A 54,222-nucleotide genomic window follows, 5' to 3' on the forward strand; every position below is an offset into this window, starting at 1 on the left:
ACACCAATCCAAAAGAACTTATGCACCCCAATGTTCATAGCAGCACAATTTACAATAGCCAAGAGTTGGAAGCTACCTAGGTGCCCATCAGTAAATGAATGGATCCAAAAACTATGGTACATTTACACAATGGAATTCTATGCAGAAGAAAGAAAGAAGGAGCTACTACCCTATGCAACAGTATGCATGGAACTGGAAAGCATTATGCTGAGTGAAATAAGCCAGGCAGTGAAAGACAAATACCATATGATCTCACCTTTAACAGGAACCTAAACAACAAAACAAACAAGCAAGCAAAATATAACCAAAGACACTGAAATACAGAACAGGCTCACAGGGACCAGAGGGGAGAGGAGAGAGAATTTCAGGGGGAAGGGGGAAGGATTTACAGTAACAGGTATAAAGGACACATGGACAAAAACTAAGGGGGGGTGGAATGGGAGGGAGGTGGGGGCACTGGGGAGGGGTGGGTTGGGACTGTACTTGAACGATAATTAAAATTTTAAAAGTGCTTAAGAAAAAAAAGAATTCTTTATGTTGCCAGATTACCTGGTCCCTGTGATAGCTGGTGAAAGGCTGCATCGTTTTTCCATCACAGGTATGCAGGCTTAAGTGGATTAGAGCCAGGAAGCGCTTCTCCCAGAGGACATGGGAACTGGGCTATGTTAGAGTAGCCAAGGGGGGCAGTAAGGGTCTATCACTCCCTCCTTGTCCCAGCCCCCCTGCCCCGAGTCCTGCCATAATGACCTCCCAAGTGATCAAGTCTGGCTTAGGTTGCCCCCTCCCCAGGGGGGGGCTCTTACCTGTCACTGACTTCCAATCATGCTTTGGGGGCAGGGGAATAAAGCAGGGGCAGCATCTGCTCCCAGAGACAAGCCTTGTCTCCTCAGTGGCTCATATTCCAGAGGTCCCACACTCAGCCTTTAACAGTTACAATTTCTGAAACCAGGCAGAGCAGTTCCCATCACCAAAGAAGCAAAATACACATTCTTTTCAAAGGCACATGGAATATTTTCAAAGTATGATAGACCACATGATAGAACACAAAACAAGCCTTAACAAATTCAAGAGAACTGAAGTCATACCAAGCATTTCCTCATATCAATCACAATGGCTTGAAACTAGAAACCAACTGTGCCATTAAAAGGTGTGTATGAGATTGTGGCCACTTAATTTGGAGGTTCAGATTCACAGACAAATATAACCCAAAGTCAAGGGTGAATAGTTAAGCAATTTATTAAGCAAGAGCAAAGAGAAAGCAAGAATTAAGAGCACAGATCACCAGATGGGAAATACCAACACCTGAACACAGACACTGGGGAATCCTGGAGGCAGCTGTATTCAGGGTTTTTCTGGGAACAGTTCCAAGTGAAGCATCCTTCCTTTGGGTGGGATTCCAAAGTCTCACTTTGGGGGCTCTGCTTAAATATGTTTTAGATAAAAGTGGCTATGTGCCAAGGGCCTTTTGTGACTCAATTGACTAACTGTTCCCTTTAGGAGAATAGTCAGTTCTTCCCCAAGGAAACAATCAGTGTTTACATGTACTGAGTTAAAAATGGTGCTTAGTCTTCCATGGAAAAGGGCTAGTTCTCCAGAGAGACAGCACACCTGTATTTCATTACAATAAAAGGTCACAGTTCAAGCATAAACGGAGGATTCTTAATATTTCTTTAACCTGTCACCAACCTAAAGGAAAAAACTCAAAAATAATCAAATATAAGGAGACTGAATAACAGGTTATTAAACAATGAATGAGTAAACAATGAGATCTAGGGAGAAACCCAAAAGTTTCTGGAAACAAGTGGAAATGAACACAGAACCCCTGTGCTATGACACACAGTGTAGGCAGTCCTTACAGGGAAGTTCATAGTGATACAGGACTACCTAGAAAAGATAGAAAAATTTGAAATAAATGACCTAACCCTGTATCTACAAAAACTAAAGACACAACAAACAAAGCCCAGACCAAGTAGAAGGAAGGAAATAATCAAGATTAGACCAGAATTAAATGACATAGGGACTAAAAGAAAAATTCAAAGGATCGATAAATCTAGGAGCTGATTCATGGAAAAAACAAAATCAACAAGCCTTTAACCAGATTCATCATGAGAAAAAGAGGGATGACCCCAATAAATAAAGTCAGAAACAAAAGAGGAGACATTATAACTGATACCACAGAAATAAAAAGGATTGTAAGAAATTACTATAAACTATATGCCAACAAATCTGAACACCTGGGCAAAATGGATAAATTTCTAGAAACATATAATCCTCCAAAACTGAGTTAAGAAGAAGCAGAAAAACCTGTCTCCTGATCAGCAATGCCTTTAGAGAAAGATGCTGATCAAAAAGAAGGAAAGGAAATGTGAAAATTGATTAAAAGAAAAAAAAACTCAATTAATATTGTTTTCAGGAGGACCTATAGGGGAAATTCTCATGCCCTACCACTTATCCTAGGTTGCCACAAACAGGAAGAAATGTGCCTTCCACCTCAAGGAGAAAAATATATTCTACCTTACTGCCCCAGTAGGAAGAAGAAAGATTTTCTCCTCTCTTAGCAACTTTCCAGTCAATAAGAAGTCACAATCCAGCCAATGAAAAGAGCCAGTGTATTTCAAACTTCTAGTTTCCTCCAACTGACCATGTTTATAATAGCTGCTCCAAATTCCCCTTTGCTCTATAAAAGAAGGTGCTTCTCCTTTGTTCTACAGACTTGCCTATGGTTTTGCCATAGCTCACATAGCCTTCATCATAATACTTTGCTATTCCTATTTAAATAAACCCATTTTTGCTGTTAAAATAACTTTTATTTTTAAGGTCAACACAATATATACAATTTGAAATCTTCTATTTTCACTTAATATAATATTGTAAATTCCTTTCCTAGTAAGCACATGGTTATAAATGGCTGCTTCACATGAAGTACCATATCCACATTCAAGCCATGAAGTGAAATGGAAGAGAGCCAAAAGAATACATGCCCTTTGAGTGTGCATCGCTTCCATCCCCATATCTTTAAAGAACTGTCTATAAAGTCCACTCCAACAACTTATGTTTACATTTACAAGGAAAACTAGAACATATGGAATTGGTATTTCCTTAGTTTCTTTTTCTTGTTTAAGCTGGGGACAGTGCTTCTTCAAGCTAATAAAAATTGTTGTAGCAATAAAAAAAGAAAGGGTAACATCAGAAAAATGGTAGTATAACTTGGTCTCTCCCCTTGAAGTTTCAACAATTTCAACAGCTATAATTTAATAAAGGATTCCTTGCTTAATACACAAACACAGCTGAATGATCTTCACATTGAAACTTCTGCAGGTGGGAAAGTGGAAAAACCTAGGGAGGTGAGAAGGGAAAAGAACTGAGATTGTGCTAGAGACATTGCATTCTGTAGTTCACTGTGGGGCTCAGCCCAAAGTGGGAAAAATCAGGTGGTCACTGGAATAACCTTTGGCTGGAAGGAGTAAAGAGACACAGTGAGCATCCATCCCTACAGCAGTGCGCAGTACAAACTTTAGCTGAGCCCAGTGACCTGGGCAAGGACAAAGCACAGGGGTGCAACCATGGTTAACTGGCAATCAACATTCCAGAGAGAGAAACAAAGCCACGAATCTTGGGTCCTCCCCTTACCTTCTCAGAGCTAGCAGCAGGTCCCAGAAGAAACTGTAGCAGTGAGTGTCAGGTTCCAGGGCACATTAGCTGTAAACCTAAGAACTGGTACTACAGAAACATTGTTTCCCTGGGCAACAAGTGCACTCTGCAACTAATCACAGAAACTAATCCCAGAGTCAGACAGAGATACAGAGGGGATGATGTGGAGGTCTGCCAGTCACCATTACTGGGAGAGCAAAGCAACAAAGGAAGTGACCAACTTTCCCCACCTAACACTACCCACACAATTGTTAGGTAGTGTTATATTGTAGGAAACAGCACTGGGATTTCACATATTTGGAACCCTGTCACCCACCACATTTCCCACAGGGTTGGTATCCTGATACCAAGGTGACCTAAATACAGAGGAAACACACACTTTCCAGAGAAGACATGTCATTTTCCACCATCCCAAAGAGATCTGAAAAGCATAACAGTGCAAATAAACTAAAATTTGTGACTCAGCACCACATACTCAATACAAATAGAATGACTTATTAATCTAGATGAGAAATGCCACTCAAACATAGATTCTTAGACAGAGAGGGAATCCATGAAATACCATGAATAATCAAGATAACAAAGCAGCTCAGGAAAAAAAAATCTCCAGGAAATAAGCTTAAAGACATGGGAATATGTGATTTAAATGACAGAGGATTCAAGACTGTAGTTCTCAAAAAACAGTAAAGTACAAGAAAACACAGGCAGTTGAATGAACTCAAAAACAAAATCAACAAACAAAATGAGTACCATACCACACAGATTGAAACTTTAAAAAAGAACCAAATAGAAATTCTGAACATGAAAAACTCAATAAAAGAGATCAAGAATGAACTAGCAAGCTTAGAAAAAAGAGCTGACCAGATGGAGTGAAGAATTAGGCATATCAAAGATAGGAATCTAGGAGACTTCTGGCCAAGATGGAAACACTGTGCCTCCTCACAAGTTTAAAGACAACAAAGTTTTAGTAACAAAAATACAACCAAAATACAGAAAATTGAACTGTAAGGAAGTCCGATAACAATGAACTGTTCAGACAGACCGGTAAGAGGGGCAAAATCAGTGGCTGGCAGAGCAGGGTCAGACAGGAAAAATTGGCCGGACCAACCCAGGAGTGCAGGCAGCTGTTGGCAGATCCCAGATGTGGGGTGGCAACAAGCAGACCCTGTGAGGGTGCCAGGTGGCTGGCTGACTGCAGTCACACATTCGCATGCAGATAAACCAGGTGAAGGAGTGAGCAGTGAGACACACAGTGCAGGCTAGGGCCCCAGAGGTGGGAATTAAAGCCTAAAAGCACCAACTGGAAAATTTTTTTAGGGTCGAGGTGCCGGGAGAAGCTCCCAGGCTCACAGAGAGTTTGTTGGAGAGACCCATGGGGTCCTGGAGGGTGCACAGGCCCACACACCCAGGAGCCAGCATCAGGGGGGCCAGGTTTACTTGCAGGAAGCAGCAGAGGGGACCAAAATCCAAGAGAGAGCGGAACTAACACCACTGCCCCTCTCTGACCCCACCCCCACATACAGCGTCAGAACCCAGCAACTGGGATGTCCCGCCCTGGTGAACACCTAAGGCTCTGCCCCTCATGTGTAACAGGCGAGAACAGATCAAAACATTATGGCTCAAGAACAACTCAAAGCCCCAGGGCTAATACTTCTAAGTGACCAAGAGATAGCCAAACTTTCAGATGCACAGTTCAAAACACTGGTAATCAGGATGCTCACAGAACTGGTTGATTTTAGTCACAAATTAGAGGAACAAATGAAGGCTAAACTAATTGAAATGAAGGGAAATGAACAGGAAAACAACAGTGATGGAAAGGAAACTGGAACTCAAATCAAGGGAGTAGACCAGAAGGAAGAAAAAAATGACCAAACAGAAAAGAGTGAAGAAACAAGAATTCAAACTAATGAGGAGAGGCTTAGGAACCTCCAGGACATCTTTAAACATTCTAACATCAGAACTATAGGGATACCAGAAGGGGAAGAGGAACAGCCATGAGTGTAAAACTTATTTGAACAAAGAATAAAGGAGAAATACCCATTCTGGCAAAGGAAATAGACTTCCAGGAAATCCAGGAAGCTCTGAGAGTCCCAAAGAAGTTGGACCCAAGGAGGAACACACCAAGGCACATCATCATTACATTAGCCAAGATTTAAATGAAGAAGAGAATCCTAGAAGTAGCAAGAGATAAGGGGACAGTCACCTACAAAGGAGCTCCCATCGGACTGTCAGCTGATTTCTCAAAAGAGACCTTACAGGCAAGAAGGGGCTGGAAAGAAGTATTCCAAGTCATGAAAACCAAAGACCCACATCCAATATTGCTCTATCCTGCAAAGCTTTCATTTAGAATGGAAGGACAGATAAAGTGCTTTTCAGATAAGGTCAAATTCAAGGAGTTCATCATCACCAAGCCCTTATTACATGAAATGTTAAAGGGACTTATCTAAGAAAAAAGATAAAAAATATGAACAGTGAAAGGACAATAAACTCACAGTTATTAACATCCACACTTAAAACAAAAGCAATCTAAGAGGACAGCTAGATCAGGAGCGAAACCACAGAAATGGAGATCACATGGAGGGTTAGCAACAGGGGAGTGGGAGGAGGAGAAGGCAGTAGAAGGTACAGAGAATAAGTAGCATAGATGGTAGGTAGAAAATAGACAGGGGCAGGGCAAGAATAATAGGGGAAATATAGAATCTAAAGAACTTGTGACACATGGACATAAACTAAAGGGGGGGAATGGTGGGGGAGGGGTGTGCAGGGTGGAGGGGAATGAAGGGGGGAAATAGGGCAACTGTAATGGCATAATCAAAATATATTAAAAAAAACAAAGATTGGAATCTAGAAGTGATGTGATAAAAGAGGAGTGCAACTTGAACATTAAAAAAGAAAAATGAAAGAACTCTACCAGAACTATCTGACTTTGTCATAAAAAGTAATATAAGAGGAATGCCAGAAGAAAAAGAAAGAAAGAAACAGAGAGACTATTCGAACAAATAGTTGATGAGAATTTCCCACGCCCATGGAAAGAGCTAGATCCTTGAATCCAGGAAGCAAACAGAACACCTGTTTACATAAATGCAAGAAAGGCTTTCTCCAAAGCCCAATGTATTAAAACTCTCAAAAACTAATTATGAAGAAATAATTCTCAAGGCCCCAAGAAACAGAAAAAACTAACCTATAAAGTAAAGCCTATTAGATTGTCTTTGGACATAGCAAAAACTCTACAAGCTAGAAGAGGGTGGACTCATATTCAAAATACTGAGAGAAATTATCAGGCAAAAATAATATATCCAGTAAATTTATGCTTTAAATCTGAAGAAATACTTTTCTAGTCATACAGAAGGTTAGAGAACTTACTACCAGAAGACCTCCATTGCAGGAAATACTCAAGGGGGTTATTTTGACAGAAACAAAACACAAAAGGTCACAAAACTATGAATAAGATAACCAACAAACAGCATAAATAGAAATAATTTGTGACAACAAAAAATATAAAAGAAGAAAGGGGTAAATGTCTAAATTTGCAAAGGGGGATAGAAATTAGATGCATTCAGAAGGAAAAAAAGTAGTGTGTGTGTGTGTGTGTGTGTGTGTGTGTGTGTGTGTAAACCTAAAGGTAATGACACACACACCCAAACTAAAACACATAACTTTAAAAAAGAGGAAACAAAAATAACAGGCACAAACACAAAGGAAAAGAGCCAATGAAGGCACACAGCTACCAGGAAAAAAAAGATAAAACGGTGATAGGAAATCCTCATACATCACTAATTATCCTAAATGTAAATGGAATGAATTCACCAATAGAAAGGCACAGAGTAGCAGACTGGATCAAAAAACTAAACCCAACCCCATGCTGCCTTCAGGAGACACATCTTAGCTGCAATAACAAAGGCAGACTCAAAGTAAAAGGGTGGAAAATGATTCCCTAAGCAAATGGCATCTACACAAAAGCAAGTGCAGCCATACTTATATCGGACAAAATGGATTTTGAGGTAACAAACGTAGTATGAAACAAAGATTGACATATTATAATGTTAAAGGGTATGTACCACATCAAGAAAATATAACATTTCTCAATATATATGCACCCAATTAGAAAGCACCAAAATATATAAAGTAACTGATAACAGAACTAAACGCAGAAACTAACAAAACACAATCATATAGGGGACCTAAATTTCCCATTAATAGCTATAAAATAGATCATCCAAATAGAAAATCAATTAAAAATATTGTCCTTAAGTGACACATTAGACCAAATGGATATATTAACATTTATAGAACCTTTCATCCCAGAACATCAGAATATACACTGATCTCCAGTGCACATGAAATATCCTCAAGGACAGACCATATGATGACACAAAGCTAGCCTCAACAAATTTGAGAAGATTGAAATCATACCAACCATACTCTCAGACCACAATGTTTTGAAATTAGAAATCAACTGCAAAAAGGATGTTAAAAGCCCCATAAATATGTGGAGATATATGTGGAAATATGACAATTTTTTCTACACTAAAAAAAGACTGGGTCAAAGAAGAAATAAAAGATGAGAACAAAAGATATATAGAGACAAATGACAATACAATGAGACATAACAAAAATTTTGGGATATAGCAAAAGCAGTATTAAGAGAAAAGTTTGTATCATTACAGGCCTATCTCAAGAAACAAGAAAAATCTCACATAAACAATCTATCATTACATCTTAAATGGGTAGAAACAAACAAAAGGAGCCCAAAGTCAGCAGGGCACAGGAAATAGTTAAAATTAGAGAAAAACTGAATGAAATAGAGAGCAAAAAGACTATATAAAGAATTAATGCTGCAGAAAGCTGGTTCTTGGAAAAAATTAACAAAATTGACAACCCCCTGGTTAGCTTACTAAGGAAAAAGGAGAAAGAATTCAAATAAAATCAGAAATGAAAGAGAAGTTACCAAAGACATCATAGAAACAATGAATAAAACTAAAATACTATGAAAAATTATATGCCAGAAAATTCAATACCTAAAAAAATGTTAAGTTCCTAGAAATATGTAATTTTTCTAGACAGAATGATGAATAATTGAAAAATCTAAATAGACCAATCAGCAGTGAAGAAATTGAAACCACCATCAAAAACCTCCCCCCAAATAAAAGTCCAGATCCAGATGGCTTTGCTAGTAAATTCTACAAAACATTAAAAGAGGATTTGATAGCTACACTTTTCAGACTGCCTCAAAAAATTGAAGAGGCAATATGTCCTAACACATTTTATGATACAAACATAACTGCAATACCAAAACCTGGCAAGGATAACACACACACACGTGTGCACGCACACACACGTGTGCACGCGCACACACACACAGAGAAAACTACACATCAGTATCTCTTATGAATACATATACAAATATCCTAAACAAAATGCTAACAAATCAAATACATTAAAAAAGTAATACATCATGATCAAATGGGGTTCATTTCAGGAGCACAAGGATGGTTCAACATATGAAAATCAATCAATGTAATACACCACATTAGCAAAAAAAGATAAAAAACATGATCTTAATAGATGCAGAAAAAGCATTTGATGAAATACATCAATTCATGATTAATACACTCAATAAAATGTGTACAGAAGGAAAGTTCCTAAATGTAATAAAGGCTATATGACAAATCCCAGCTAATATCATACTTAATGGTGAAAAATGGAAAGATTTTCCTCTAAGAGCAGGGACAAGAAAAAAATGTTAACTCTCACTACTCTTATTCAACATAGTATTGGAAGTCCAAGCCAGAGCAATCAGGCAAGGAAAAAAAAAAAGGCATCCAAGTCAGGAATGAAGTGAAAGTGTCACTTTTTGCAGATGACATATTCTTTATATAGAATACTGTAAAGACTCTGCCAAAAAAAACTATTAGAAACAATAAACAAATAAAGTTGCAGAATACAAAATCAATGTACAAAAATTCCCTGCATTCCTATATTCTAACAATGAAATTTCAGACATGGAATGAATAATTTCTTTTGCAATTGCAATAAAGTGAATATAACACACAGGAATAAACAAAGAATGTGAAGGACATATATACTGAAAACTACAAAGCATTATTAAAAGAGATTGAAAAAGACACAATGAAATGAAAAGGTATTCTGTATTCATGCACTGGAAAAATCAGCATAGTTAAAATGCCATGTTTCTCAAAGCAATATACAGATTTAATGCATTCCCATCCAAACCTCAATGAAATTTTCAAAGAATAGAATGAAAAAATCATCAGATTTGTGTGGAACCACAAAAGACCCCAAACAGCCAAAGTATAAAGAACAAAGAACAGAGGTATTACACTCCCTGACTTCAAATTATACTACCAAGTGATAATAATATAAACTGCATAGTATTTGCAGAAAAAAGATATACTGACAAATGGAACAGAATTAAGAGGGTGGGAATAAGCCAACATATATATGAGTAAATAATTATTGACAACAGTGCCAAAACACACAATGGAGGGAAAAAAAAAGCCTTAGTGGGTTGGACATGATCCTGAAAACCAAAAGATCACCTGCTTAATTCCTGGTCAGGGCACATGCCTGAGTTGCAAGCCAGGTCCCTGGCTAGGGGTGTTTGAGAGGCAACAAACTGATGTTGCTCCCATGCATCAAAGTTTTCTCCCTGTCTTTCTCCCTCCCTTACCCTTTTTGTAAAAATAAATAAATACAATCTATTTTTTAAACCCTGTTCAATAAAAAGTGCTGAGAAAATTGGAAAGCCACATGGGAAAGAATGAAACTAGATTGCTGTTAGTTACCACATACAAAAAGTAACTCAAAATGGTTCAAAGAACTAAATATAAGACCTGAAACAATAAATTACATAGAATACATAGGTACTAAACTCATGGACCTTGGTCTTAAGAGATCTAAGGTCCATTAAATCTGCAACTTTATTTGTTTATTGTTTCCAATAGTTTTTTGGTGGAGTATTTATGGTTTTATATGAATTTAACCCCAAAGGCAAGGGAAGTAAAGGCAGAAATAAATGAATGGAACTACAACAAAATAAAAAGCTTTTGTATAGAAAAAAAACTGCCAACAAAACAAAAAAGCAACCAACCTAATGGGAGAAGATATTTGCAAACATCAGCTCCAACAAGGGGTTAATGCCCAAAATATATAAAGAACTCATACAACTCAACACCAAACAACATCCGATTTAAAAACGGACATAGGGGACTTCCGACCAAGATGGAAGCATTGGTAGATACACTGTGTCTCCTCACACAACCAAAAGAAGAACAAAAAATTAAAAAATAAGAAACAACCAGAACTGACAGAAAATTTGAACTGTATGTAAGTCCGACAACCAAGGAATTAAAGAAGAAACATTCATTCAGACTGGAAGGAGGGGCAGAGATGGGCAGTTGGGCAGAGAGGCTCTCAGCAAGGCAGTGGCTGGTGGCCCCTGCAAGTTGGTAGATTTTGGACTGGGTGGTCCCACATATGCATGCAGATAAACTGGGAGGGACAACTGGAGAGAGAGACAGACCATGAAACCCAGAGTTCAAGCTCAGGGAAATAGAGCCTCAAACCTCTAATTGAAAACACCAGTGGGGATTGAGGTGGCAGCAGGGGAAACTCCCAGCCTCACAGGAGACTTCACTGGACACACCCACAGTGTCCTAGAATGTACACAAGCCCACCCACCTGGGAATCAGCACCAGAAGGGCCCAATTTGGGTACCCAAATTGTGGGTAGTGGAGGAAGTGACTGAAAAGAGGCAGAGAATGGAGCAAGCACCATTGTTCCCACTTGGACTCCTCCCCTACATACAGCATAACAATGCAACCACGTGCATGGGTTGCCCCATCCTGGTGAACATCTAAGGCTCTGCCCCTTACAACATAGCAGGTGTGCCAAACAAACAAAAAAAAAATGGCCCAAATAAAAGAACTGATCAAAGCTCCAGAAAAAATACAACTAAGTGACAAAGAGATCACCAACCTATCAGATGCACAGTTCAAAACATTGGTAATCAGGATGGTCACAGAATTGGTTGACTTTGGTCACAAATTAGGTGAAAAAATGAAGGCTACACTGAGTGAAATAAAGGAAAATGTACAGGGAACCAACAGTGATGGGAAGGAAACCAGGACTCAAATCAACAGTGTGGACCAGAAGGAAGAAAGAAACATTCAACCAGAACAGAATGAAGAAATAAGAATTCAGAAAAATGAGGAAAGGCTTAGGAACTTCCAGGACATCTTTAAACATTCCAACATCTGAATCATAGAGGTACGGAGAAGAGGAAGAGCAACAAATTGAAACAGCCATGAGTGGAAAACTTATTTAAACAAATAATAAAGGAGAATTTCCCCAATTTGGCAAAGGAAATAGACTTCCAGTATGTCCAGGAAGCTCAAAGAGTCCCAAAGAAGTTGGGACTCCCCAAGGAGGAACACACCAAGGCACATCATAATTACATTACTCAAGATTAAAGATAAGGAGAGAATCTTAAAAGCAGCAAGAGAAAAGGAGACAGTTACCAACTAAAGAGTGCCCATAAAACTATCAGCTGATTTCTCAAAGAAACCTTGCAAGCAAGAACGGGCTGGAAAGAAGCATTCCAAGTTATGAAAGGCAAGGACTTACATCTAAGATTCCTCTATCCAGCAAAGCTTTCATTTAGAATGGAAGGGCAGATAAAGAGCTTCCCAGATAAGTTAAAGGAGGTCGTCATCACCAAGTCCTTATTATATAAAATGTTAAAGGGACTTATCTAAGAAAAAGATAAAAAATATGAACAATAAAATGACAACAAACTCACAGTTATTAACAACTGAACCTAAAATAAAAACATAAACTAAGCAAAAAACTAGAACAGGAACAGAATCAAAGCAATGGAGATCACACGGAGGGTTATCAGCAGGGAAGAGGGTGGGAAGAGAGGGGGGATAGGTACAGAGAATAAATAGCATAAATGGGAGGAGGTGCACAGGGCAAAGGGGAATAATGGGAAAATGGGAAAACTGTAATAGCATAATCAATATAACATATTTTTTAAAAAATGGGCACAGGACCTGAACACAGGGCTGGGTAAAAAGGGTAAGCAAAGTAAAAAAGAAACTCATAGACAGACAAGAGGATGTGGCTTAGCAGAGGGAAAGGTGGATGGGGGAGGTGGAAGATGGTAAAATAGGAATACATGGTAATGGGAGAGTTGATCTGAAGTGGTGAACATACTATACAATATACAGATGATGTATTATAGAATTGTACCCCTGAAACCTATATAATTTTATTAACCGATGTCACCCCAATAAATTTAATAAAAATATATAAATGAAATATAATGATTCCATGACTAAGAGAGCAAAGGATGGGAACAGATGATTCACTTGGAAGGAGATAAGACTATAAATTAATACAATACTTTGGAAAGCCAGTAAATTCTTTCATTTACTTTGATCACACAGTTATCTTTAGAAATAGTAAGGCAATTATGCTGGATACCCAGAAAAACCTGAATTTACAATTATCTTGCCCATTTGCAGCATTATAATAGCAAAAAGTAGAAAACATTATCTTCTAACAAGAGAATGTAAAAACAAATTACAACCTGTTCATGTAACCATTTAAAGGATATTTATCAAAGGTTTAAAGTAATTAGATACTTAAAATCACATGACATAAAAAAGCAGAGTCTCATCCAGGTCACTGGGATGCCAAGAACTCAGAGCTGACCCTTACTGAACACGCTGTCCAGGAGTACTGCAGGCAACAAGGATCTTCCACACTGGGCAGCCAGGTCTTGCCCGTGTACCACCTGTTCCAGACTATGGAGGAAAAGTTCGTCATGGGCTCATCCCTGAAGAATTCTTCCAGTTCGTTCATCCTAAAACCAGTGTAACAAGACACCATGTGCTCGGAACTGGGTTTATCCTGTGTTTCCTATCCAAATATATGTGGTTACTGCAGAGAGCATTTCTGCTATATCAACAATAGGGCTGCGTGTCTTTATGGTTAAAAAATATGGGTGCCTCTATTGGGGAATTTGCTGATAAATTCAATGGGCAAAAATTTGCCCAACTAGAAGAAATGATAACAGGCTTCCATCAGAAATATCCAGGATGCAATTGATATGGAGAAGTCCCAGCAGGCACTGGTGCAAAAGCATAATTACCTAATTGATGTCCAGAGGAATAACACTGCTATGGCCTTGGAGGTTACTTACTGGGAATGGCTGCAGAGAGTATAGAAGGAGGTAAAGAATTACCTGGACTATCGTATCTCAGTGCAGAATATGATGCATTGGAAGGAGAAAGATCACATAAATTTGGTGGAGAAGCACGTGGTGCAGAGCATCTCTGCACAACAGGAAAAGGAGACAATTGCCAAGTGCATTGCAGATCTAAAGCTGCTTGTAAAGAAGGCCCAAGCACAGCCAGTTATGTAAACAAATTGATTTAGACTGAGACAGCTAAAAACACTCGACTGAGTGGAAACTAGGCTGTGACAAAAGCTTTCTGTATCATCTTCTACTGGAGTCCAGTTTACCCCATCTAAAAATGAAAAGCATGAGTTCAATTTAAAGATAGAATTAAAACAATCTGTTGGCCAGTGAGGTGTTTCTTATCCTTCTTACTCTGCATTTTGAATTGTTCAATGATCACTTCTGAACAAGTAGTATGCTTTTAATAATATTTGGTATCTGATTAAAAACTACCAAGTTATCATTTAAATTGATAATTAATTCTGTCACCTTATAATAAAATGGAAGTTGAATAGGAAAAACAGAAAGTAAAATGATATATACAATTTGATCAAATTACGTAGGAAAAAAAGAAATGCATGTGTAAAAGTTTGAAGAAATAACACTAAAATGTTACCAGACATTGTCTAGAAGCAATGATACAATACTCTTCTATAGTTTTAAATGTCTTACAGTAAATAGATACCTAATGGGAAATTTTAACTTTTATTTATTAAAAAAAACCAGATTATTAGAAGTACATATATATGGTGCAAACTAAAACAATATAAAAATACTTTTGCTTGTGCACAAATATTAGGAAAGACACAAAAATACAAACAGTTGTTGCATTTGAATCTGAGGACCAGAGATTTTTAGTTCTGTTACAGTCCTCAAAATATTGTTTCATGATCTCTCCACCCTATACACATACATAAAGAGATCATTTTAGGGTTGATCTGAAGATGACTGGCTACTCCCCCTGCTCTGTGGAGATGGGTCCTAAGGCAAGAAGCAAGTCATGGCCCTGGAAATCATGAACAGTAAATGCCTGGTTTCAGAAGCTGTAACCCGCCCCCCCCCCCCAATGGCTATGACTGAGTGAGAGACCTTGGGTCCATAAGCCACTAAGGATACAAAGCTCATCTTCTTTGTCAGGCAGGGGCGCTACCTCTGCCCCCTTTACTTTACCCTGCCTGGCTCCGAGCCTGGCATGTTAGCCAATGATGGGTAAGATTCCTTAAGGGAAGGATGACCTAAGACACGCATGGTCATGGGGGCCCTCAGGGAAGGTCTTTGGGGGCTACAGCAAAAGGGGATGATGGACCCTCACCCCTTGGCTTTGACATAGCCTGAGGCCTCATTCTGTCTATGAGAAGTCTCTTAATCTCTTGGCTGCCTTACTTCCCCTGCCTTACTTAAGCCTGAAACAAAAACAGAAAGAGATGCAGTCCTGTGCTGGAAAGGGTGAGTTCCCTGGGGCAATCAGACCTAAGAAAGAATACATAAAATCCTGTGAAATCTGCTTTGCTAAGAATATTCTCAATTTTCCGATAAGGGTCCGAGCAGGAAATGAGTTTGTTTCCCAAAGTTTTATAGCCCTTTAGCTAACTGACCCTGACTCAGGATAAGCCCTCGTAGTTCTCTGTATGTTGTCTATTGTTCGATCCTTATTGCCTGACAATGACTGATGAGCTTTACCTATATTCCTGTGCAAACTGAACCCGATAAAAGCCCATTGAGGAAAAGGTTCTTGGCCCTTCTCCTTTGAGAGATGGGCCACCTTTCCTCCCCAAGCAGATCATGTCTTGGTAGACTTATTCTCATCCATGGTGGATGGGGAGGCTCTATGGGCAGAGCCCCACCACAGCTCAGGATTGTAAAATCAAGCAGGTCTTCCCACATGTCTGAATAAAGGTTGGTCCAGGCAATTGGGATCTTCATTTCCCATCGCTGTTCAGAAATTTAAAAGCATAGTCTTTTTGATTATCAGAACCTTTTACTCACTGACGGGAACCTCAAAAAGCCAACCAAAGAGGAAAGTCGCAACACATAAACATTCTTGTGCATAATCACATGCATTCTCAGATAATAGGGTTAAATGGGTTTGGCCACAGCAAGGATGTGACCATCTTGGAAAGTGCTGGCTTTCAACCTTTGGACCCAGTTGAACAGTAGTAGCTACTTTCAATTTCTGGATAATAAAGGGTGGGGGGGCAAGTTTTGCCAACCAAAAGCTGCCTTTCATTTTTAGCTGGTTATTAAGAAATAAGTTTCAAAAAGAACCTTTGGCTCTTTCTCCTTTCCTGCCTGAGACTCAGAGGGGAAAAAATCTGCTTCAGGAAGTGAACCTTAACATAATCACCTTAGCATTTGACAGGAAGCTCTAAACAAGCAGAAGCATGTTTACTAGATTCCCACTGCGTCCCACTGTTCCTGGGCCACCAAGCAAGAATTTGCCTGCCTGTGCATTATGCTCTTCCTCATCTACCTGCAAATTGTTTATTCTCACTTCTAAAATCTAAGACTCCATTTCCTAGCCCTATCTTTTTTTCTTTGTCCAAAATCTTATATACACCTTGTGTCACCTCACTGTCTGCAGTTTTCACCCTTATGCAAATTCCCCATGCACTTGTATTAAAATTTTGTTTTCTACTGTTTTAAAAATATGGGCAGAGGACATAAACAGAAACTTCTCCCAAGAAAACATACAAATGACCAACAGATATGTGAACGTGCTCAACTTCACTAGCTCTTAGAGAAATGCAAATCAAAACTACTTCACACATGTGGAGAAAAAGGAACCCTCCTTCACTGCTGGTGCGAATGTAAACTGGTACAGCCACTATGGAAAACAGTATAAAGGTCCCTCAAAAAAATTAAGCATAGAGTTACCATATGACCCAGCAATCCCTCTTCTGGGTATCTGCCTGAAAATTTTGAAAACATTTACTTGCAAAAATATATGCATCCCTGTGTTTGTTGCAGCATTATTTGCAGTGGCTAAGATATGGAAACAGCCAAAGTGCCCTTCCTTAGATGATTAGATAAAGATGTGGTACATACAGAGGCTGGAGCAAAAGTAGGTTTACAGTTGTGACATGCAGGTTATGACTATAATAGCTTTATTAACTATTTCACACACTTATATCTGTAAACCTACTTTTGCCTACCCCTGTACAATGGAATACTACTGAAATACTGCCATTTGCAAAAACATGGTTAGAACTTGAGAATGTCATGCTAAGCAAAATAAGAACCATATGATTTCACTCATGAGTGGGATATAAAACTGAAAACAAATGAACAAACAAGAAAAACAAAAACTCATAGACAACAGTATTGTGGTTATCAGAGGAGAGGAGGGCAGAGGGAGTAGTCAAGGGTAAGGGAGTAAAATATGGTGACAGAAGATGATATGACTTTGCATGGTGGGCACATAATGCAACATAAAGGTCATAGAAATGTTTACCTGAAACCTAAATATGTACTCTTATTAATCAACGTGACCCCAATACATTTAATGAAAAAAGTGAGAGAATGAATATTGGGCTAGAGATAAGTGACTACACAACTAACAGTATATAATATTAAAAATATTCTCAAAGATCCTTCAATTATGTAAGAAGTTACAATATCAATTGAATGAAAATATAAAATATATATGTATATATGTACACAGAAATATACGTACATGTTATTTGTGTACACATATAAAACCAAAACACTCAGCACACAAGATAACCTGAATCATTTGCCTTATTAATAAAAAGAAAATTAGGAACTGCAAGGAAGATATTTCTACACTTGATCTTAGCCAAAAGGCCGAGAAGCGATGGAAGATATTTCTAAAAACAAATAGTAGGTTCCCGATCACTTGATGGGTCTTTTTAGGCATATACCAAGAAAGAAAGAAAATCATGTCCTGAAAAATATTTTTTGGAAACAAGGAGAAAATGCCGAGGCACCTTAAACATGCCTTTTAGATATCACAATTATTATTTCACGCAAAGAGGAATACAAGATCACATATTCACAATCACGTACCTACCACGGGGACAAAGTCACAGGTCACACCCGCACAGTGTTTACACCGTCAATCATTAACAGTCATACTACGGGGATTCACAACCACACCAAAGCTCCTCACCTCCGCACACACAGTACCAGACAGAGTCAAAATCACAAACACAACACTGGGACACACAATCACAAACAACTTTACAATCACCCCTTCTCTGGCCGTCCCGCCCGAAAAGACAGACTTCCCTCCTGTCCTCACCCCCGTACCTTTCATCTTCCGTCTCCTCCGAATCACGTCAGCGACGGGGCGGGACCACTCAGGCACTATTACCGGGCTCCATTTCTGGGTCTGCCAGAACACTCCACCTCCTGACAGGCGTGGTGCCCTCTGGGAACTGTAGTTCAGCAGTCCTCGCGATACAGTAGATGGAGTTGGGCTTGAACAAGGCCAAAGAAAGCAGAGAACCGCACCCAGTAGTCTTCTGGTTCTTCCAGTGTTACCTCGACTATGGCTTCTACTAGGAGTCAACCCGGCATGCTTGAGCTGAGCTTGTAAAAAGCCAAGGCACAGCACTCTCTATGCAGAGAGTTAACTGAGTTCTGTAGGAGACTGGAGCCATTACTGCTGCTGGGAAGTGTAGTCCGCAGTCAGAAAAGTGGCAGAACTGTCAACATCAACTGATTCCTTCCTGTACTGTACACGGGCTTGGCAGAACCCTGGAGACCGCTGGGAGTGCTAATCAGCCCAAGGAAAGCGCAGGCGCAGAATTCTCGCTCGCCATCGAAGTCTTTGTTTGCTGGTGAGTGGTTTCGGCTCCGCCAAACGCGAATCTGGCCGCGGGACTTGCGTTTCTCGGCTCATTAACCTGCTTGGAGGCTGTAGAGGAGGATTCGCAGTGTCTGCAACGGGGTTGGAGAGGCTGAGAAGAAGGAATTGTCTTATGTGACGTGCAGTCACATAGCTTATGTGGAGGGGCAGGGGTACTGGAAGGAACTGGGGCGGGCTCGCGGGTGGGTGACGGAGGGTATAAGTAGGTGTGAGAGGGTTGTAGAATTACAACCTGTGTGAGACACATTGTGGTTCCAAGTTGGTGAGGGTGAATGGCATGTGAATTTTGTGGCATAGCAACCTCTAACCCTCGCTTTTTCCATTTCTAAAGTAATGACTGCAAGAATGCATCTTTCTGGAGCATCTGTTTCTGAAAGATAAAAGAAGGCGGCCCAGCAATTGAGCAATTTTAGGCGAAATAATTTTTAAAGCGATTTTACATAAAAGCTAGCTAGTGTAGAAACGAAATCGGCAGTTTTTTAAAGAGGAAAGATTCCCGAAAAACTTTTTATTGAGTGTCTAGATTCCTTCGTGGGTATTGACTTAATCCTTTGGAAGGAACTTTGGTGAGGCTGGTTTGAGAAGCTCTGGACTAAGGAATATAGCTGTAAGAGGTAATTTCTACTTGTGCAGACAACACAGAATTACAAGTTGTCCTTTTTGTGCAGAGAGATCAGGTAAACGATTAAAAACTGTCTAATTTGTAAATGAGTATGGCAATCTGACTCCTAATTTGACCAGGTTTTTCTCAGGCCATATGGCCCAAAGGATCACACTACAAAAATTCATATACAAAAATTATACAAAAAGTAATCAGTTGCAGAAAAGATGGTTGTTTACAAAAGCAACAAATCAGATAAAACACCCAGGGAGAAACAATAAATGTTTTTAAATGTTAATGAAGAGCTCAAAAGAAGATGTGAGCAAATGGAAATATATATCACATTTTAGATTTTTAAACTCTGCAAGGTATTTTGTTATGTGAAGAAAGCAAGGTACACAATGTTTGGTGTAATATACTACCTTTTTGAGTAAATGGAGATAATGTGTATTTGTAATTGCATGGAGAAACTTGAGGTTTACACAGAAAGTAAAGAATGTTGGGGACAGATGCAGCAGCCAGGGCAGGGGTATGAATCACATTTTTTGCTTGCCTGTTTTGTGTATTTCCATTTTTAACCGGGGTGGAGGAATTAGATTTCTGTGTTAGCTCCATTGCTTTTTAGATGTTTATTGTTGCCTCATTCTTGAATGTTTCCTTGACCTTCTCACTATTCTCATTTTTATAATTCCAGTCAAAAACAAGGAGCAAACCCTCCCCACAAGTGCATTAGTGACTTACATTTCTGTTTGTCCTTTAACAATTATTATTACTGAGTTTCTGAGTTTGATCATCTTTTTTCATCTCAAAGGACTCTATGGCAATAGCATTCCATTATGGCTTCAGCTGACAAATAACAAATGTTCATTTCTCTCTGAGGTTTGCCCTAAGCTACTCATCCATATATCCAAGTGCCCAGTGGACACTTCCTCTGGAGGTTGCCCAGGAACTTCAAACTCTTTATGTCCAAGATATTGTAATTCCTTCATCCTATAGTTTGCCTCCATCCATTACCCCTTCTGTATGTGCTGTTTCATCAATTCATAACGTAGTGTAGCCAGATGCTAATCCTCTTACATCTGAGTAATGGAAGAGCTTCTGAGTAATTTTGTCCCTTTTATCTGTCACACCCCACTAAAAACTGGAGAGCCTGCTCTATTTATCATACTTAGTAAATGATAAATATGTATGTTTGCTAAATCAATGAATGACCATATAATTGTAGGACACTTATAATATTTAATTTTTCATAGAGATTTCTAAAAATTTTAAGAACTCTGAATCATGAACAATACAAGAATAACTTCCTTTACATTTTATTCATATCACTCAAGGTTGGTGACTTCAAATTTATGAGAAAAGTTGTTATGGAAGAATATTATATTCAAAACTGTGACTGTTCAATAAGGAGCAAGACCACAAGTAATGCCTGATCGAAAGTACCTATATGGGTTGTAATTCTGGAGAACTGGAGCAACTCAGTCTCGTAGTTTCTCTGTATAACCTAAATTATGAAAATAAGTTACCTTCTGTGTTCCATTTATGAATTGAGTGGGCAGCCTTAAAATTGTATGATGGGTTTGGCCTCAGATGCAAAGTACAAATATTTTTTCCATGTGCTCATATGTACGAGGGGGCGACCCCCCAAAACTTGGATTTTTTTTCTGGAGGGCAGGTCACTTGTAGTTCAGGCTTCTCCTACTAGGTGAGTGTATCATTGAATCAGCTAATATTGTTGTGAGAGGCTGCATTTGGCTTCAGTGAATTTTTTTTGAAGACATTTGCCCATTTAATGAATGGTGATTTATGAGGGCACCTACTCACACTACACTGAGTGTTCAGCAGTTTTTGCCCCACTAACGGCATGACCCCTGTGCCCTATCCTCCTGAATTTGATAGCTATCCTATTCACCCTATGTTGCCCAAGCAACTTTTTTTGTTGTTGTTTCCCCAGATAAAAAAAATCCCCAAAGGCAAATGTTTTACTGATGTGGAAGAGGTGAAACAAAAAACCAACAGAAGCACTAAAAAGCATCAAAATAGATGAGCTCAAAAACTATTTTGAGCAGTGGAAAAAAGTCTTGGTAGGTATATTGCATCAAATGGAGAGTACTTTGAAAGTGACTAAAGTTTAAACATGTAAGAATAAATACACAATTTTGTATAAATAAATTTATGTTTTGGGGGGTTCCCTCTCATACATTTATTCCAGCTTCTAAACCAAAGGGTCATCATTACTTTGATCTTTTTCATAGGCCAGCTTCCTTGTGCATCCCCAGGAGCTGCACTTTCCTTGTTCTTAAAAGTGTCTGATTGTCCTAAGGGCTCAGCCTGAAATCTGGGGTGCTGCTTTGATCCTCAGCAATGACTTGACATCCTTTTTTGGTCACAAAGCAGTTTCAGGGTAAGTAGTAAAATGCATGGTAGCTTTGGTCTTTGTGTTTGTTTAAGGATCCAGATTTCTCCCAGCTTGTCTATTTAGTTGTGGTTGGGGCTGGAGCAACAATGTATCCTACTTCCAATCAGGTAGATGAAGGAATCACTACTCTAGGGGGTCAGTAAACTTTCTGTAAAGAGCCAGATAATAAATATTTTAGATTTTGTAGGCCATAATATCTCTACTGCAGCTACTCAACTCAGGGATTATAGCACAAACATAGTTTGCTTGACATTAGAGCTTTTTGATTTATATTTTGAAAATACTTTTGAACCATAGACATTCTCTTGAAAGGATCTGTCTGCCTTGTATTCAGATGATGTTGCCTAGTTCAGTTTAGGACTGTCATGTTATAGTATGAAAAATGCAATTCTGATAAGTATGTTTGAGAGATATTGATGTAAATCCTATAAAAATACAAGGAGCTTTAATTATGAAAGAGATATAATTTTGTGGGGTTTTTTTGGCTTATTAGGAATTTAGTAGCTTAAGCCCTAATGTGTTGTATATTATGCTTTTGCAAATTTAATAAATTAAAGAATCAATTGGAAAAATTTAAATAATAACATTACTGTAATTTGTTAAAAGTTTAGTAAAATCCACATGCCTTTTAGCTATCTGCTCTGTGGGCTTTGGGGTCATGAAACATCTTAACAATTTCCTCTATTTTTTTCCTATGTATTTTTTCTGTTTAGATTTTCTGTCTTTTGTGGTTTTAGTTTTCATAGGTTGTATTTGCTAGGTTTTCAAATGTATTGGCTGAGGTTGAACAAAATAATCTGTATCTTATTTTCTATCTGTGACTATTTCCAAATACTTAAATAGTCATTTTTTACTTTTATTATTTTGCTTTTATTCTTTTCGTTTTTCCCTAAGAATCAACTCATGAATTTATTATTTGTTTTATTGCTTATATGTTAATTTATTTTCTTATCTTTGCTAATGCATGTTTTTATTATGTTTAGTTTTTTGTGACTCTTTAATTTGAATGCTTTATTTCTTTTTTTTTTAAGCAAACTTCTTTTTTATTTTTAGATTTTATTTATTTATCTTTAGAGGAGAAGGGGGGAAGGAGAGAGGGAGAGAAATATCAATGTATGGTTGCCTTTCATGCGTCCCCTGGGAGAACTGGCCTGCAGGGAACCAGCCTGCAACCCAGGCATGTGCCTTGACTGGGAATCAAACTGCGATCACGTGGTTCACAGGCCCGTGCTCAATCCACTGAGCTACACCAGCCAGGGCCTGAATGCTTTATTTCTTTTAAAAATAATGTAACCACTTATGCTAAAACTTCTACAAGCATTTTTTTTTCAAAAATGTTCTGTGGTTTCTGATATACATTGTTTTCTGACTAATACTTCTGAATATTCTGTAATTTATTTTAATTTTTTTCTTTGACCAAAGAGTTTTAGTTCAAGCCAGGAAATTTTGAATTTGTTAAAAAGATTTTATTTACTTCTTTGAGAGAAGGGAAGGGTGGGAGAAAGAGAGGGAGAGAAACATCAATATACGAGAGGTACATCAGTTGGTTGCCTCTCACACATCCCCAACTGAGAAACCTGGCCCACAACCTAGGCACGTTCCCTGACTGGGAATCAAACCTGCGACATTTTGTTTCACGGGCCAGCACTCAATCCACTAAGCCACACCAGAGAGGACTGAATTGCAAATGAAAGATTTTGTTTTCTAATTTAAGGGGTTAGTTGTTTTTGTGTGTGTGTGTGTGATAGTATTTTGTCTTTCCCTTTTCTAGTTTGTGGAATATTTGAGGTTTTATATGAATATTATATGGGCTGGATTTGGGAATTGTTCTTTGAGCATTTAAAACAATGGTCTACTATGTGTTTTCAAGATACAGAATAAACTGATTAGCTGTATATTATAAATTAGTATATATTTTATTTTCCTATTTTTATATATGTACATAGTTTGTGGGGTAGTCTAATCAGTTATTAATGTGTTTTTTTATTTCTATAGTTTATTTGTTCATAATTATCTTTTTTATTTTTATTTTTATTTTCAACACTTCTGATACATACTGTTTTAGATGCGTATCTGCATATATAACGTTTAGATGGGTTTTGCTATAGAATTGTTAAATTTTAGCATGCCTGAAATAATGTGGAGGGCTTGTTAAATACAGATTGCCGGGCCCCACACACACATCATCTTTTTTTAAAATTTATTGTTTGATTTTACCAAGTGGTTTTCTTTTTAAAGATTTTATTTATTTATCTTAAAGGGGAAGGGAAGGAGAGAGGGAGACAAACATCAATGTGTGGTTGCCTCTCATGTGTCCCCCACTGGGAACTGGCTTGCAACCCAGGCATGTGCCCTGGCTGGGAATTGAACTGCAATCCTTTGCTTCACAGGCCTGTGCTCAATTCACTGAGCTACACCAGCGAGGGCCACACACATCTTCTGATTCAGGGGTTCTGGGTTAGGGCCTGAGAATTTTTTGTATGAGCCTATTATCATAGTCCTTTTCTTTTAATAGTTGTTTATTTTACTTGCATTTACTGACAGAAATAATATGGCTGATACTGGTTCTCCTATTTAATATTATACATTGTTTTAAATTTTATCTCCTTTTTATCTTTTACTGTAAGATGTTAATTTCTTTGTTTTGAGTACATATGTCCATTCTTCTAAAAGTTTAAAAGTATGTATTTTTTCATTTTTCTTAATTGCCCTTGCATCCATAATTTTTTAGCTCATTCTTGATTTCTTTAGACAATATCTGTTTACTCTCTTCTGTGGGCAATGTGTATTTTATACATGAGTATATTTTCAGTCTCTCTTCTAGCCACACACAAGGTGATTATGGTTATTATTGCAGCTTGAAATAGGATCAGTTGCATCCTTCTTACCTCCCCCTTCATATATATGAAATTCTCTGCATCTTTGCCTTTAATTGTGCAGTGATCCATCTGTCAAAGTTCTGTCTATTGTTTAATTTTGAGCTTCATTTTAATTAAAAGGTCTTTACTACTCTCAGCTTTCCAGTCTCTCCATCTCATATTGTAGTTTACATTCAAATTGGACTCAAAGTATATACTCTCTTATATTTGTATTTTTCACTTTGATGTCTAAGACATACATTAAAGTTCATTAACAGCCCTGGTTGGTGTGGTTTAGTGGATTGAGCACTGGCCTGAGCACCAAAGAGTTGCTGGTTAGATTTTCAGACAGGGTACATGCCTGGGTTGCAGGCCAGGTCCCCAGCAGGGGGCACATAAGAGGCAACCACACACTTCTCTTCTTCTCTCTCTCCCTCTTCTCTAAAAATAATTAAGATCTTTAAAACAAAAAAGCTCATCGACAGAAAGGGCAGTATTTTTATCCTTCTTGCCTGCAGTCTTTGGCACAAACAAGATAATTATTAAATAATTTGTGATGTTGTAACATTTTAGTGTGGTAAGATTTATTTTTTCAATTTATTGAGGTAAACATATAAAATAAAAGTCACTCTTTTTTGGTATGTTATATGATAAGCTTTAGTGATTGTATACAGTTGGCTCCTCATATCTGGTTTCCACATGCAAGGGTTCAACCAACCTTGAATAAAAAATGTTTGGTAAAAAAATATTGTTCCTGATGTGTACCATGTACAGGCATGCCTAGTTTTATTGTACTTTGATTTATTGTACTTTGTAGATACTGCATTTTTCACGAATTGAATGTTTGGGGCAATCCTGCATTGAGCAAATCTATCGTAATCATTGTTCCAACAGGGCCAGATAAGTTAGCTTGTTTTTTTTTTCTTTAGCAATAAAGTATACTTTAATTAAGATATGTACATTTTATTTGCACATGCTTTTGCACTCCTAATAGACTATAGCAACAATTGTCAAACTGTGCTGTATGAATTTTTAAAACATGCAATACCTGACTGTTTAGTCAGGGGCACTGACCTCTTTTCTTTTAGATTGTCAAATTAAAAAAAAAAAAAGGAAACAGCCAACACAATGATAGCTGTCTGGTGTGACTGAATCAAAATTTGACTTATTTTTGTGGTCAAATTGGGAAAAATATATTTTTTGGTAATTTCAGTGACTAGTTTATATTTGCCATGAAAAAGGTTTAAAATCACTGGACTACTAGTATAGTATAAACATAACTTTTACATGCATTGGGAAACAACTTGTGTGACTTACTTTATTGCAGTGGTCAGAACTAAACCTGCAATGTGTTCTAAGTATGCCAATAGTTAGGCTTACACTGGTTGCAACTGCACTGAACATGTACATATTTTTTTCTTGTCATTGTTCCCTAAACAATTTAGTATAGAAACAGTTTACATAGCATTTACATTGTATTAAGTATTATAAATAATCTAGAGATGATTTAAAGTATATGGGAGGATGTGGGTAGGTTATATGCAAATAGTATGTTTTTTTATATAAGGGTCTTCAGCCTTGAGCATCCAAGGATTTTAGTATCCATGGGAGGAGGTGGCAAGGAGGGAAACCAAAGGGTTATTATATAGTCATTTAACTCCCACCAAAATTCAAGATACAGAACAGTTCTATCATCAGTTCCTTGTGCCCTTTTGCGGTTGAGCCACATGCCCTCCCCCATCCCTGGTGAGATTTATCTACTTTATGTCACTATACCTTTGCCTTTTATAGAACTTAATATAAATATAGTCATACAGTACATAATATTTTTCATTTAATTTCTTTGACTTAGTTTTATATTTTGAAATTAATTCATGTTGTATATATTAATATTTCTTTTTATGGATGATTAGTATTACATAGTGTGGACATACTATGTAACGTCCATACTATGGACTTTATTTTGTCTATTTACCAGTTAATAGACATTTGAATTGTTTTTATTTTTGACTATTAGGAATAATGCTGTTATGAATATTCACATACCAGTCTTTTTGAATATACGTATTAATTTTTCTTGAATGAAGGCCTAGGAGTGGGATTGCTGGGTCGAATAGTAAATGTACTGGTATATTTAACTTTATAAAATATTCTCAAATAGAGCCCTGGCTGGTGTGGCTCAGTAGATTGAGTGCTGGCCTGTGAACCAAAGGGTCTCCAGTTTGATTCCCAGTCAGGGCACATCCCTGAGTTGCGAGCCAGGTTCCCAGCAGGGGGTGCCCGAGAGGCAACCACACACTGATGTTTCTCTCCCTCTTTGTCCCTTCCTTCCCCTCTCTCTAAAAATAAATAAATAAAATATTTTTTAAAAATATTTTTATATTTAGAGAGGGGGAGGACAGAATAAATAAAAAATTTTAAAGTAATAAAGTATTCTCAAATAGTTTTCTGAAGTGACTACCATTTTTCATTCCCATCAACAATGTATGGGAGTTACAGTGGCTTTATGCAGTCACACTTGGATTGGTACTTTAGCCATTTTAAAGGGTGTGTGTAGTACTTACCTCACTGGGGTTTTCATATGCTCTTTCCTGATTACTAGTAAAGATGAACTTTATTTAATATGTTTATTGGCCATTCATATATCTTATTTTATAAATATGTATTCTAGTTTTTTGCCCATTAAAAAAATAGATTTTTTTTTGCCCTGGCTGGTGTGGCTCAGTGGATTGAGCACAGGCCTGTGAAGCAAAGGGTCACTGGTTCGATTCCCAGTCAGGGCACGTGACTGAGTTGCGGGCTGGGTCCTTGGTGGGGGACACATAAGAGGCAGCCACACATTGATGTTTCTCTCCCACTCTTTCTCCTTCTCTTCCCCTCTCTCTAAAAAATAAATAAATAAAATTTTTTAAAAAGTAGATTATTTTTTGTTATTGAGTTTCAAGCATTCTATATATTTTGGATACAAACCCTTATGAGTTTCTCCCAGTCTGTGGTTTTCCTTTTTGTTTTCTTAACTCTGTTTTTTTTTAAAGGGCATTAGTTTTTAATTTCGATGAAGTCTACTTTACCATTTTTTTTTATTTTAATAGTTTTAATACATATTGAGGTTTTTTCTAATTACTGAAATTATAGTATTGATTGAGTGACAGCAGAGTAGGTTCTTGAATGAATTACAAGAAAATGAGCATAAAAATTTGAGAGGTATAAATCTGGATTAAGTTGAAGTTTTCTAGTTGGAGGATGGAAAACAATTATAAAAGAAAGGATTTACAAAGAGGCCAAGAAAAGGGCTCTTTATAAGAAAAGAGGTTGGGTACCAGTGTATCAGGCATAATCAAAGAAGAAAAATAAGTGAAAACTAAAATTGATGGCAATGACAGCTTCTGTATCCAAAACCAATAGTATCAATAATCAATACACTACAGGATGATTGAAAAGCAAAGATGGCTGTTTTCTGGCCTATTTTCTTTTTTTGTATTAACTATATGTGTACTTTGCTTTTTAGCCCAAGTGAAACTCAGTTGCAGCTAGATAAAAAGAGCACTGTCTATGGTTATAATTATAGATTAGTTTAAGGTAAAAGGTTCAAGTTGGCCCTGGCCACGTAGGTCAGTTGGTTGGACTGTAGTCCCTATGCCCAGAGGTTGCAGGTCCCATACCCTGTCAGGACACATACAAGAATCAACTAATGAATGCATAGGTAGGTGGAGCAATGAGTAGATACTTCTTTCTCTCTATCACTATTTCTTTCTCATATACACTGTCTCTCTATTTTCCTCTGTCTATAAAATTAAAAAGTAAATTTTTTTAAAAGGCTCATGTCTTCAAGGTCATCTCTGTAGGTATAATGAAGAGGGACTTTTAAATTTTTTAAGGTCAGATAGGATTATAGCTATTCTTGCTTCATCCCTCCTCACCCACAGTTCCTATGCTACAGAGGTAACCACTTACCCTCATTTAACTGTGTTTACTGGTGTTTATTCTCATGTTTTATATGACCGTTTTACCTACTTTTTATTTAATGAATTGTAAACATTATCCACATGCTGATATGAAAGATGTGATTCGTAATATTTCCTGAACTTATTTGTCTTTATATTTTCTCTGAAATTCCTTTAGCAGATGTTGAAACTCTTGGAGCCCTCCACAAATACACTAGTTTTCCAATCATTACTCTTTTTTCTTTCTAATCCTCACCCGGATTGTTATTGATTTTTCTTTTTTTTGAGAGTGAGAAAGAGAGACTATCCATCAGTTGCCACCCATAGGTGCCCCAGTCTGGACTGAACCCACAATCTAGGCTTGTGCCTGCAGCCTTTTGGGCTTCGACCACTGACCCATCCAACCAGGGCAATCATTACTCTCTTTTTGTTTATTTTTCTCCTCCTTCTTTACATTTTTCTTTCTTTATTTATTTTATATATTTTATTGATTATGCTATTACAGTTGCCCCATTTCCCCCCCCTCATTCCCCTCCACCTTGCACACCACCTCTCACCCATGTTCCCCCCTTTAGTTCATGTTCATGTGTCATAAGTTCTTTAGCTTTTACATTTCCCATACTGTTCTTACCCTACCCTTATGTATTTTCTACCTACCATCTATGCTACTTATTCTCTGTACCTTTTCCCCCTCTCTCCTCCACTCCCCTGTTGCTAACCCTCCATGTGATCTCCATTTCTGTGGTTCTTTTCTGTTCTAGTTGTTTGCTTTTTAGGTGTGGTTGTTAATAATTGAGTTTGCTGTTATTTTACTATTCATATTTTTTACCTTCTTTTTCTTAGATAAATCCTTTTTTAAAATTTATTTATCTTTAGAGGGGAAGGAAAGGAGGGAGGAAGAGAAATATCAATGTATGGTTGCCTCTCGTGCGTTCCCTGCTGGGAACTGGCCTGCAACCCATGCATGTGCCCTGATTGGGAATTGAACCATGATTCTCTGGTTCACAGGCCCACGCTCAGTTCACTGAGCTAGACCAGGCCGGGCTGGAGGGTCTCCCTAGATAAATCCTTTTAACATTTCATAAAATAAGGGCTTGGTGATGATGAACTCCTTTAGCTTGACCTTATCTGAGAAGCACTTTATCTGTCCTTCCATTCTAAATTAAAGCTTTGCTGGATAGAGCAATCTTGGATGTAGGTCCTTGCATTTCATGACTTGGAATACTTCTTTCCAGCCCTTTCTTGACTGTAAGGAAGGTCTCTTTTGAGAAATCAGCTGACAGTCTGATGGGAACGGCATTGTAGGTGACTGTCTCCATATCTCTTGCTGCTTCTGGGATTCTCTCCTTCAATCTTGAGTAATAATCTTGAGTAATATAATTATGATGTGCCTTGGTGTGTTCCTCCTCGGGTCCAACTTCTTTGGGACTCTGTGAGCTTCCTGGATTTCCTAGAAATATATTTCCTTTGCCAGATTGGGGAGGTTCTTTATTATTTGTTCAAATTAGTTTTCCACTTGTTGCTCTTCCTCTTCCCCTTCTGGTACCCTATAATTTGGATGTTGGAACATTTAAAGATGTCCCAGAGGTTCCTAAGCCTCTCCTCATTTGTTTGAATTCTTGTTTTCATTCTTTTCTATTTGGGTTTTCTTTCTTCCTTCTGGTCCACTCCATTGATTTGAGTCCCAGTTTTCTTTCCATCACTATTGGTTCCCTGTGCATCTTCCTTCATTTCACTTAGCATAGCCTTCATTTTTTTATCTAATTTGAGAGCAAATTCAACCAATTCTGTGAAGATCCTGATCACCAGTGCTTTGAACTGTGCATCTGATAGGTTGGCTATCTCTTGCTCACTTAAAAGTTTTGGCTCTGGGGCTTTGATCTGTTCTTCTGTTTGAGCCACAACATTTTGGTCTGGTCCTGCCTGTTATGCATGGGGGGCAGAGCCTTAGGTATTCACCAGGGTGGGTCAACCCAAGTCTCTGGGTTGTGACGCTGTATGTGGGGGCCAGGTCCAAGAGGGAACAATGGCGCTTTGCTCTGCTCTCTGTCGGATTTCAGTCTCCTCTGCTCCTTCCCCCAAGCAAACTGGGCTTTTCTGGTGCTGATTATGGTATGAGTGGGCATGTATACATTCTAGGACCTTGGGGATCTCTCTGAGGAACTCTTCTATGAGTCTGGGAGTCTCTCCTGGCACTTCAACCCCCACAGGTGTTTATAATTGGTGTTTTGAGGCTTTGTTTCCCAATGCTGGGATCCAGGGTTGTGCGGTCTGTCACTCCCCAGATTTGCCTGGTTTATCTGTATGTGAATGTGTGACTGCCTCCTAGTCAGCCAGCTGCCTTTCATGAAGTGCCTTGCTTCACAATCACTGTCTCACTGAGTCTGCCTATTGCCACCCTGCGCCCAGGGTCCACCCGCTGCTGTCTTGCACGCCCAGGGTGCCTTGCATGCCCAGTGCCACCGCTTTTTGTGCTTGGACCCCTCTCTGCCTGGCTTCTCGACTCCACCCTACCTACTGGTCTGGATGAATGTGTCTATTTTATCTCCTTGGTTGTCCAACATACATACGGTTCAATTTTCTGTCAGTTCTGGTTGTTTTGTTTCTAAATTGTTGTTGTCCTTATTTTGGTTGTGTGCAGAGGTTCAGTGTGTCTACTGATGCCTCTATCTTGGCCGGAAGATCCCCATTTATCTTTATTTTATCTGGGAGATTTCCTGGAATTTTTTTCTGATCTATTCAATTTTTAAGATCAAAAGCATATTATTTCCTAGACAGCTTATTTATAGAACTCTCGTAATATTTCATTGCTATATAATCTCAGTTTTCTGTGATACTAATTATAGGATTGTATCATTTGAATGTGTGTTCTGTTTCTTTCTTTTTATTTTACTGTTGTTCAAATACAGTTTTCTGCCTTTTCCCCCATCTCTCCCTGCCACCCCAACCCTCCCCATCTCCTTCCCCTGTTCCACCCCCCTTGTTGTTGTCCATGTGTCCTTTTTGTTGTTCCTGTACTCTTCACCCCTTTCCCCCATTATCTCTTCCCCTCGGCATTGTGGTTGCTGTTAGCCTGTTCTCAATTTCAGGGTCTTTGGTTATATTTTGCTTGCTTGTTTGTTTTGTTGATTAGGTTCCTGTTACAGGTGAGATCATATATAGTCCTTCACCACCTGACTTACTTTACTTAGCATAAGGCTCTCCAGTTCCATCCATGCTGTCACAAAGGGTAGGAGCTCCTTTCTTTTTGCAGTGTAGAATTCCATGGTGAAAATGTACCATAGTTTTTTTAATATATTTTATTGATTATGCCATTACAGTTGTTCTATTCCCCCCTTCATTCCCCTCCACCCTGCACACTCCCTCCCCCACCATTCCCCCCTTTAGTTTATGACCACGTGTCTCAAGTTGTTTAGATTCTATATTTCCCATACTAATCTTACTCTCCCCCCCTATCTATTTTCTACCTACTGTCTATGCTACTTGTTTTCTGGACCTTCTCCCCCCTTCTTCTTCTCCCACTCCCCTGTTGCTAACCCTCCTTAAGATCTTCATTTCTATGGTTCTGCTCCTGATCTAGCTATCCTCTTAGTTTGCTTTTGTTTTAGGTGTGGTTGTTAATAACTGTGACTTTGCTGTCCTTTCACTGTTCATCTTTTTTATCTTCTTTTTCTTAGGTAAGTCCCTTTAACATTTCATATAATCAGGGCTTGGTGATGATGAACTCCTTGAATTTGATCTTATCTGAGAAGCACTTTATTTGCCCTTCCATTCTAAATGAAAGCTTTGCTGGATAGATCAATCTTGCATGTAGGTCTTTGGATTTCATGACTTGGAATACTTCTTTCCAGCCCCTTCTTGCCTGTAAGGTCTCTTTTGAGAAATCAGCTAACAGTCTGATGGGAACTCCTCTGTAGGTGACTGTCCTTTTATCTCTTGCTGCTTCTAGGATTCTCTCTTTCATTTTAATCTTGGCTAATGTAATTATGATGTGCCTTGGTATGTTCCATCTTGGATCCAACTTCTTTGGGACTCTCTGAGCTTCCTGGATTTCCTGGAAGTCTATTTCCTTTGCCAGATTGGGGAAATTCTCCTTTATTATTTGTTCAAATAAGTTTTCCACTGGTGGCTGTTCCTCTTCCCCTTCTGGTACCCCTATAATTCTGATGTTGGAACTTTTAAAGATGTCCTGGAGGTTCCTAAGCCTCTCCTCATTTTTTTGAATTCTTGTTTCTTCATCCTTTTCTGGTTGGTCATTTTTATCCTCTTTCTGGTCCACTCCTTTGATTTGAGTCCTAGTTTCCTTTCCATTACTATTGGTTTCCTGTGCATTTCCCTTCATTTCAATTAGTTTAGCCTTCATATGTTCCTCTAATTTGTGACTAAAATCAACCAGTTCTGTGAGCATCCTGATCACCAGTGTTTTGAACTGTGCATCTGAAAGTTTGAGTATTTCTTCATCGCTTAGATTTATTAGCTCTGGTGCTCTGAGTTGTTCTTGAGCCATGTTTTTATCTGTTTGTGCCTGTTACTTATGAGGAGCGGAGCCTTAGATGTTCACCAGGGTGGAGCCACTGAGGTCGCTGGTTTATGAAGATGTATGTGGGGGCGGGGTCAGAGAGGGACACTAGTGGTCCCCTCTGCAGCTTCCCGCCACTGGGGCCTGCACAGTCTGTCTCACTTCTGGCTCCTTCACCGGTTTATGTGCGTGGGAATGTGTGACCATGGTCAGCCGCCAGTGAGTCCACTGCCTTGCACCCTCAGTGGGTCCGCCTGTTACTCCACACCTGGGATCCACCTATGGCTGCTGGCGTGCCTGGGTTGAGCACCTAGGTCGGTCCAGTGGATCTTTCCTGTCTGACCCTGCTCTGTTGCTGGCTCTGCCCCACTTACTGGTTTGGCTGAAGGGTTTGTTATTGTCAGACTTCTGTATAGTTCAATTTTTTGTGATTTGGCTGCGTTTTTGTTGCTAAAGCTTTGTTGTTTTTAAACTTGGTTGTGGGAGGAGGTACAGTGCTTTCACCTATGCCTCTATCATGGCAGAAGTCCCCTAAATGTACCATAGTTTTTTGATCCCCTCATTTACTGATGGGTACTGGGGTTGTTTCCCACTCTTGGCTATTATAAATTGTGCTGCTATGAACATTGGGGTGCATAGGTTCTTTTGGATTGGTGTTTCAGGGTTCTTAGGATATAATCTAGCACTGAAATTGTTGGGTCAAAAGGCAGTTTCATTTTTCGTTTTCTGAGGAAATTCCATACTCTTTTCCATAGTGGTTGCACCAGTCTGCAGTTCTACCAACAGTGGACTGGGGTCCCCTTTTCCTCACAACCTCTCCAACACTTGCTGTTTGTTGCTTTGTTTATGATGGCCATTGTGACTGGTATGAAGTGGTATCTCATTGTGGTTTTAATTTGCATCTCTCTGATAGCTAGCCATTCTGAGCAACTTTTTATGTGTCTCTGGACCCTCTGTATGTCCTCCTTGGAGAAGTATCTGTTTGAGTCCTTTGCCCAATTTTTAATCGGGTTGCTTGTCTTCTTAGAGTGGAGTTGTCTGAGTTCTTTATATTTTTTGGAGATCAAATCCTTGTCTGAAATATCATTGGCAAATATGTTTTCCCATATGTTTGGTTCTCTTTTCAGTTTAGTGCTGTTTACCCTTGCAGTAGCTTTTTATTTTGATGAGAATCCATTTGTTTATTCTTTCCTTTATGTCTCTTGGTCTAGGGGACATATCAGTGAAAATATTGCTCCAAGGAATATCTGAGATTTTCCTGCCTGTGTTCTCTTTTAGGACTCTTTTAGTGTCATGACTTCTATTTAAGTTTTTCATCCACCTTGAATTTATTTTTGTGTGTGGTATAAGTTGGTGATCAAGTTTCATTTTTTTGCATGTAGTTTTCCAGCTCTCCCAATATCATTTGTTGAAGAAGCTGTTTTCTTCTCCATTTTATCCGGCTGTCCTCCTTGTTAAATATTAATTGACCATGGAGACTTGGGTTTATTTCCAGACTCCATTGATCCATGTGTCTGTTCTTATGCCAGTACCAGGCTGTTTTGATTACAGTGGCCTTGTAATACAGTTTGATGTCAGGTATTGTGATCCCCCCTACTTTGTTCTTCTTTCTCAAAAGAGCAGCTGCTATTTGGGCTCGTTTATGGTTCCATATAAATTTTCGAAGTGTTTGTTCTATGTCTGTGAAATATGCCATTGGTACTTTAATAGGGATTGCATTGACTCTGTAAATTCCTTTGGGTAGTGTGGACATTTTTATGATGTCAATTCTTTTGGTCCATAAGCAAGGTGTATGTTTCCATTTCTTTGTGTCTTTCTTAATTTCTTTCATCAGTGTTGTGTAGTTTTCTGAGTACAGGTGTTTTCCATCCTTGGATAGGTTTATTCCTATGTATTTTATTTTTCTTGATGCTATATCAAATACAATTTTTTTCCTGATTTTTCTTTCTGATGTTTCATTTTTGGTGTGTAAAAATGCATTTGATTTCTGAATATTGACTTTGTATCTCGCTATTTTGCCAAATTCATTTATAACGTCAAGCACTTTTTTGGTCAAGTGTATAGGATTTTCTGTGTACACGATCATGTCATCTGCAACTGACAGTTTTGTTTCCTCTTTTTTAATTTGGATGCCTTTTATTTCCTTTTCTTGTCTGATTGTGGCTAGGACTTCCAATACTCTGTTGAATAGAAGTGGTTAAAGTATACAACCTTGTCTTGCTGCTGATCTTAGTGGGAAAGTTTTTAGTTTTTACCCATTGAGTATGACGTTGGCTGTAGGCCCCTGATATATGGCCTTTATTATACTGAGGAATGCTCCCTCTATTTCCACTTTGCTGAGTGTTTTTTCTCAGGAATGGTTGCTGTACCTTATCAAGTTGATAAGGTTCAACACTGCATCTATTGATATGATCATGTGATGTTTGTCTTTGCTCTTATTTATGTGATGTATTATGCTTATTGATTTACAAATATTGTACCATCCTTGCATCCCTGGGATGAATCCAACTTGGTCATGGTGCATGATCTTTTTAATGTATTGCTGGATGCAGTTTGCCAATATTTTGTTGAAGATTTTAGCATCTATGTTCATCAGTGATATTGGCCTGCAGTTTTCTTTCTTCATTGTGTCTTTATCTGGTTTTGGGATTAAAATGATGCTGGCTTCATTAAAAGAGTTTGGGAGTCTTCCATCTTGTTGGATTTTTTTGAATAGTCTGTGAAGGGTAGGGGTTAACTCTTCCTTAAATGCTTTGTAGAATTCTGTGAAACCATCTGGTCCAGGGCTTTTGTGTTTTCAGATTTTTTTATTCCTGCTTCAATTGCTTCATCTGTTATTGTTTTGTTCAGGCTTTCTGCTTCTTCTTTACTCAATTTTAGAAGATTATATTTTTCTAGAAATTTGTCCATTTTACCTAGGTTTTCAAATTTCTTGGCATATAGTTCTTCATAGTAATTACTTGCAATGCTTTATATTTCTGTGGTATCAGTTGTAATCTCTCCTCTTTAATTTCTGATTGTATTTGTGTCCTCTTTCTTTTTTTTCTCCATGAGTCTGCTTAAAGGCATGTCCACTTTGTTTATCATTTCAAAGAACCAGCTCCTGACTTTATTGATCATTAGGATTGTGCTTTTAGTCGGTATGTCGTTTAATTCTGCTCTGATCTTGGTTATTTCCTTCCTTCTACTTGCTCTGGGCTTTCTTTGTTGTTGTTCTTTGAGTTCTTGTAGATGTAGGGTTAGGTTGTTTATTTGAAATATTTTTATCTTCTTTAGGTAGGCCTGTATCACTATGAATTTCCCTCACAGGACTGCCTTCGCTATGTCCCATAAGTTTTGAGTTGTTTTGAGTTCAATTTCATTTGCTTCCACAACTTTTTTGATTTATTCTGTAATCTCCTTCTTAACCCATTGATTGTTTAATAGCATGCTATTGTATCTCCATGAGTTTGAGTATTTTTAGGTTTTTTTCCTTGGATTTGGTTTCCAGTTTCAGTTTGTTGAGGTCAGAGAAATGCTTGATATGATTTCAAATTTTTTGAATTTGTTGAGGCTTTTTTTGTGTCCTATCATGTGGTCTATCTTTGAAAATTTTCCATGTGCATTTGAAAAGAATGTGTATATTGCTTCTTTGGGATGAAAGGCTCTTGATATATCATTTAAGTCCATTTTATCTAGGGTATTGCTTGTAGGGGACTAGTTTGTTTTGGTGTGCCAAATGTGACTCAGCTCTGTATGGAAAATCTATAGAAGCGAGGTAGTGGGCAGAAGCAGACCTTCCAACTGAGTTTTTCTGTGGGAATCAGGCCTAGAAAATGCATACAGACTGTTATGACTTGCTCTTGCTAAAACTCCATTATTCTGGTCTAAAACAATAAATGTGTGTTGTCTATCTTCAAGGTAATTTCCAAAGCCTATATGAATTTTCCCAAAAGACAGAGCTAATTAGCTCACCACCTTTCTCTTCTGCATGTTATTTTCATTTCCTTAATTATACCTAAAATGTAGACAATAATATTCTATGTAATAGATAATAAATCCTTTTCTGATGTGAGACCCAAGAGAAACAATAAAAGCCTGTCTAGGCAAGGATCAAGACTCTCTCCTCTTGAGAGAGTAGCTGTGCCATCCCCTTTTTCTCCACAAGATTGCTGTAGCCTGTGCATTTATTCTCATCTTCAGTCACAACAGGAGGACTCTGCTAGTCAGAGTCTGCCACAATTGTTGAATGCCACAATACCTTTGGTGATATTTTGTTTGGAAAAACTATCCATTTTGACAGTGGGGTATTGAAGTCTCCTACTATATAATTGTATTGGTGTCAATATCTTGAAGTCCTCCAAGATTTTCTTTATGTATTTGAGTGCTACTATGTTGGGTGCATATATATTTACAATGTTTATGTCTTCTTGATGTATTCTTCCCTTGATATTATGAAATGACCTTCTGGGCCTTCTTGTGGCCCTTTTTTTGAATTTTATTTTGTCTGATATGAGTATTGCTATCCTGTCTTTTTTTCCCTGTCCATTTGCTTGGTATATATTTGTTTATAGTCCTTCACTTCTAGTCTGTGTAGGTCTTTTGTTCTGAGGTGGGCCTCTGGTGGGCAACATATGTGTGGGTCATGATTTCTTATTTATTCAACTATTCTGTGTCTTTTCATTGTAGCATTTAATCTATTTATGTTTAAGGTTATTATTGATACGTACTTATTCATTGCCATTTTCGTTCCTGTGTTCCTCTCTTTCTCACTCTTTCTTCCTTTTCTTAAAGCAGTCCGTTTAGCATCGCCTGCAGAGCTGGTTTGGTGGAGGTATATTCTTTTAGACTTCTTTTGTCTGACTCCTTGTTTGGTTTTCCATTTTAATTGAAGGCCTTGCTGGATATAGTCTTGGTTGCAGGCCTTTGGTTTTCATTACTTGGAATATTTCTTGCCATTCTCTTCTGGCTTGAAGCATTTCCACTGAGAAGTCAGCTGCTAGTTTTATTGGGGCTCCCTTGTATGTTACCTCCTGTTTCTCCCTTGCTGCTTTTAAGATTCTCTCTTTGTCTTGGAATTTTGCCATTTTAATAATGATGTGTCTTGGAGTGGGCCTCTTTGGATTTCTCTTGATTGGGACTCTCTGTGTTTCCTGGATTTGTGTAATTTTTTTTTCTCATCCAGTTAGGGAAGTTTTCCATCATTACTTTTCAAACAAGTTTTCTACCCTTTGCTCTTCTTCTCCTTCTGGTGTCCCTGTTATACCAGATATTATTACATTTCATGTTGTCTTGGTGCTCTCTTACAACCTGTTCATTCTTTCTTAGTCTCTTTGCCTGTAATTGCTCTATCTGGGTGATTTTTTCTACCTTTTCCTCCAGCTCGCTGATTCGATCCTCTACTTCTGCCAGCCTGCTTATAATTCCTTCTAATGTGTTTTTTATTCCCAAGATTTTATTGTTCATTTCTTCTTGGTTTTTGTTTATAGTTTCTATTTCATTTTTCATGCTGATGTAGTTCTCACTCAGTTCCTTGCAGTTGTCTATGAATTCCTTGAACATCTTTATAACCATTATTTTAAATTCTGTATCTGATAGTTTGGTGACCTCTATTTCGTTTAGCTCTTAGTGGGGAATCTTTCATTCCTTTTGTTTGCATGTTCTTTTTTTGTCTCCTCATTTTAAGTGACTGTTTTTGTTTGTGTCTGCATTTCCTGATGTATTGCTTTGCTACATGTTTTTGTAAGGTGAACTTCTATGGTAGGAATTCTGTAGGGTTCAGTGGTGTGGTCTCTCAGATCTGCTTGTCTGGACACTTTAGATTTGCTGTTTCTTCTGTTTGTATGGGCTCTCTTGTTGTACTTGGGGTTTTACCTTTTGTTGGTTTCTTTGTTGATGGTTCTTCTCCTCTAGCAATTATACTGATGTTCGCAGCAGCCACCTATTCCTGTATGTGATCAGTGGCATGGGGTAGGCAAAATCAATTAAGACAGCAGGAGAGTATTTTATGGGATTTAAAGTACCAGGCTGTAGAGAAGAAATAGGAGATCCTTTGGATAAGTATAGCATCAACTGTGATATTTCACCCAACTAGCCACTTTTTATAAAATGTGAAAGAGAGATAAGGCTCTTGTTAGAGGGGAGAGGGATTGTGAGCTCAATCCAGAGAACAGAGTACTTGTGCAATGTTATATGATGAGAGATAGTGAGAGTAAACAATAGAAAGTAGACATAGTGTGAGAGAGAGTAGAGTTAACCACAACAATAACAATGCTCAGGATCAAAGTGAAGTGGGTTGCGATCAGGGAGGGTTGTTATGTATTATGTACAATTGTATGGAACAACAATTATTTACAATATTACTTGAACAACTGTAATATGACAAGAAATTTATGATTTGGATCATCAGAATAGAAAGTACCTGATCAAGAGTTGTGTGTTATTGGAAAACAGGGGAAGTGAAAGAAGAAAAATTAAAATACAAAACAGAATAAGGAATACCAGTCAAACAGTGCAATTAAAGAAATAAAATGAGGAAAACTGCAATTAGAGAGAGAAATAAAATGAGGGAAACTAAACATAAGAGAAACAAAACAAAATACTAATAAAGTAAAAGTGGTAAAAATAATGAACAAATAATAATAATACACATAAATAACAAAATGCCAGCTGTATTGGGATAGCAAAGTGATATTTGTCTGTTTTTTAGTTTTTGGGCTTAGCCTTGTGCTCCCTCTTTTTTTTTTTAAATATATTTTGTTGATTTTGCCATTACAGTTGTTCTATTCCCCCCTTCATTCCTCTCCACCCTGCACACCCCCTACCCCACCATTCCCCCTTTAGTTTATGATCACGTGTCTCAAGTTCTTTAGATTCTATGTCTCCCCTACTATTCTTGCCCTACTCCCTATCTATTTTCTACCTACCATCTATGCTACTTATTTTCTGTACCTTCTCCCCCCTTCTCCTCCTCCCACTCCCCTGTTGCTATCCCTCCATGTGATCTTCATTTCTATGGTTCCACTCCTGATCTAGCTGTCCTCTTAGTTTGCTTTTGTTTTAGGTATGGTTGTTAATAACTGTGACTTTGCTGTCCTTTCACTGTTCACATTTTTATCTTCTTTTTCTTAGGTAAGTCCCTTTAACATTTCATGTAATAAGGGCTTGGTGATGATGTAGTCCTTGAATTTGATCTTATCTGAGAAGCACTTTATCTGTCCTTCCATTCTAAATGAAAGCTTTGCTGGGTAGATCAATCTTGGATGTAGGTCTTTGGATTTCATGACTTGGAATACTTCTTTCCAGCCCCTTCTTGCCTGTAAGGTCTCTTTTGAGAAATCCCCTGACAGTCTAATGGGAACTCCTTTGTAGGTGACTGTCCCCTTATCTCTTGCTGCTTCTAGAATTCTCTCCTTCATTTTAATCTTGGCTAATGTAATTATGATGTGCCTTGGTGTGTTCCTTCTTGGGTCCAACTTCTTTGGGACTCTCTGAGCTTCCTGGACTTCCTGGAAGTCTATTTCCTTTGCCAGATTGGGGAAATTCTCCTTTATTATTTGTTCAAATATGTTTTCCACTTGTCCCTCTTCCTCTCCCCCTTCTGGCACCCCTATAATTCTGATGTTGGAACTTTTAAAGATGTCCTAGAGGTTCCTAAGCCTCTCCTCATTTTTTGAATTCTTGTTTCTACATTCTTTTCTGTTTGGTCATTTTTTTCCTCTTTCTGGTCCGCTCCTTTGATTTGAGTCCCAGTTTCCTTTTCATTACTATTGGTTTCCTGTGTATTGCCATTCATTTCAATTATTTTAGCCTTCATATGTTCCTCTAATTTGTGACTAAAATCAACCAGTTCTGTGAGCATCCTGATCACCAGTGTTTTGAACTGTGCATCTGAAAGTTTGACTGTTTCTTCATCACTTAGATTTATTGTCTCTGGGGCTCTAAGTTCTTCTTGAGCCATGTTTTAATCTGTTGGTGCCTGTTAGGTATGAGGAGCGGAGCCTTAGTTGTTTACCAGGGTGGGGCCACCCAGGTTGCTGGTTTGTGACACTGTATGTGGGGGTGGGTCAGAGAGGCCACCCAGGTCGCTGGTTTGTGATGCTGTATGTGGGGGCAGGTCAGAGAAAGGCCACTCAGGTCGCTGGTTTGTGACGCTGTAGGTGGGGGCGGGGTCTGAGAGGGACAATGGTGGTCCCTTCTGCCACTTCCAGCCACTGGGGCCTGCACGGTCTGTCTCACCACTCGCTCCTTCACTGGTTTATCTGCACCGAATGCCCGCAGTCAGCCCTCAGTGAGTCCGCGGCCTTGCGCCTCAGTGAGTCCGCCTGCTTCTCCACACCTGGGATCCGCCTACGGCTGCCTGGGTCGCAGGCCCGTGTAGGTCTGGTGGATCTTTCCTGCCCAACTCCACTCTGTTGCTGGCTCTGCCCCTCTTACCGGTTTGGCTGAAGGGTTCGTTGTTGTCAGACTTCCGTGAAGTTCAATTTTCTGTGGTTTTGGCTGCGTTTTTGTTGCTAAATCTTTGTTGTTTTTAAACTTGGTTGTGGGAGGAGGCACAGTGCTTCGACCTATGCCTTCGTCTTTGCGCTCCCTCTTTCAGTTGGTCTCTGGACCCTTTGTAACACCATGTCTTATTATCTCACTTAAGAGGGAAAAAAGGGAAAAAAGGGGGAGAGGAACAAAAGAGAAAGAAAAAATAATAATAAGCCTCCCGCTGACTTTAAACCTATTCAACCAGTTCTGCTGCTCTTCCTAGATGCCACAGAAGATGGTGGCTGGGCTGCACTTTTCTTTCTTCCTATGGTTTTGAGAGGATGGGGACCAGATTTGGGCCACAATATTTATAGTTTCCTGGCCACCGGCCAAAGTCATCCATGAGCTGCCAGGCTAAAATTAGCCATTCAGTCTCTGTGCGCACAGCGAGTCAATCTCAGCACACTGTTTGACTCAGCCACTCAGTTTAGGCACAGGCCTCCAATCGGCCTCTGGGCAAATATCGCAAGCTCAAACCACCCTTGGGGTGAGTCAGCTGCTGCTCCAGAGTTCCTTAGAAAGCAGCTGCCTGCCCTTCTTAACAAGCACAGGGCTTTTCACACTGCCCAACTTTCCAATCAGTCTGGAGACTATCCATGTCAACATTGGGCACGGTCCAACTCCTCCCTTCTCCAGGTGTCACCTGCCACTTCAATTTTTCTGGTACCGGCGTCCACAGTCCCATCAGATGTGTACGACCTCTGTGTGTCTCTCACTTCGTCTCTACTCCTCCCAGCAACTTCCAGCATCCAGGTCCCTCCTGGTACCCAGGTGCCCTCCCTGCTCTGGTAGGGGAGGGAGCTAGTGATCTAATTGTCCTCCCTGTGTCCTGCAGCAGGCAGCAGGCTGGAGGCTGCAGCAGCCTCCATCCCCATACAGATCCCAGGGACCTTATCATTCCAGCGCAATCTCCTGTCTGTTTTTCAATGTCTTCTGCAATTTTTGGCCTCCAAACTTCCTTTAAGCTGGGATTCCATTGGCTGTTCACTTTGTTCTTCAGAATATCAGCTAGGTGTTTCAACTGGGCACAGGGAACTGAGCTACGCTCACAAGTGCCTCGCCATGATCCTCCAGAATCCTGTTTCTTGTCTCGTTTTTTCCCCTTTTTGTTTTGATCTACCTTTTATGTTAGGGCTTTCATCAATTTTTGTGATCTTCAGCTCTACATTAATATGAACACTAGCACTAGAAAGATTATTGTAATCTCTGTTTGCATGGGTAGCACTTGTGAAAAGGTGGGTATCAGTGTACAGCATTAAGATATTTAGGTGTTTCCTTTTTATAACTCCAAATGTCGATATCTGTAGGTATTCTCAAAATCTTTTTTTTTTTTTTTTTTTTCAGAAAAGAACCTTTCTGTCACATGACACTTGGGAACCATCAGCACTTCTGAAGTTTAGCAGTAAAAAGGGGTTGGGACCCTATTCTATATTTAAACTTTTACTCATCCATTTCTTTTCTTTTTTTTTTTTTTTAAACTTTTTTTATTGATTATGCCATTACATGTGCTCTATTCCCCCCTCCATTCCCCTCCACCCTGCATACCCCTCCCCCACCATTTCCCCCTTTAGTTCATGAACACGTGTCTCAAATTCTTTAGATTCTGTATTTCCCCTACTATTCTTACCCTCCCCCCTATCTATTTTCTGTCTACTGTCTATGCTACTTATTTTCGGTACCTTCTCCCCCCCTTCCCCTCCTCCCACTCCCCTGTTGCTACCCCTCCATGAGATCTTCATTTCTATGGTTCTGCTCCTGATCTAGCTGTCCTCTTAGTTTGCTTTTGTTTTAGGTGTGGTTCTTACTAACTGTGAGTTTGCTGTCCTTTCACTGTTCATCTTTTTTATCTTCTTTTTCTTAGGTAAGTCCCTTTAACATTTCATATAATAAGGGCTTGGTGATGATGAACTCCTTGAATTTGGTCTTATCTGAGAAGCACTTTATCTGTCCTTCCATTCTAAATGAAAGTTTTGCTGGGTAGAGCAATCTTGGTTGTAGATCTTTGGTAGATCTTTGTAGATTCATGACTTGGAATACCTCTTTCCAGCCCCTTCTTGCCTGTAAGGTCTCTTTTGAGAAATCAGCTGACAGTCTGATGGGAACTCCTTTGTAGGTGACTGTCCCCTTAGCTCTTGCTGCCTCTAGGATTCTCTCCTTCATTTTAATCTTGGCTAATGTAATTATGATGTGCCTTGGTGTGTTCCTTCTTGGGTCCAACTTCTTTGGGACTCTCTGAGCTTCCTGGATTTCTTGGAAGTCTATTTCCTTTGCCAGCTTGGGGAAATTCTCCTTTATTATTTGTTCAAATAAGTTTTCCACTGGTGGCTGTTCCTCTTCCCCTTCTGGTACCCCTATAATTCGAATGTTGGAACGTTTAAAGATGTCCTGGAGGTTCCTAATCTTCTCCTCATTTTTCTGAATTCTTATTTCTTCATTCCTTTCTGTTTGATCATTTTTTTCTTCCTTCTGGTCCACTCCCTTGATTTGAGTCCCAATTTTCTTTCCATTACTATTGGTATTCTTTTTATCACCATTCATTTCAATTAGTTTAGCTTCCATATGTTTCTCTAATTTGTGACTAAAATCAACCAGTTCTGTAAGGATCCTGATAACCAGTGTTTTGAACTGTGCATCTGAAAGACTGGCTATTTCTTCATCACTTAGGTCTATCGGTTCTGGGGCTCTGAGTTGTCCTAGAGCCATTTTTGGTCTATTCGTGCTGTTAAGTGAGCGGAGCGAAGCCTTAGTTGTTTACCAGGACGGGGAGACCCAGGTCGCTGGTTTGTGACGCTGTGTGTGGGGGCGGGGTCAGAGAGGGAGCAATGGCGGTCCCCTCCGCTAGCCCAGGGCATCCAGTCACTCCGCACGCCTGGGGTTTATCCGATCGGAATTGTGCAAGACTGCTGCCCTGCGCCGGCTTCCCTTCTCACTGGCTTCTCCGCAGGTAAATGCGCGCGACCGACCGACCGCTGTGTCTCTTCCCTGTGCGCTCCGGCAGCCAGCTCGCTCGCGGTCAGCGCCCTCGGTTGCCGCCTGCGCGCACCGCGCACCGCCCCGGGAATTTTTTCTTGCTAACCTGTTCCGCTGCTGGCCTCGCTCCTCCTACCGGTCCAGCTGAGTATCTAGTTGTCCTTTGGACTCCGTATTGTCGATTTTTCGTGTGGTTTGGTTGTGACTGCTGTTAAAAATAGTTGTTCTTAGATTTGGTTGTGCACAGAGGCGAGGTCGTTCCTCCAGCTAAGTCTCCATCTTGGCGGAACTCATCCATTTCTTTTCTTTCTCATCTACTTTGCCTGTCATTACTGAATTTGGAGACTTTATTGTACTTTGTCTGGATAATAAATTCCTACTTCCTTACAGCTAGGAGAGTTGGGCATATCAGCTGCTCTTTTTATAATTAATTTATTTAAGCCTTACCTTTCAGTCTCACCCAGTTTCTCTAGTTATGGAGCCTTTCTATTGACAGCTGTATTACAAATTACCTTTATTTATATATTATTTTTAATCCTCACCTGAGGATATCTTAATTGATTTTGAGAGAGAGAAACATCAATGTGAGAGAGAAATGTCAGTCGGTTGCCTCCCATGCACACCCCTATTAGGGATTGAACCCACAATCTAGGTATGTGCTCTGACTAGGCATCAAACCTGCAAGTTTATTTTTCAGTGCATGGGACATGCTCTAACCAAGTGAGACACTCCAGCAGAACTAAATATCCTTAATTTTAGATGTCGTCTTCATTTGCTGGCATTTATTTGAGCCACTGAGTTCTGCAGTTAATTTATAGTCCTTTATTTGTCTTCCTTTCAGAATTTCTTAATACTTTTCATCCAGTGATTATTCCTCAACCTTTTAGTTACTATGAGTATGTGTTTCCTTTCACACCCTTATTATCATTTTAATGGAGTACAGGGAAGAGGTAGAAATAAATACAGTCATACACTACTTACCAATAGAGATACATTTTGAGAAATGCTTCAGGTGATTTTATCATTGTACAGACACCATAAAGTGTACTTACACAAACCTAGATGTTATAGCCTTTTACACACTGGTTATATATGTCATGTAACCTATATTATATAACCTGGTTATACTATATAACCAGGGGTCTCCAACCTCCAGGCTAATGGACTGGTACCAGTCCTGGCCTGTTAGGAACCTGTCTGCACAGGAGGTGAGCTTGAATGTAATGCCCTTGAGTCACCCCAGTGTGGAAAAATTGTCTTCCATGAAACCAGTCCCTGGTGTCAAAAAGGTTACAGACCAATGACCTATAGGACTACTGTCATATACACAGTCCATTGTTAACCATAGGGCATGGTTGTATCTTATTTAACCTCACATCCTCTTTAATAATACTTCTGTTCATTTCATTTTTATCCCTTCATGCTAGGCTCTCCCAATTTTATGTTTGTTCTTTCTTCCTGTCATCTGCCACATAAAGATGTTTTCTTTTATTTTACTAAGTTATGAAATGTGTAAGATTATGTTATAAGTAGTTTAAGCTACATGCACCCATGAATGATGTTTGTATTTGAGCTTTCTTTTTTATACTGGTAGGGTAGGTTTGAAATCATTTATTTATAATAGCATATTTAAAAATTTTTGTTAATAATAGTGGAACAATTCACAAATGTTATGGATTTTGATGATAGCTGCTTTATTGGATATTTATTACATGCCAGGCACTAAATATTTTACAGTTATTAACTCTTCAATGATGATTTTTTGTACTCCCTTTTAGAAAATACCTGAGAAATTTATAATGCTACATCATGAAATACATAAAGTCTCATCCTTCTTCATGAAAGCTAAGGAAAAACTCAGAGAACCTAGGAAACAAAAGTATTTCATCTGATCACAAACATTGATTCTTAAGACTACACCTATATGTATGAGACTCAATTTAAAAGAGTTTGTAACATAATTTATACTTAAATGTGAGAGAAGCTAAGAAAAAATCATTAAGAATGTAATGAGAATGCTATATTTCATTGTTTTGTAATAACCTAATCTCAGGATAATCAATGTGAAGAGATTTCCATTGTAAATTCAGCTTCACGAGATACCTAAGAAATGATATTGAGGAAAACCATGTGAATTTAGTGAATGTAGAAAAGCTTTCATCTATGTGACACGTCAAGACTAAAGAAATCTTATTGGAGAAAGTATCTGCAGGATAACAATGTTGGAGAGCCTTCAGACTGAATCAGATATCCTTCAGCATAATCAAATTCATACTAGAGAGAAAACTTATGAATGTAATGAATGTGGAAAAACCTTTAGTCTGAAGCAAAACTTCATTGAGCAAAAGAAAATGCATACAGGAGAGAAATCACATGAATGTAATGAATGTGGTAAAGTATTCTCTCGAGTCGCATCTCTTGGTCTACATTTGAGAAGTCACACAGGAAAGAAACCATATAAATGTAGTAAATGTGAAAAGGCCTTTATCCAGAAGGGAAACTTCCATTCTCATCAGAAATGTCATACTGAAGAGAAACCTTATGAATGTGAGAGAGCTTCTATTCAGATGCCAAGTCTTATGAGGCACCAGAGAAATCATCCTGGAAACAAATTGTATACATGCAAGGAATGTGGGAAAGCCTTTGATGGCAAATCATCTCTCACTGAGCATGAGAAAATTCATATGGGGGAGAAACCATTTGAATGTAATCAATGTGGAAGAGCCTTCAGCCAGAAGCAATACCTCATTAAACATCAGAATATTCATAGTGGAAAGAAACCCTTTAAATGTAATGAGTGTGGAAAACCCTTTAGCCAGAAGGAAAACCTCATTATCCATCAAAGAATACATACTGGAGAGAAACCTTATGAATGCAAAGGGTGTGGGAAAGCTTTCATTCAGAAGTCAAGCCTCATTAGACACCAGAGAAGTCATACAGGAGAGAAACCCTATGTATGTAAGGAATGTGGGAAAGCCTTCAGTGGCAAATCAAATCTCACTGAGCATGAGAAAATTCATATTGGAGAGAAACCGTATAAATGTAATGAATGTGGAACAATCTTTAGGCAGAAGCAATACCTCATTAAACATCACAACATTCATACTGGAGAGAAACCCTATGAATGTAATAAATGTGGAAAAGCCTTCTCTAGAATTACATCACTTATAGTACATGTGAGAATTCATACAGGTGATAAACCTTATGAATGTAAAATATGTGGGAAAGCCTTCTGTCAAAGCTCATCTCTTACTGTGCATATGAGAAGTCATACAGGTGAGAAGCCCTATGGTTGTAATGAATGTGGGAAAGCCTTCTCTCAGTTCTCAACTCTTGCTCTACATATGAGAATCCATACTGGAGAAAAGCCTTATCAGTGTAGTGAATGTGGGAAAGCTTTCAGCCAGAAGTCACATCACATTAGACACCAGAGAATTCATACTCATTAAAGCTCTATGAATGTCTTGAATTTAGGAAAACCTTCAATAGAATTCATACTTTATAGCATATTAGAAAATCCATCTTATTATAGTGACATGAATGTGAAAAATCCTTCAGCAATTCAAACTTAAAATACTGAGATTTTAAATAAAAAGTATGATGTTATGGAAACATATACCTCCAGAGCCCCCACAACAAACATTTTTTATGCTGTGCTTCTTCGGAGCATTCTCATTGAAGTGAGGATCCAGTTATGGACACTAATCAACATGGTTCTGGAAGGCCTGCCTGATGCATTAAGACAAAAACATGAGAGGTATAAAGATTTATAATTAAGAGAAAAAACTGTCATTCATGTTATATGTTTTGCTATATGCATAATCACCAGTTATTTGTTCTTGATTCAGCCATGAAAAACAGGTTGTATCATATGCATGCCTTTATGAGGAATTGGTCATTGACAGATGTGGTATCACAAGTTGGTAAGGAAGTCATGCATGAGTCAAAAATGGCCTCAGTGTAATTGACTCTTCATATGGAAAACTATTTGCTGTCATCATATATTAAAATATTTACTTATTATGAACCCAAATAATATTGAAGACTAGAATGCAAAACAGTAATATGAGAATTTTATAGAAGAATGTTTTTAAGCCTTGGAGTAGGAAAGAACTTCTAAAACTGATTCCAGAATACTCCTTTTGAGTATATTTACATATACCCAAGAAACTGATACATGTACCCAGGAAATCATATACCTTCATGTTCATTGCAGCATGAACTATATTAGCAAAATACTGGAAACATCTGTCTCTTGTGAAATGGTTGAATAAAATATACAGTAGAATATTCTCTAGTAGTTAAATACAAGTTAAATATATACCTATTAACAAGAAAAAATCTGCCTGGCTGGTGTAGGTCAGTGGGTTGAGCACAGGCCTGTGAAGCAAAGGGTTGCCGGTTCAATTCCCAATCAGGGCACATGCTCGGGTTGCAGGACAGGTACCCAGTGGGGGACACATGAGAGGCAACCACACATGGATATTTCTCTCCCACTCTTTCTCCTTCCCCTCTCTCTATAAATAAATAAATAAATAAATAATCTGAAAAATGCAGAGTGAAGAATAATGAAAGTGATGAACATATTATAATGATGCCTATGTGAATTTGAATGAGATCACCAGTAATCAACACCAGTAATAAGCAGTGGTTATAGATGAACATTTTTATGTAAAACTGAAGAATGCGTTGGAAGGATACACATTCAGTTCCAAAAGTGGTTGCCTCCAGAAAGAAAGGAGGGGATGGGAAATGGGACCAAGTATGGTAGTTAAAGAATATTTCAGTTTTGTATCTAAATATCTCTTATTAAAAAATAAATAAAAAATTCAGGTAACCCTAACAAAATGTTAGTTAATTCTAGGTTGTGTCAATATGTTTGTTTTAATTTATTTCTGTGCTATTTCCTTTGAACTTCTGCAAATTAAAAAGATAAGTGTAGGGAAGATGTACATGAAGTACATGTTTAAATGGACTCACATTCTCAGATGCTAATATTTTATTTAAAATATTTCTAAAATTATTTAAAATATGAAAAATTTGTGATGGAAGCTTAACAGTTCCAATTATTTACTCACATATCACATCACTGTGTAGTTTCTATTCAGAAGTTACAGCATGATTTTGCAACAGATTGGCTGAATCACATGCATTTAAGGATCACATTTAAGAATACATGCACAGACCTGGTAGAAAGAATTCATTTTCACTGAAACATTTATCAGAGTTTTAATACCCCATATAACCAGTATTGGCAATGAAAAGTAGACTTCAAAATGAGGAAACCATGTTATGCAAAATTTTTAATATGCCACTGAGTAAAAATATCCACTCTTGCATTTTAGCCTCAATTTTAACCTCAGATTGTTTGGTTTTCTCTATTCTGCTGGACATAATCAGTGCCACCCCCACCTCATTTTTTTTTTTTTAAGAGAAAAAAGTGCTGAAAAGAGACATGGACTTAAATAGTTATTTTATTTGGAGCAAAGCTTTTTTAAAGGATTTTTGAAAGGGATACTTGGTCTCTTTTCACAACTTGACATGTAGAAAGCTGTTAGTGCTGTTTTTAAATAGTGTTAAAAATGACTATACAACATTTAAACCTCAGATTGATTTCAGATGTATGAATTTTTTAAACTCAAAATAATAAAGTGCTAATATAACCATAGCACCACACTGCTTGTTTTTAGCATTTTTGAGTGTTAGTCTTGCGATAAGATTATAAATACCAGTGGTTGATTTTCTGAGGTAATGTACCCAAACAACATACACGTATATCAGCATGAATCTAGTTTTCTTCTATTTCATTCTTCAGTAAAAATTCTCTCATAATCCTTAAGTGCCCTTCCCTTGTGCTTATATACCTGTGAAGTCACCAAAAGAACTAGGAACTGAAGTCAGGCCAAACTAGGAAGACTACATTTTGCTGCCTATAAGTGGCCAGTGCTAAGTTGCGGCAACAGGAATAATTATAATGGTCAGGTAAAGTAAGATGAGAAATTGCTGCACAGTGTCTGTGATGTTATGTACTGTAAATTTATTCAGCCATCTCCATATTAATTAATCTTGTTGCTAATTATTGCCACCACAAGCTACAGTACAGTAACTACCCTTGTAATTGGCCTTTACATTTTACTTATTTTGATTGCTGGTGAATAGAATATAGGCAAGAGATTGGAAGACATATCAAAGGATATATGCTATTTTAAAATTTTAATACATACCATCAGTCAATTTTTAAAAGACCAGAAAAGAGTATAAACATATGCAATGGAATACTACTCGGTCATAAGACAAGATGAAATATTGCCATTTGTGACAACATGGGTGGATCTTGAGAATATCTGCTAAGCAAAATAAATCAGAAAAAGTCAAGAGCCATATGATTTCACTCATAGATAGGACATAAAACTGAAAGAAACAAATAAGTCAGACAACTGTATGATGGTTACCAGAGGTGCTTGTACAACAGAAACTCCAACCTAGGAGGATGGAGTGGTGGGTAGTTAAGGGTAAAGGGAGCCAAATATATGGGGATTGAAGATTTGACTTTGGATGGTGGGCACACAATGCAATATATAGATCATGTATCAAAGAATTGTACATTTGAAACATAATTTTATTAACCAATGTCACCCTAATAAATTTAAAATAAAGACATCTAGCCCTGCAGTGTTTGGTATTAAAGTATTCAAATTCATGCTTGTCTGATGAGTATAAACCTTACCTCCTAGATTTGCTTCTTTATAAATTTTGATACTGTTAACCCACTTCCCTATATTTTATCTATCTTGTTAATTTTGAAGACTTCTTCATATATTAAATATTAGGAACTTGTCTAATTGTTTGTTATAAAAATGACTTTTCCATTAAGATATTTAAAATTTTTATGTAACCAAATATGCATTTTTAAGCTCATGAATTAGGAAAATATTTTTAATCTCTAGATTGTACATATTTCTTAGGTTGCCTTGAAAGCTCTTTATTGGTTTTCTCAATATGGAAATCTATGTGAAATTTAATCTATGTGAAATATAAAAATGACATTTTATATGTCATATAAAATGAGGTTCATGGTTATTTTCTTCCAGATGGGTTCCTGTTATACAAGTACAATTCATTAAAATAATTTATATGTTCAACATCCAGTCATACAGCTCTTGATACTAGCAGCAATCACAGATTCGAAGTGTCAATCAAATAGAATAGGCATTAACCCTGAATTTTATTGGCAGGTTTGTCCTGACTAGAAAACACCTTCACAATATGCTCTCAATATGCTCACAACACCTTCACAATATGTTTGTTAGTTCTGCAACTGCTCCAAGCAAGCACAGCTTCTGGGACTTCAGTACTGGGAAACAATATTCTCAATTCAGGACATTTTACAATAATCCACCAGTGCATATTCATGGTGTGCCACTGTCACATGGGGCACACTCAGTTGTAAGACTGATATCTAAGGTACAGGGAAGCCACTCTACTATCTTAGTTTCCCCAAGACATAATGCCTTAATCACATGGCTGTATATGTGCCGGTTCACAGCTCTCCACATCCAGGAAAAGGCTACAAATGAGGGATTTACAACATAATTTTCTCCAAGGAAGCTGTGATAGAAAGGTAACTGTAAGGTCATCTTTTCATACATGGGTCAGTGGGAACATTTTTTTTTTAAATTATTTTAGAGGTGGGGAAGTGGGTGGAGGAGAAATATCAATTTGTTATTTCACTTATCTATGCACTTATTGGTTGACTCCTGCATGTGCTGTGACCCAGGATGGAACCCACAACCCTGGCTTATAGGGATGACACTCTAAGTAAGTTACCTGGCTAGGGGCTAGAACAAAAGACCTGTTCTTACCCCTTTACTGAGAGCATCCTTTCCCTATTCAGTGGAAACTGCTATGTAAGTCATTTACCCACATGTTCTTTTCCTCATTCAGCTAAAACTTACCTTGTATTTTCATTTATACCAAGACATTTCTACATTATCTTGTTTCACTAATCATTTTTCTGTTCTATGTTAATACCACATCAGTTTAACATTATCCTTATTGTAGTATTTTGATATTGCATAGTAAGTCCCCCTTGCTTTCAATTTTAATTGCTACTCTTAATTTTATTTCTACGTAAATGAAGGTAGTTTTCTCAAATTACAAAAGCCCTTGGGTATTCTAATTGATATTGCATTAAATTTATACATATATTTTGGGAGAAGTGACATTTATGATACTGTCATTATGCCCCCAAAGTTTGCCTTTGCATTTATTCAAATTATAATAATGTCCTTCAGGATACGGATTCTGAACAAAGTAATTTGAAGCCCATCTCTGTTTAATACTATTACATTAAGAAAGGTTTAATATTTGAATAAGAGAAATTCCTATTATGGACTGAACGTCTCCATCTCCCAGAGTTTATGTTGAAGCCCTAATTCCCAGTGTGATGGTATTTGGAGGTGTGGCCTATGAAGGTAACTGGATTTACATTAGGTTAAGAGGGTAGGACATTCATGATGGGAACAGTAAGGAGAGAGAAAGAGACATCTCTTCATGTGTATGTACCAAGGAAAGGCCATGTGGACCTTCACCAGGGACCAAATTTGCCAGCAGTTTGATCTTGGGACTTTGCAGCTTCCACAACAGTAAGAAATATACATCTGGCCATAGCTTGTGTGGCTCAGTGGATTAAGTGACAGCCTTTGAACCAAAGGATCGCCAGTTTGATTCCAGTCAGAGTACATGCCTCAGTTCTGGGCCAGGTCCCCATTGGGCGGCATTTGAGAGGCAACCACACATTGATGTTTCTTTCCTTTTTTTCCCTCCCTTCCCTTCTTTCTGAAAATAAATAAAATCTTTAAAAAATAACAAAACAAGTCTTAATAAATTTTAAATGGTTGAGTAATACAAAATGTACTTTCAAATTATATATAATTGAATAAAACTAGACATCGGTAACAGAAGTAGAAAATTCCAAGTAAGTAGAAATTAAACGTCACACTTTTTTAAAAATTTTTCAGTTCTTAAACCTATATAGTAGTTGTAATAAGAAATATTTGAGCAGCATTTTTGATGTCATACTCAGACTTTTTCCTTCCCCTTACTTTTGTTGCCCAGATATTTTAGGAAGAAACTTACCATTATTTCAAATTATATGATTCTATTTATTTATTTATTTATTTTTCAGCTACAGTATTCTGTCTTTTACTCCCATCCCAGACCCCCCCATGCCCCCCACCTCCCTCCCATTTCCACCCCCCTTAGTTGTTGTCCATAAACATCACACTGTTAAACAAGGGGCCAAAGAGGAAATGACCAAGAACATTTTAAAAGTATTGTGAAACAAATGAAAACTGACCATATCAAAACTTATGGGATGCAGCAAAAGCAGTGCTGACAATAAAGTATAAAGTTTAAACACATAGAACTTGAATCAACAACTTATAGCCTAAGAAATTAGAAAAATAGGAGGAAACTAAACCCTTAACTATAAAAGAGAAGAAAATAAGAATTGGAGCAGAGATAAATAAAACATTAGAAAAACAATTTGATCAATGAAAGTTATTTGAAAAAAATTGATAACATTGACTAAGAAAATCAGAGTCAAATTAGTAAAACTGAAATTTAAAGTGGGGACATCACTACCAATTT

At 38.2% G+C, this 54,222-nt stretch overlaps 1 protein-coding gene and 2 pseudogenes across 5 annotated transcripts; 2 read left to right on the forward strand and 1 right to left on the reverse strand.

Moving 5' to 3' along the window:
• Positions 1–11,061: 11,061 nt before the first annotated feature.
• On the forward strand, positions 11,062–14,101 carry LOC119056762 (ATP synthase F(0) complex subunit B1, mitochondrial-like; annotated as a pseudogene).
• A 3,482-nt stretch (positions 14,102–17,583) lies between these two features.
• Positions 17,584–17,734, reverse strand: LOC119056767 (uncharacterized; annotated as a pseudogene).
• An 897-nt stretch (positions 17,735–18,631) lies between these two features.
• Positions 18,632–52,671, forward strand: ZNF260 (zinc finger protein 260). Of its 5 annotated transcripts, XM_037155269.2 has the most exons (5): positions 18,632–18,720; positions 21,305–21,434; positions 21,606–21,754; positions 42,946–43,013; positions 46,350–52,671. In XM_037155269.2, the coding sequence occupies exon 5, from the start codon at positions 46,791–46,793 to the stop codon at positions 48,018–48,020; it is 1,230 nt and encodes a 409-aa protein (XP_037011164.1). In that variant the 5' UTR covers positions 18,632–18,720; positions 21,305–21,434; positions 21,606–21,754; positions 42,946–43,013; positions 46,350–46,790; the 3' UTR covers positions 48,021–52,671. The 5 variants fall into 5 exon arrangements, with proteins under 5 accessions (XP_037011164.1, XP_053522602.1, XP_037011163.1 ...); XM_053666627.1 differs by lacking the exon at positions 42,946–43,013; XM_053666629.1 differs by lacking the exons at positions 18,632–18,720; positions 42,946–43,013 and adding an exon at positions 18,979–19,363.
• The last annotated feature ends 1,551 nt before the right edge of the window (positions 52,672–54,222 follow it).

Source organism: Artibeus jamaicensis, unplaced genomic scaffold (assembly GCF_021234435.1).
Source record: "Artibeus jamaicensis isolate MK-2021 breed Jamaican fruit bat unplaced genomic scaffold, CSHL_Jam_final contig_464, whole genome shotgun sequence".
NCBI lineage: Eukaryota > Metazoa > Chordata > Mammalia > Chiroptera > Phyllostomidae > Artibeus > Artibeus jamaicensis.

What these genes read in the sequence shown, in the direction of transcription:
- ZNF260 (XM_037155269.2), top strand. Translation starts at nt 46,791, where the DNA reads ATGTTGGAGAGCCTTCAGACTGAATCAGATATCCTTCAGCATAATCAA.